At 43.4% G+C, this 72,089-nt stretch overlaps 1 long non-coding RNA gene across 1 annotated transcript; it reads left to right on the top strand.

The window, feature by feature from the left end:
- Positions 1-40,652: 40,652 nt before the first annotated feature.
- On the top strand, positions 40,653-55,904 carry LOC142488757 (uncharacterized). Its single transcript, XR_012799638.1, has 3 exons — positions 40,653-40,721; positions 48,458-48,609; positions 54,432-55,904. It is a non-coding gene; the product is annotated as an uncharacterized LOC142488757 (long non-coding RNA).
- Positions 55,905-72,089: the final 16,185 nt, after the last annotated feature.

The following is a 72,089-nucleotide window of genomic DNA, read 5'->3' as shown; positions in this document are numbered from 1 at the left end:
GAAATGTAAGCGGGGAAAAAACATTTCTTTTTGCAGGTGTGTTTTTACTGATATGCCTGGCTAAGAAATATTTTCACACACTGGTCTTTGTTAGTTTTCAAAAAAACACTATGTGAACGCATTCACAGTCTAGGGATGTTTTTCACAAACGAGATAAAAGAAGGAGAAATGTTTCTCCCACAGTCCCATATCACGAACCACAACTGTTAACCCAATTAGACAACCAAATCCAATTGGCGTTTGAAATAAGGAGTCAAAGTAGTTACTTTTGTTGACCTTGACAAGGAAAAACAGGAGTTTGTTAGCCATTCAGCACATTCATTTTGATGAGCAAATAACACAGACCTGCACACAGCTTTTGTGCTACTCAGACATGGCTGATGAATTCGTTAACAATATTAATCCCCTTTTAGGGTATAAGTACATGATCTGTGAAGCCATCTTGAACAGTCGCGGACAGAAAGCAAGCACACGCCAAATCGATGATTTCATTCGAGCAAAATATCCTTATTACCAAGACCGTAAGCATGCACGGAATTTTAATTCCTCAATAAGATTCACTTTATCAAGTAATGACTTTTTTGAACGTGACCAGGATAAGCTACAACACACCTATGGTTTCTGGAAGATTGCCCCGGAAAAACAATTTATCCTGAAAGACGGCACTTATATTGTCGTGAAAGGCATATTTATTCCTAATGGCAATAGCAATGTATCCGCTACTACTGATCCGTTTGAATCGATACGTGCTGCAATATCTGCAGCCTCCATTCCTGAAACCCACATTGTACAAGAACAAAAGTACTACTGCACCGACACACTTTATTCGAGCAAATACCCGGTATGTACCTGGCAGATACCTGGAATGCGCCACTCCTCACCTCTGACAAGCCCCGTTGCATTTGCCTTCCCAGCCTGGGTTCATGCCTGGCTGATGGGCGGCTGATCTGTTAAATGATAATGATTAGGATTTAATAGGCTGCAATGCTTCGCGTGTCTACCAGATGGCATAAATTCATGAATTGTAATGCAGTATATATATATATACTGTGCATTATTGAAGCCAGCGGGAATAAAATGCTTCAATCCCTGCTTGGAAAATACCTCAATGCACTCGGGCAGAAAACAGTCACAAACCTCAATACACCCGGGTATACCCGAATTCGTGGGACTAGCCAAGCTCGAATAAAGTGTGTCGCCAGTGTATGATTATGTACCAAGCCTTTCAGCTGAAAATGCATTGGAATGGGAACCGGAAGAAATGAACCTACCTCCCGACCAATTATTTGAAGAAAGCAGTGGCGATTCCTATGAGCGCATCCTGGAGGAGATATGTGCCATACTGGATTCAGCGGTTGGGTTAAGCGTGGATGAAAATGCCTTGCATTTCTGGAGCGACCAGTTGCAGCCAGGCGAAGAGTTAATTCTAGAAGAATGGTAAATATAACAATCGTTATGCGTTGACTCTGCGTTTAAATTTTTTTTTTTTTTGTAACCACCATTTTCACTTTCAATGCGTGGATACAGCGTAACATTGCAGACTGCATAACATGTAGCGATCACAAACAAATTGTTTCCTAATACAATATAGTAGGACCTGAAAGAGTAGTACACATTGCTGACGGAATAAATATACGTACTTTCCTATCCCTTTAAACATATTAGCAACATTTTACCATTACTCTAACACATACCTGTTTTGTTATCATGCAACATCTACAACATTGAAAACCGGGTCCACCACGTATGACGTGGGACCCTTGTCATGGGCCAAGGCGTCCTTAAAAAGGATTAGTGATGTAAGTCCCGCCCCCAAGCGACGTGCGCGCCTCAAAGCCTATTGGCTGTCATGTTTTGTTATAGTAACGGTAACTGCAGTGTGTGATGCGTGCGGCTCAGTGTTTGTAGGCGTACCCTGGGCGTTAGCCGAATGTTAATTGAGTGGGAGGAGTGTTAGCGTGCGTTTCACGCTGGCTTAACATGACGTCACACGTATTGCATTTGCGCATTGTGTTATCGGCCGTGCTTTCTGTTCAAACACGTCTGTTTAAAAAGAATACAGATGTACTCGTTTAGAACGAATGTAGTTTCGTCTTCATTGTATTTGAAATAAAGATGTTATGTTTACTGGTATTTTCAACATGTATTGAACGCACAACGTACGCTTTGTTTTGCGCATGCGCTAACAGTTAGTGGAGCCAAGCGTGAAGTGCGTGCGCACACAAAGATGTGCGCGCACATCTTTCAGTATACAGGCAACGTTCACTTCTTATACATAGTTATGCCTGCTACAAATTTAAAGAAACATTACATACTGATGAACAGTTTTACTTCTAACATATAAGTGACTGACGTGTGTATCTACACAATCATATAGAGCTGCGTAACGCGTTGTCACGGATGCATATCTAGTAAGGTGCCATCTTTGACCATCATGTGTTTGCTGTATTTCAGAGATGTCGGGGAAGATACAATCGGATCAATGTATGATTTCAGAAGAGTCTACCTTTATATGAGATGATTGTGAGGAGGAGCCACCGACTACTATACTACATATGGAACTAATTTTATATTGCTTGCAGCGCTTATTAACAAACAATTAAAAATGTGATACCCTTATGCCTATATTGCATAAGCACTTAATTAACATAATGATATTGCAAAAGAGTGCCTCATGAATTTTTATTGAGTGTTCTTTAATGACTACTAACATTTTATGACATGGTGTGTTTTATATATAACAACCATTCCCACTCTGCTAACACATTTGTGTATTATAATATGTAATGGAACGTATGACTGTCGAAACTATGTAACAATAATAATAATAATATGAGCATGTTCATGTATAGGGCTGCTAGTTGTACGCAGCGATTTACAGACACATGTTTCAGCCTGAGGTCCCTGGCCCGTGGAACGTACAAATGTTTTTTTGCCGCATGAGGCACAGGGAGATAAAGTGACTTGGCCAAGGTCACAAGGAGCCCACACCGGGAATTGAACCAGACTCCCCTGCTTCAAACTATCAGTGCCAGTGTGTGTCTTTACTCACTGAGCCACTCCTTCTCCCAATGTAAAGGACACTTACAACCAAGTAGCCATTTATTTTTAAAATCTCTTGTTACATGGGTATGTAGATAAAATGGTTTGGGACTGTAGCAAATAATGTTACTGGCCAGATGTTATGGTCCCCTCCAATGCATGATGTTCTGAATATGACATCACCATCATGTTATGAAGTACGTTTCTGTGTATATTTCATTAACCTAACTAACTATAGTTTACTGTGTTTATTAATCGTTTAGAAATACATAGTATAGTCAATATGATGATATAAGCTACCATAATAAAGCTGGTGTTATCATTTGTCGGTGTTATACATGGATCCTACACCAATTGATAGAGACACAAACAGTTGTCTTAAAAAGTGTGTCTATGCTAGTGATGAATGTGCTCCCGTAAGTAAACAAATAAGTACAGTTATCCCCTTTTCTCCAACCACCTCTACATTACATTAATGGAAATTATAAGGAAACATACATAAAATGTGATGAAATGTGAGTAATCATTTTGTAATACAATGCACATGAAAGCTCAAGAGTAGCTAAATGCATATACATGATACAGAAAGTACATATATGTAACATTTGTGTTTAAACCAATATGTTGGGTTTTTAGTTCCAATAATTATAGGAAGATTGAGGTAGCCACATCTTATGAGAGATGTCAGCAAATATACATACCATGATCAGTCATACTGGAGATATACCTATAATGCAAAGGAACAATATATAAATTGCAAACATTGACATGCCATCTTCAGTACCGTAAACAACACAGCAAAGTGTGTATTTGGTGTTAAATGTACAACACCATGTATATTTCATGACATTCAAAATGTAAATCAGCCTGGTGTACACATCATCTGGATGTACATGTTACACTGCACCAATAACATTGTATGTAAGCATACTAGAAGCATGAATGATTATGGGCATAATATGTGTTTTGTCTTAGCATAAGGAATAACACAATGCTAAAATATTATTGCTTTGTTACCCAAGTTGTATTCACATACACACAACTAAAGTACAATTGAAGAGGGATTATATAACCTGTGCAACAATAACATACCGGTGCCACATCCCTTTGTGCACACAGCAGAGAAAAGAAAGGTGTGCAACCCATATTCATCTGTGTCCTAACAGAAGGTTATATAAAGAAACATTATTGTTAATATAACATAATTAAACTATAAAAGTAGTACTAGGAACATATGAGTTTGTACTTACAAGAAAAAAATGAATTGATGAGATTCTGTCGTGTCTGGCCACCACTGGCTGTTTGTTCATTTTCAGCAGCTACATGGGTGGGATGCTCGTCTACCAAAGCCTCAGCTAGGTCTGACTGTACATTGTGCCTGAGTGCAACATTGTGCAAAATGCAACAGGCAAGGATAATATCAGACACTTTTTGAGGCTTGTATAGAAGAGCCCCACCAGTTCTGTCCAGACACCTAAACCTGGTCTTGAGTAGGCCAAATGTCCTCTCTATAACAGATCTTGTAGATATATGGGCTGCATTGTACCTGTCCTCTGCTTCAGTTTGAGGGTTTAGCACCGGAGTCAAGAGCCACGGCCTAATTCCGTATCCTGAGTCACCTATAATGAATGGAGCACACATAAGCTGACATTAGTGATCAAATTGTACAATGCCAACATTCCTAAATCAACATGTGTTTTGTGTTAGAACATGTAAATATGTACTCACCCAGCAGCCAACCAGGTTCAAAATGTCCCTCTTCGAACGCATGGAAGACTGAAGAGTTCCTCAGGATAGAGGAATCGTGACTGGAACCAGGGAACTTGGGTACCACATGCATTATCCTCATCGTGGCATCACATACCACCTGTACATTGAGTGAATGGTAGTGCTTCCGATTGCGGTACACATGCTCACTCTGACTAGGTGCAATCAAAGCAACATGTGTGCAATCGATTGCACCCAGCACAGATGGTATCCCTGCTATATTATAAAAGCCAGTCCTGACTTCCAGCCACTCTGTTGCCTCTGTAGGAAAATGAATATAATTCCTAGCGCGTCTATTGAGTGCATAGAGAAACTGGGTCAAGGCCCGCGAGAATGTAGATTGCGAGACCCCGCCCACTATGCCCACAGTTGTCTGGTATGACGCGGAAGCAAGATAATGTAATGAGCACAGCATTTTAACAAGCCCAGGGACTGCACGACCTCTGGCTGTGAAAAAATCTAAATCTCCCCTTATCTCCTGATAAAGAGCTAAGATTGCTGCTGAACTCAAACGATAGCGACTTACAATCTCCTCCTCACTCATCCCATCTAACAGGGTTCTCTCCCTGTACAGACGCGGACGAGGCACAAGTTGTCTCCTCTGTCTTCTCCTCTGATCTCCTGTCCCTCTACCTGTCCCTCGGCCTGTCCCTCTCCCTGTCCCTGTCGTATCCGCGTCACTGTCACTGTCCCTCGGTGTGTCCCTACCTTGCCCTATATCATTCTCTTGATCAGCAAGCATGTCATAGAAAAGAATGTTCCTGCGTCTCCTAAACATTCGCAACATTTTGAAATGAGTAGCTGTGAATGAGCAGGTAATGTGCGTCCTTTAAATAGGTATGTGATGATGTCAGGTGACATAGTAAAATGCAAGGTGTTACATTAACATAATAAAGTACTTCTGTGGCAAGCTGTGTGCACTTGTTGTTCTAAGTATTTGTTGTGTGTATTCTGCAGGGAATGATGATATTTGGCAATGATGTGACGTGAAGCTTTGTACAAAGATTGCTTGCAAATAAATAGTTGCATGTGCAATGCATGTAACACTTGTGAACGCAAGAGTCAGTCATGTAATGAGACAAAAAGGCTGAGATTGACGTGGGAAAAGTTTTGTGTAACATGTGTAATTATCCATGTTATTGTGACATGTTGGCAACAATGAATAGTCGTGTGCATATGCATGCATTTGTGTAAGGAGGATAGTTGGTATAGAATGAGTTTACAAGGTGTCCCAATGATGAATTACTGTACATGTGTGTATAAGTTAGGTTGAAGTGCTTGTAATGCAACGGTTACAATGTAAACATGCAATGTGATTGAGCGTCCAATAAGTGACGTCATGAAAATAGGGAGGACCCAAAAGTATATGTAAACATGAGAAGACAGATGTACATGAACGTTTAAAGATGCGTGTCACATTACAAGCATTGTGTAATGTAAAGGAAGATGAATATACTGTGTATGTGTGACATGTGTGACATGTGTGACATCATGTAAATAATTGTCGCTGAGTTGAGTAAAATGTGTGATATGATGTGAGGTTCTCCTTTAAGAGTGTAGTATAGTATTTTCCCTTGCCACATCATCACATGATGAGTAATGTGACCCGCAAATGCTGAAAACATGTAAAAGTCGAATGTTATGCAAATAAGACACATCAGCTGTGACACAATGCAGGGAATGCCCCCACACTGTAATGCAAATCCCCCTTGTATTGTGAGCAATGAAACGTAAACAGTACTATACTGTTATACGTCCCCGCTCCATTGACTTCCATTGATGTACAGAAGATGTTTTTTTTCTAAGTGCCGTTCCGGCAGCCTTAGCGATCGTTCTCCCGTCCAAACTGCCAACTTTAGTTGGCGGGAGAAATCGGCCATAACATCTCAATTTCGTAGTGCCGATCAGCCCCGATAAGCTGTTTTTTTTTGTTGAATCCAGCCGATTTAAAAAAGTGGCGATCAGTGTCGAAAACAGGCTTATCGGCAGGCGACTGGCCATAACCAAATTATCGGCTCCGAAACCTGGCGATATGAAGCACTTATCGGCGCTTACTGAATCTCAAACCCAATTTTGGCTATAACATGGCCATATTTCCCTTATCAACGCTTACTGCATGAGGCCCACTGTCTTTTGCAAAGCTCCTTTGATAAGGCTCTTTAAAGTCCATATTCTATTGTGCTGTGGGCTTAATTTGCAGGAATAAAACACACAGTTTAAAAATCAGAGATGGTTGAAAAAAATTGAGGTTAAAACAGACACCTTATTGCAGGGGTGGCCAACTCCAGTAGTCAAAGTTCACCAACAGTTTAGATTTTAAGGATATCCCTGCTTCAGCACAAGTGGCTTAATTAGTGGCTCGGTCAGAATGACTGAGTCACTGATTGAGCCAACCTGTGCTGAAGCAGGGATATCCCTAATAACTCACCTGTTGGTGGCCCTTGAAGACTGAAGTTGGCCACCCCTGCCCTATTGTACATGTAGCCAGGTCACCCTTTGCCCCCTGCGACCTCCGTCGGAGCCTCCATGGCCAGGACCGATGGCGGGTACTGCCGGAGGCCAGCGGCAGACCCGACGGCCATTCCGGAGGGTGGGGGCCGAGGAGGGAGCGCACCGGAGTGCAGGAGATCTCCGGCGGCTCTTGCGCAGGGCGCCGCCATGTCGCGCCGGTTCACACATGCGCATTAAGCCCCCGGCGGCCAGACAGAGTCGCGCATGTGCAGAAGTAGCTAGGAAGCCCAGATGGCCCTTAGAACGTCGCGCGAGTGTAGGGACAGCCAGGGAGAGGTTGCGGCCGCCATTGAGGATGCGCGCAGGCGCAGGGAGGGCGCACACGCGGCCCCAATGTAAGTGCAGCCTCCACGGGACTACAACTCCCATGAGGCTTAGGGACAAGCACACCAGGTGTATCAGTGTGGCCAATGAGGGCCAAGGATCTCTAGGAGAAGCAAAGGATACATTTCGCGGGCTTGCAGCTACGTGGGCAGTCAGAGTCAGGAGCAGCCCAGGGAAAGAGGTAGGGTGTAGGAGTCAGGGACTCCCTGCACTAGGCCAGCGGCCCTAAGGTCCAAGTTAGCCCTGATTCTCCACTAGGTTAATGAGTGTTGCCAGGGACAGTCTCAGGTTAGGGACCCCTGTCACTTACTGTAGTTAGAGTTGGGGAATAGAAATGGACCAGTGGGCTGAGTGTTAGTCTGCAGAGCGTTGCTGCAGGAAGTAGGGGAGGTAAGCGACGTGAGACAACTGGGGGGGGTTCATAGCGGTAACCAATCCGGGGAGCCATAGCCCAGGTCCGTGTTGTGCGTAGTATGAGGCAATTGGGAGGTTCATAGCGGTAACCAATCCGGGGAGCCATGGCCCAGGGCCCATGTTACGAGTAGGGTGGGTGCAGGGACCTACCTGCATAGGATAGGCACCCCCGCAGGCCCTAGGAGTTTTCCTTAAGCCACCTAAGGATGCTGTGCTATAGGGACGGCCTATAGTACAGTGTGTGTCATGTTGTTATAGTGTTAGTGTTAGGTAGGGACTCAGCGGACGCTGCGGTTCCAGGGAAGGAGTTCGGGCTCAAGTCGGGGCCACAGAGAATATCTTCAGGTTGGGATCAGACGGAATCATCACGCGTCTGACCCTTTGTGAAGTTGTTGCTGATCCGAGCACCGGAGTGCTCGGCAGGTACTATACAGTCATAAGTGCACCATAGTGTAATTGTGACTGCGAAGTCACCCATTGCTTTTCTCTGCAAGAGTGCGGGACATTGGGTGGGACTCTATGGACACTGGGTGGGATCACCTGGTGTTGGGAAAGCGTCCTGCGCGACGCAGTGGTAAGTGTCTCCTCTAGAGAGGGACACCGGTTATGTTGGTATTGTCATGATATGTGTTAACTTATGTTCCTAAATAAATAGTATTAGTTATTATACCTCACCGTGTATGTGATTATTGTGATTGTCCTGCGAGGAACCACTCCCCCTCTAGTGGGAGCCATCACAGGTGGAGGCGCTGCACCGATGTAAGTGAGTACCCCTAGTATAATTGCCCCAGGTTCCCCGTGGCGGAAGCTCAGCCCTCCTGTGAGCCAACAGGTAACGCACCACACACCTATGGTAACATCGTATGTTTCTCCACACCCACAGTATAATCTGCGATTGGGGGGGGGGAAACCCGTTACATACAGTTTGGTGAAGAAATCTTTACAAAATAAAAAGAAACCTGCAGAGGCCCCTGCACTGTAATCAGTTGAAATGAGAACCTCCTTGATGCACAACATATACACACTTCAACAAATATGGCAACATTAACATCTTTCTAAAAAAAAACTACATGTCTAAATATGTTGGCAGATGGATTCATAACATTCCATTTCCATTCAACCCTAAAACCATATAAGATTACTGGGTATTGATTTTAGTGGCCAGGTGAAGATAAGCCTTTGAGGCCTCATTACTGCCAGCACCCCACTTTCTCACCACTTTTTTAACACCTCTTAAATGTTGGAGAGGTCTGAAATCATTGCTCTACACTTAATGGGTTAATCATGTTTGCTTTATATATGAAAGACTCTCTAATCTGAAGCAAACTGAGGAATTTATATGCTAAACCTAAAGTCAGTGCCCCTTTCATTCTTAAAACCAGCACCTTGCTGGAAGTGTTGAATTTTTCTCCTTATAGACTAAAGAAATAATGTCCAGGTTAATTGACAAAAGGTAGTTCAACCTGTCCTCCAGATTTAAAGCTATGTGAGCATCTCAACTCTTACAGTAACTGCATATGCAACTGGATGCTGTGCGGGATACAAACTGGGTTACTCATTTCTATCATATTAAGAACATGGAAATATCTGTGGAATATGGCCTGGAAAGTACCAGATTCCATGTATGGTGGTATATCGTAAGTATAAACATGAATGCCCCAATGGCCACTGAAATATTATTGGTGCTTGTCATGATAATCTAAAACCCTATGTAATCCTTAATGTCTATGTGTAAGGGTGACATAAGAAATATTCACTTTAATTTCACTAGGGATTTAACTTCACTGTTCACTGCTCCCAGTGAACAAGAAAACAAAGGAGGACGGGCTTATGCTTATTTAGAGAAGTCTACTGCAGCTTCTTCCTGGCCCTTCTTCCTGAAGGGCCAACTCATCTGGCCGGAAAGGGATTATAACAATTTTTAGCACCTTCTGTATAGTATGTGTATAGCCATGGCTGGTACAGACTATATTTTCTGCCTCCTGACATATAAGTCCTAGAAGCTACAGGCAGCGTCAGGCTATCCTGTGGGTTTACCTCCCCTCATGCTGACTCTCTGAGTGACAAGGGTGGTGCTGAAACTATGTCTTTGTGTACAGCCTATCATGGTGCAGACCTTGTGCCCTCCCCCTCTGTGCCTTAGAGAGGAAGTGTTTCAAATAATATTCATTCCAACTCTCCCCCTCATGGGGTAAAGGAGTGGAGCTCTGAGTCTCTCCCGGCTAGGAGAGAGACAGGCCTTCAGACCCTCTTGGAGTTGATTGCCTCCCCAAGATCTGAATAGAGCACAAGGCCTCAAGACTGCTAGAAAGCCGGTACCATTCAGAGGTCTGGGACCCACCCTAAAAGATGATGCATGCGCTGTAATATCAACTGCAGTGGCTCAATAAAGAATCCTTGTTATATATGTAGCCCCTCTTTCCCCCCCTCTGTACTAGGGTCTGGCTACGTGTATGTATGTGGTGCATACCTGCTGGCAACAGGAGGGCCTGAGACTCCCGTGATGGTATGGGGATGACAGGACCAGGTTACTGGGGTGAGTGCCTCTGTTTCATTTAATGGTGCAACGCCTCCATCTCTGGTAAGCCCCAGGAATGTAGGGTGGAATCCTTCCAGAGAGTCCCCAGTCAGGGACGAGAGATTCCAGTCTCACACAGTCTTTACTTAAAAGTAGCAGCAGCTCTTTATTCCGTGCAGCACAGCAGAATAGCAGCAGGGATAACAGCAGGTACAGCTTGTCTCTCTCCTACAAACTGTTCTCCTCCAGGATTGTCTCTTTTCCCTGCCTCCACCCCAAGCCAAGGGCACTCAGGGTGGGGCTAGCTCTTCCCTCACCCCATACTCAGGATGAGAGGAATTGGTCCACCTATAGCTCACTATAGTTCTAGCAGCTCTAATCAGGGCCTGCCAGTTCTCCTCCTCCAGCTGTGCACTTCATGCACTTCTCACTCTCACACTCTAACACTAACTGGCCTGTCACTGACAGGAACTGACACACTAAATAGAGACAGCCCTGCCCTTCATGACATCAGCAGATACCGCACCTGTGTCCATGCCTTCCACACAGGGTCAGGTGACCTACCTCCACCACTCAGGGCAGCGCTTGAGGTGGGGGAAACCCATGACAACTCCTGGCAGCCTGCCCTTACCAGGGCTTATACCAGGAGGAGGAAAGACATATAGCCCCATTTCTTACCAGGGCTACATATACTCCTGTCAAGTAACAGTCTATTGGGTAGGGGTATGCGAGAAGTCTGTCATGGGTTGGGACTGTCTCCAGGAACCCTGGAGCCTGCTCTGACTGGAGGCGCTGACACCACGAGAAAAGCACCACCAAAAGCCTGTCCTGTTTCCCCTTACCATCGCGGAAGCTCATCTCTCCTGGACCCTCACAGGTAACACGCACCAGTACACCTGTAGCAATAGCAAGATCTCCCAGAGGGGGGAAGCAGCGCTACATGTGCATAAAAGATCTGCAAAACAACATTATCTCACAAGGATAACATTCTCTACCAATGAAAATATAATAATTAAAATACAACCAATGACATGTAACAGTGCAGAACTGACACAAATTGTATCTGCTTGGTTTCTCATTCACTCGGTCAACGACATCTGCACTTTAAATGGAATCAATTGTCAGTGCAACAACAAAACAAATACCAACCTAAACTGGTAAACCTAAACCTAAACTAAGACTAAACTGAAACAAAAATAATATTTACAAATCTCCATGTTTTGTATACTGTATCTACCATACCAAACTGAAATGTCACCATGCAAGTCATAACATATGCAATATAACATGGACATATAGGGCCTCATGCACTAAGCGCCGAAAAAATCTCTTCGGCAAGTGTTGCCGATAGGCATGATTTTGGCGATTTGCCCTCGCAGTATTCAGTAAGGGCCGAATCCATGCCGATCCCTGCCGAATCTCTGTGAAAGCAAAACGCCGATGAGCCGGTGATAAAAAATTCTGGCTCCCGATAACCTGCCGATAGGCCGTTTCTGCCGATATGTGTTTGCAGCAGAGAGGACCCGCCGCTCTCTCTGCGCAAACATCGGCAAAATAAAAACATTTCAAAACAACTTTTACTGATAGTGTACATGTGCAGGGGGTCTCCTGAGCTGAACCGCATCGGTTTCCGGGGACCCCCTGCTTCCCGAGATACAGGCCTCTTTATGAGGTGCCGGTATCCCTCTGCATTTAAATGTCCCGATCACGTGACCGCGGAATGTAAACAAAGCAGAGGGATACCGGCACCCCATAAAGGGGCCTGTATCTCGGGGAGCAGGGGGTCCCCGGACCTAAAACCAAAGCGGTTCAGCTCCGGAGAACCTCTGCACATCTACACTATGAGTAAAACACATATATCAATAAACAATCATTCCTTACCTTTGCGACTATGTGCTATGGTAACGAAGCAGCATGAATGTATTTTTAATAATAGTGTACTGTGAGCAGGGGGTCCCCTGAGCTGAACCGCATTGCTTTGTGGACCAGGGACCCCCTGCTTCCTGAGTTACAGGCTCCGGTATGTGTCATCGGGTGGCAGTGTCACCGCCATCTTTATAGCACCCCATTCGTGCCGTGCCCGCTATAAATATGGCGGCGACACTGTAACCGATGCCCCAAACCGGGGCCTGTAACTCAGGAAGCAGGGGTCTCTGAGCCACAAATCAATGCGGTTCAGCTCAGGAGCCCCCCTGCTTCCGCACAATATTATTAAAATACATAAATGCTGCTTCATTACCATAGCGGATATCCATGAGGCCTAACCACCCTCACCCGCTACCCACAAGGGAGACATACCCACATACCCTTGGGGTCAATACACCTTCCCCTTGAATGTATAGGCCAGGTTTATTTTTTTTACATTCAGGTTTGGTTCCTTGGTTCTGCGTGAGACCTCTGGAGACCACCTGCGGTCTCCTCGGGTATCTCACGGGTATCAGGCTGGTGGTTCCACAGGTGACACCTGCGGGGATGAAGCGGTGGTCCCACATCTGTGGGGGCACCGCATACTCGTAGTCTGCGGGGATGAACCAGTGGTCCCACATCCGTGGGGGCACCGCGGACCCGTAGTGAGCACTCGTGAGTTCCCCAGACCCCCGTGAGAACCACCCGAGGCCCCGCAGACACCTGTGGGTCTGACCCGGGGCTCCCAGACATCCGCGGGCCTACCGTGAGGACCCAATTGTGGCCCACGGTGACCCAAGGAGACCACCTGGGGCCCATGGCGCTTGGCGGGACCCACCAACAGGCCTCCAGAACCTGTGTGAAACAAGTTGCTGGTACCCTATAGGTCTGTCAGGTGCCCCGCCAGCCTGCCGTGGACTCGCGTGGGACTGGGGTATGAACCCTGTATGTAAAAGAATAAATCATGTATTTATGGGGGGGCACAGGGAGTGGGTAATGTATTGAATAAATAGAATGATGCTTATTGTGGGGCAGTGTATTGTTTTTATTGTTGGTACTGGGGGTGGGGGGAGGGGGTATTGGCCCCAAGGGTATGTGGGTAGGCCTCCCTTGTGGGTAGTGGGTGAGGGTGGTTAGGCCTCATGGGGTGGGGGGTTAGTGTGGGAGGGTATGTAGGCCTCCCGAATGGTGGGTGAGGGTGGGTTAACCCCTTAATGACTATAGCGGTTCATAACCACTATGGTGATTAAGGGGTTAGGGGACATTACATTGGATGTTTTCATTCTTGTGTCTGTTTTGCAGCAGCGGAGGGGGCATGGCCAGGATGAAGATGAGGATGGCCTTCATCGTGGCAGCCGGACATGGGTGAGTGCTACATGTATTTAATGTATTGATTGGTGTTTATGTATTTAAAATGGGCACATTCACTATTATCCATTTGTGGATAATAGTAATTGTGCCCATTACTATACTGTATGTGTTAGAGGGGGGGGGTTATTTATTTATAAGTATGTATGTGTTTTGAAATTAATTTGGGGGGGGCACATAATTGGTACTGCAGGCCTGGGGGTAACACCCGAGGGCCTCCGCCGGCCTATAGTATCATTGATGTGCATATATGTGTATGTTAGGGGGGTATAGGGGTTGTTGGGGTAATATATATATATATATATATATATATATATATATATATATATATATATATATATATATATAATATATTATTTATTTATTTATATTTATTTATTTATTTAGATATATTTATTTCTTTTTTTAGTGTGGGGTCTGTTGTGTGTGATTTTTTTTTATTGTGGGTAGCGGGTGTGTGTGAAGGGGGTATTAGCCCCAACAGTGGTTGCTTAGGGCTTGCGGGTGGGTAGCGGGAGGCCTTAACCCCTTCATGACCGTAGCGGTATTAACTGCTACGGTCGTGAAGGGGTTAAGGGCACCCGCAATCCCCCCGCAAGCCCATAACAAACAACAAGGGCCAAATACCCCCTTCACCCACCCCCGCTACCCACAATAAAGCTGGCTTGGTGGGTTAACCCCTTCATTGACTTAGCGGTTAGCCGCTAAGGTAATGAAGTGGGCTTTACATGCATTTTTCCTGCCTCGGATGCATGCCGGGGGGCTCCGGTGCTGGTATCAGCTCCGGAGCCCCCCGGCATCAGTCACAGACAGGAAAAAGGCTTGATTTTTTCTAAGTGTCGCCCTTGCCGATGCTTCTCCCCACCGTCCCGCCAGCTTTGAGGTGGCGGGATGATTTGCCGAAAAAATGGCTTTTCGGGACTGCCGATCAGCTCCAATAAGCACCGAAAACAGGATCGGGGCTACTAGAATACAGGCGATTTAAAAAAGTGCCGAAAGGTGCCGAAAAGTGGCTTATCGCCAGCCGGCTGCCGATAATTTTTTTATCGGGGACAAAAAATGCCGATTTGGCCAAATTATCGGCGTTTACTGAATACCAAAGGCATTTTTTGGCGATAAAAAACTTTTCGGCGCTTTGTGCATAGAGCCCATAGTATGCCTCACTGTCCCACCACCTATCTCAGTTGCCTTGTCTTTGTAATATATTTTGTGGCTTATTTTAATTTCCCAAAACTAGAAATCAATATGGCGATAATATTTATTTTTGTACAGGTAATTTATATATTATCAATTACCTGTACAAAAATAAATTCACATATATATATATATATATATATATATATATATATATATATATATATATATTTATATATATATATATATTTATATATATAATCTGTATACACACACACAATATACACATTGTGTGTGCGTGAGTGTGCGTGTGCTACAAGACAGCCCTTTGTACAAAAGCTTTAAATCAGCCAACTTAACGGTATATTTCACAGGAAGGAAAACAGAAGCTGTGAGCCATAGATCAAATTGAAATAAAAGTGTGAAATATGCAAAGAAAAACACAACTCTGAAGTGCTTGCTCTATAAAGCTCTCTTCTATCCAAGCTCCTTATATTTGATTTTCCATTGAGCAATTTTTAAGTTGTATATTTTTCACCCTGTAATTGCACTTTTTTGCACAGATGATTTGTGTATCTAATGGTCAATATGGCTACTTGTAATGTATGTGATGATGTTTCTGGGTTTCCAGTTCCAAGTGCTGAGGCTGCCAACATGTTAAACAAACTGCAAACACCATTTCCAAATGATCATCTGTGATAGCGAGATTCCTGAAAAGGAATGTATCATTTTCAGCTGTTTTCTTCTCAGGTTGAGTGATGTCAGCGCTGGGTTTTACAGTAAAGGAGTTGGGACCACCAACCCATTTCATATATTCAGGAGTCAGTGCACAGTCAAGCAGCAAATGACCCGAGGAGCGCGAGGGAAACGTTCCAAGAGAGTGTGAGAGAGACTCAGGAAGAAAAGGGGAGAGAAGTCCAACCGCCTATGGGAAGCAGAAAGAACAGGGAGAGATACATATATCTCAATAACAAATTAAAAGAAACCAATGGAGAAGTTAGATATAGAAGGGAGAATTATATAAATGATGTTGCTGACATCTGTGACACAAGTTGTCTTTTAGCTGATTTCTTTGTTTTCCTGGGCTGATAGCATAAATCCCAGGATTGATATTTGCTATTAGTCATAATGGTGGGAGAAACTAGAAATGGATGGGTCATTACAGGGAACGTGATTAACTTGTAATTAAACAGCCAGGCACACTGTGCTATAATTATTACCAGATCGTGTAAATCAGCAATGCTGGCATGATGGTAGTCTGAAAATCCTATGATAATCAGTTCAATCAGCAATGGAAGTTAAAACAATGGGGCACCTAGGATGCCAGGGACAGGCTCAGCTAGTCTGGATTTTGCTGCTCTCATTCTCTACACAGCAAAAATTGGACAAAATCCAAACTTCAGTGCATCAAATGAAAACTGCATGTGAGAATATCAATCCATTAGGGTAGTGTAGTGTGATTGTGATACTGTATATAATACATGATATGGCTTCCATCAGTCAGGTAAGGGTAGCAATCATGATGAATGAGTCAATTTCTTGAGTAACTTGATAGAAGTGTAATAAAGCACATGAAACCATACACTGCTGGGAGTAGATGTTGGGGGTATGGAGATGGGGAGGCACCCCTCGATCCTATGGCCTCTCTCTGTTATGTGATGCTTCCTCCCCTGTATAAATCTTGTACTAGCTCCCAGATCGGTAAAGCAATGCAAAAGTCACTGCTGTAGGAAGTCTGTGTGCTCCTGACAGATGAAATAGCACCAGAGAACAAAAAAAGAATGGCATTGCACTGCATGAAAATATCCCAGGCTGGACTGCAAAAAGTAACTAATTTATTGGCACATACAAAACAGTAGCATGGATGGAAACAAAGCGCCTTCCTAGGCGAGAAACGCGTTAGAGTGCTTCCAGCCTTGCTACTTTTTTGTTTGTGCCAATAAAGTGCTTTTTAGTTACTTTTTGCAGTCCAGGCTGGGATATTTTCGTGCAGTGCACCGCCATTCGTTTTTTGTTCTCATTCTCTATACGACTTTGTACAATCTATCTATCGTGATGAAAAAAACTTATAAACTCTTCTTTACAACGTTGCTTCAGTTCATTGAGGTTTGTGGGCATTTGTTTATGCACAGCTCTCTTAAGGTCCCGCCACAGCATTTCAATCGGGTTGAGGTCTGGACTTTGACTGGGCCATTGCAAAACCTTGATTCTTTTCTTTTTCAGCTATTCTGTTGTGGATTTGCTGGTGTGCTTGGGATCATTGTCCTGTTGCATGACCCAATTTCGGCCAAGCTTTAGCTGTCGGACAGATGGCCTCACATTTGACTCTAGAATACTTTGGTATACAGAGGAGTTCATTGTCGACTCAATGACTGCAAGGTTCCCAGGTCCTGTGGCTGCAAAACAAGCCCAAATCCTCACCCCTCCACCACCGTGCTTGACAGTTGGTATGAAGTGGCTGTGCTAATATGCTGTGTTTGGTTTTCACGAAACGTGACGCTGTGCACCAAACATCTCCACTTTGGTCTCGTCTGTCCAAAGGACATTGTTCCAGAAGTCTTGTGGTTTGTTCAGATGCAACTTTGCAAACTTAAGCCGTGCTGCCGTGTTCTTTTTAGAGAGAAGAGACTTTCTCCTGGCAACCCTTCCAAACAAACCATACTCGTTCAGTTTTTTTCTAATTGTACTGTCATGAACTTTAACATTTAACATGCTAACTGAGGCCTGTAGAGTCTGAGATGTAATTCTTGGGTTTTTTGCAATTTCTCTGAGCATTGCACGGTCTGACCTTGGGGTGAATTTTCTGGGACGTCCACTCCTGGGAAGATTGGCAACTGTCTTGAATGTTTTCCACTTTTGAATAATCTTTCTCACTATAGAATGATGGACTTTAAATTGTTTGGAAATGGCCTTAAAACCCTTCCCAGATTGATGGGCAGCAACAATTGCTTCTCTAAGATCATTGCTGATGTCTTTCCTCCTTGGCATTGTGTTAACACACACCTGAATGCTCCAGACCAGCAAACTGCTAAAACTTCGGCTTTTATAGAGGTGGTCACAATTGCTGATGATCAATTAATCAAGGGCATTTGATTAGCAGCACCTGTCTGCTACTTAGCATCTTAGTTCCTATGAAAGCAGTAAGGGTGTACTTAGTTGCTGTCCTCAGTCTCCCCTCTTTTCACGGCCCATGCAGCTCTCCCTGCAGTTCCCAATCTCCCGTGATCAGCGGGGCAATATCCACATGAAAGTTAAACCAAAAAAAGGGGCGCATGAGAGATAAAACACAGATAAAATTGGGCAAGTAAACACAATTTATATGTACACTAAAACCATGTACATCACACTTAAATTAAGAACGGATTACATAATCCTAAAGCTGCGGCCCCGCTAGCGCTGAGCGCGCTGGCGCTCAAAGCTTGCGTGGCGGGTGTCCTGTGTCTGCTCGCGCGCAGGGGGAGGGGGTGGCGGCATTGCCGAATATTGAGCGAGCGGGTAAGTATAATTCTTTTACTTAAGCGCATCGCGTGTGCCCGCGCAAACGCGGGCGCGCATCGCGTGAGCGGGGACTTGCAAGCCTCGCCAAGCACCGCCCGCTCAGTGCGCTCAGCGCTAGCGGGGCTGCAGCCTAAAAGCACACAACACTAAAGAGGACCAGCCTCAAAGGGGGGACACTCGTAACAAGTCCCAGTTGGTAGAAAAAGGAGTAGCGGCTTACGTGATAGAAAAATCAGCCAAAAACAATTCTCCTAAGTAATGTCCTCGTGAGTGTATGTGTGCGCAGCTTCCGAGGTCCGTCGTCACGAATCCTTCGTCGCTGCCTGTGACCTCACCACGACGCGTTTCGTGTTAGATGACACTTCTTCAGGGTGTTTTGAAATATGGACTATGTTAGTAGATGCTTTACATCAAGTTATTTAATCTCTTGACCTAAACCTTATTATACATTTCCTCCCCCTTTCTTCATGACTTAAACGGACATACAGACATAGAGACCTACAGTACTTGCATGTTTTTAACCGCTGTTGGTTTTATGAGATCAGGGATAAAATTACTCTCTCCCTGTGACCTATTAATACCACAGCTTTTTATAAGCTGTTAGTCTTTATATAGACATTTTATTGACATCAAATTGATAGTAAATTGCATTTTTTTTGTTATTTGTATATTGTTATGTGTGTTGTATTTGTATCTTAGTGAATACTGTCAGTGTTTTACGTTTTTAACTAGCATGTATTTAACACAAGCATCAAACACTGATTGGACAGCTATTAGCGAAGTGCAATCCCTATTGGCTGAGGGAATACTCAGCCTGGCTATTTAACTGGTGCCATGCAACTGACCAACCCCCTGAAGAAGTGTCACCTGACACGAAACGCGTTGCGGTGAGGTCACCGGCAGCGACTAAGGTGTGCTGCAGGCTTATAACGCTTTGGCCAAAGGGGCGAGTGGGCGAGGGGCGAGTGTATTTTACACGCTGGTGAGGTGTTTCGGCGGGGTGCTTTGGCGGGGTCCTGCGGTGGCGTGGTTCAGCGTCTACCGACATTTTCCTCCATCAACTACCTACATTCTGCTCTGCATTGAAAATGATGCCGTGTTGCCATGCCAATAGCACGCTACAGGATGCTACGTGACGTCACGGAGATGAGGAGGCAGCCTCGGAGCAGATGCAGCACTGCAGCTGAGGGCATGGGGGCACCCAGTCACCCATTCAGTCAGTCACCCACCCACCCAGTCAGTCAGTAACCCACCCACCCAGTCACCCACCCAGTCAGGCACCCACACAGTCAGTCACACATCCAGCCAATCACCCAGTCAGTCCATCACCCACCCAGTCAGTCACCCACCCACCCAGTCAGTCCGTCAGTCACCCACCCAGTCAGTCACCCACCCAGTCAGTCACCCACCCAGTAAGTCACCCACCCAGTCAGTCCCACATCCAGTGAGTCACCCACCCAGTCAGTCACCCACCCACCCAGTCAGTCAGATACCCACCCTCCAAGTCAGTCAGTCACCCAGTCAGTCACCCACCCAGTTAGTCACCCAGTAAGTCAGTCACCCACCCAGTCAGTCACCCACCCAGTCAGTCACACATCTAGACAGTCACCCACCCAGTCAGTCACAAACCCACCCAGTGACCCACCCAGTCAGTCACCCACACACACTGTCCCGCACTCACGCACACTGTGCCACACTCAAGGATATTCACTCACATTCACACAGAGACTCACAAACAAACACCAGGAATTCACAGTTAGTATAAATATAGAAGTGCAAATAGTTAAAACAAGGGTGTGCGCACGTGCATTCTAAGTGAAACTTCGTTGCGAAATTGTGTTTTTGAATTTTAATTAAAAACAGCACCAGCACCATCACAAAACAGTGACAAAGGACAAAGAAGTTTCACTTAAAATGCATGTGCATTAAAGATTGTAGGATGCAATATTTACTTCAAAGCTACAAACGAAAGTGCACTGAATATTCTATGTCACACAGAATATGAACTTGTAGGTACACTTCAAACTTGTAGATTATTTTGACCGGTATACTCAAAAATGAAAAACATTTAACGTTTATTTGCAAAGTTAATTAGTAAAAGTATGAATTGCATTCAAATAAGAAGGAATGGCCAGCTTTAGAAACACCAGGTTGTGTATCACACCAGGCACAGCATCGGCCGCAAATCTCTCTGAATTTATTTTATTCTATTCTATTTTATTCTATTTTTTTTTTAAAGTGGAGGCGGGGCTAGGTGGCGAGTAGCTTTATGGCTAATTTGTCAAGCCCTGCTCATGAGAATACTAAAATTGAAGTATTTAACTATGTATTTTGTCACATTGGATGGAGCATTAGGTATTTTTGTATTTTATTGTATACATTTGGCCACGTTCAGTAGCACTCCTTTTGATATATATATATATATATATATATATATATATATATATATATATATATATATATATATATATATTTATATACATATATATATATGTGTGTGTGCGTGTGTGTGTTATTGTGTCCTGCGCATTCCCAATACAACTTGTTTTGCATTTCTACTTACTGTGTGCTGCCTCTCTGTCATCAGATGGTAACTATACTTTTATTTCATTTTCTACGTGACAAGCATCAGGATTATCTGGAGACTGTGTGTGCAACATTGCTACATCATTGACTATATATAGTATATAGTATATACATATATATATATATATATATATATACAGTGTTCGACAAATCACCCAAAAATCTACTCGCCCAACCAAAAAATCTACTCGCCACCTAGTCCCACCCCCAACCCCGCCCCCAGTACCGCCCCAAACCCCACCCCCAGTCCCACCCCCAACCCTGCCCCAGTCCCGCCCCCAACCCTGCTTTAAAATAAAATATATAAATAAAATACATTTAATAAATTCCTAGTCAGAACATTCGTTTTGTATTTATTGTATTACATTATACTACAATTAGTCCTTGTTACGTGTGTGTGTGTGTGTGTGTGTGTGTGTGTGCGTGCGTGCGTGCGAGCGTGCGTGCGTGCGTGCGTGCGTGTGTGTGTGTGTGTATTTATGCAAAAAGTGGCACAGGTTCCATTCATTTTTGCATAAATAAATAACAAAACAATATTTTAGTAGTAATGACATAAAATCATATCATTGCTATTCTGCTATAACACTGTTTTTCTGTATGATACTTTTTGGAGTTATTGCTATTACCAAATTTGCACCAGACTCTGATAAACTGTTGGAAGCCCTTCATGATTTACAACTTATGTGACAGTTGCCACTAATTAGAATTTTAGTTGTCCCAAGTCATATTAACTATCATGATTAAATTCAAAAATTATTGATTTGTAAATTAAATGTTAAAAGTGTATGTATACAATGGAATAATACAGTTGATTTTTCCTCACCCTTGGAGATATTGAAAAGAAGACATAACATAAAAGGTCTTTATGATTGTACATTTTGTTTTTAATAATTTTTCGTACGTATATTTGAATAGAAATGTGCATAATGCATAATGCATAATGTTGATGTGGTTTTGTATATTTTGTCTATGTGTTTCACATTGTATGTCTTTTCACATGTGGGATCTGCAGCGAGAAGGTACACCATTCACAATAAGAGCATTTAAGAATTTGCCTTTTTAACAGTTTGCTCTTGTTGTGTGTTTCAATCAGATCATGGTCTTTGTTTTTGTCAATTTTAGTTCCCTGTATGCTATTCTGGCCCTTGGTGTAAGCCTACAGGACTCTGTGTGATTGGGGCTACATCGTCTGCTCAGCATATTCATTGGTGGTGCAGCGATGTGCATCGACCTATCAGACACCCGCGGTGACGTCACTATGGGCAGGAGTAGAGGCAGAGACTAGATGAGTAATGTTTTTCCTCATGCCTCAGTCTGGGCATGCGCGGACGGCAGCAAGGGGCGGTTCATACCCACAATCCACAGGGTTGGTGGAGCGGCGACCCGGGTGACGTCACGCGCATGCGCACTAGGCCTGCGGTGTAATTTTTCACAGATTTTTTCAATTTGCCTATTATGAACTAGGTATTTAAGGTGCCTTACTCCAGCATATCCCATACTCCTTGATAAAGGACCAGTGGGTCCGAAACGCGTAGGAGGTTCCTGTCTTTGTCCCCCAAGGGGGTGAACTTGTCTCTCACCATGCACCAATAAAGGAAAGCTTTTTACTCCACACCTGGCTCCCTGGCTGTGCGCCATTCGTTTTTTTCTTCTGCCTTGGACTTCTGCGCTGAAGCGTTGGTTTCCCCGACGCTGTCCTGCGGTGTACTTTGGCCAGGCTGCTGTCTCCCCCTGCTGAGACCGGCGTCATGGGCCGAGGCCGCTCCTCGCGCAGAGGCCACTCCCGCGCTCACGCTCCTAAACTGAAGCGGGGAACTCCTGTCTGCCTGTTGCCGATTCCTTGCTATGACTACGACCACCCAGATGTCTTCTATCCAGACCCTGCTTCGGCCATCGATTGTCCTGTCTTCTCCTACCCCGACTTTGGCTTCAATAACGACGATGCTGCCTTCTCCAATCCTGACACTGCGATGTACGACTACGAACTGCGCACTCCGGATCAGTCTGCGTGGACTAAGGTCGGTGATTATATAACCCCACCTCAGCCCCGCGGTCCAGTCCCGGTTTGTGATGAGCATCGTCGTAACAAGAAGGTAGTGCTCATGCCTTGTGTCAGTCAAGGGCACAGGGGTGGGACTACTGGATCTGTACAAAAGGGATTACCCCTTCCTGTTTGAGTTGTTCCTCTCTAGCTTTGAGAGAGGTGGTTCCTCTACAGGTCAGAAAGAGGATGGTGGGTTCTAATTAAGCTGCCAGGGCTCTGGTAAGCTGAAGGCTCTCCCTTAGGGGAGAGGGGAGATATGTCCTCTTGCTCCACAAAGGAGTAAGGGAAGGAAAAGGGACAGCTCTTATATTGGACAAGGAGTGTGTCTAGAAATCATCCTGGTGGTTAACACGCTTTTGAGGAGTGCTGTGTGCTGTGCATATACTGCTATTGATCTGGACAATAAAGAACCCCTTTTGTTTTACCTCCTGCCTGTGAGTGGAGTATATTGGGAGGAGATTTGAGAAAACTCTTTTGCAGATACTCCACCCCACACAACTGGGGACTGCACAAGATGGAGGCACTGCACCATTAAGAAGAATTCGGGCTCAGCCCCAGAGAAGCCTGTCCTGTTATCCCCCATGGCATCGCGAGAGACCCAGGTCCTCCTGTTACCAGAAGGTATGCACCACCAAAATCCCTGTAACCAGAGTGAGAGTTCCCTGAGGAGGCCCAAAGTGAGACTGGGTGGGGGAGGACCCGTTACACAAGATTTCCAAACCCCCTATGTTTGCTTTATCTGCAGTATTGCACCATGTATATTCTTTTTATTTTTTCACATAGCCATTGTTTCTGTGCTCCCCATTGCTGAGAAGACATACTTTACAAGGACCAGGAGGACATCCTTTTGGGGATTTCTGAGTAACGTATTATGGTTTTCATACACCTGTATCCACTCTCTATGCGCCTGTCACTGCTATTTCACTTTATCACTGTGCATTTTTGTTATTTTTCAAGAGCGCCCGGTTTGTTCACGTTTTAACCAAAGGTAGCCCACTCCAGTCCTCCAGAACTACTAACAGGTCAGGTTTTCGGGAAATCCCTGCTTCAGCACGGGTGCCTTAATCAGCGGCTCAGTCTCTGAGCCACTGATTGAGGCACCCGTGCTGAAGCAGGGATATCCTGAAAACCTGACCTGTTGGTGGACCTTGAGGACCGGAGTTGGCTACCCCTGATCTAACCTTTACTGGACCAGAAGGGCCGCTCGGTGCAGGGCAATGCAGTATCCTCAACACTGTTAAGGAGAAAAATAACAACCTTAGAATCTATTGAAACGTACGACTGTACATGATTTATGCCATCTGTCAATTTCACATTAGGCCATATCAAGCGTTGGATTCTTGTTTGCTGTTTCAGACGAATATCCCTTCACCACGTTGCACATTTTATTACTAAGGTTTTCTACGCTAGCCACAAACGGTACAGTGTCTCACATGCAAATGAGGAGCTGTCTGTGGGGTGTTCTGCATTAAATCACTCTCTGCTTGCTCATTTGTTTCTGCAACCGTTTCCAAAATCGTTGCATGGCTTATTTCTTCCCCTTGACAGTTTCAAATAAATAATCTTAGCAAAGTTGCTTGTTTAGTGTGACACCTAAATGAAACAATTTACACTTGGACAGAAATTGCATTTCTTCGTTATTAAATGAATCATATCTGCATTTTGTGTCAATTTTATCTGCGAGAATGTCTTAGAGAATATGTAAACCAGCACGGAAAGATCGCCTTAAAATCCACGTGCATCCAAAATATGCAGATTTGTCATCCTAAATAATCCAACAGAATACATGTCATTTTATTTAAACACTACGGGGTTATACACTAAGCACCAGTGCAGAGTATTGCCCCCCCCTCCCCCCCCTCGTTTCAATCCAATGGTAGTTGATGCCGGATCAGGGTGCGATATCCCCCAAATCCCAGCGTCAATATTTAGTAAATTTGAATTTTGTTAACCCCATCAGTGCTGGAGGGGCCAACAAGTCTGCCCTGCAAAGTTATAGTACCTGCAATCGCTTTCCTAGAATATAGGCTACAACTGGCAGCCGTTCCCCTTAAAGGAAGGGAATAGGAGCGACAGGGAAATGTCCCGACTGGGGCTTTTCTTCAGATGTAGCGCGGCTCTTAGGTAGTTGTGTGCGGCTCTAGGTAGTTGTGTGCGGCTCTTAGGTAGTTGTGTGCGGCTCTAGGTAGTTGTGTGCGGCTCTAGGTAGTTGTGTGCGGCTCTAGGTAGTTGTGTGCGGCTCTAGGTAGTTGTGTGCGGCTCTAGGTAGTTGTGTGCGGCTCTTAGGTAGTTGTGTGCGGCTCTAGGTAGTTGTGTGCGGCTCTTAGGTAGTTGTGTGCGGCTCTAGGTAGTTGTGTGCGGCTCTTAGGTAGTTGTGTGCGGCTCTAGGTAGTTGTGGTTTGGGGTTTTTTGTTTATATAGAATCACTAAAGGCTGTTAAGTCATTGATAATGTTATTTTTTTAGGGACACAAAAGCGCAAAATTGCCTGCATTAACACCAATTATATCCCACACACATAGTTTATGGGCTCCTATGGCAAACAAATATAACATTAGAATAATTGCACAAATTAAGAATAAAAGAACATGCAGTATTTGGTTTTCCTTTACCATAACCCCTTCAGAACCAGCAATTATTTAGCTAGTAAACAAAAACTAGTATAAAAACTGCAAAGAAATCTCAAGAGACAAACATTACAGCAGCTTGTCTATGTCTATGGTACTGTTGAAAAATTGTAATACCAAAAATATGATATACAGCAGCTGTGAACCAATTCAAGTATAAAGAAAATGTTGTTCAAAGTCAATTTATCCCATTCTTTCTTATGAGGCATAAAACTATATCCAGCAGACATCTACTGTGTTTAAAATTGCTTTGTAGGGTTTCTTGGCAATTGTGCTCAATAATGTCTTGGCTGTTTCAAGTGCAGATGCTGGTGGGTTTTTGTGTAAAATATTATTTAACAAAATGAGAACACAGCCGCTTGAAAGTAAGATATCTTTCCATCTAATATTTTCAGCCCTTCCATCAGCCTTCTCAGGACCCAGGAAAAAAGCCTACACCTTGGGCCCCATGGGGTTGCCCAGCGGTTGTGCGTCAGTACAATTCTGGAAGTTCCATCTGACTTCAGGCGAGCCTGATGTTCAGGTTCAGCAGGGTAGGCCCCTCTTCACCGTCGGGCCTGGTACAGTTGGCACAGCGCTCACCCCTCGATTAATTTTTCCTATAGACCAATATCTTTAACCAAATTACTCTGTCCGGTTTCAACTATCTTTCTAAGACACTCTGGAAAACAAACTAATGTCCTATTAACAAAAAGAACATTGGGCTAGATTCAAAAAAGGTGAAATGGGATCCTGGCAATAATTTGTAGAAGTACCACCCTATTCTCTAAGAACGATTTATTTATAGGTCCTGATATACTAAACTCTGTGAAGCTATTTAGCGTAATGCTAACCTAAATTAACATTAGGTTAATAGTATCACCTATCCATTAACCCAGTTTTACTCCTTCATTAGCATATACAGGCAGTCCTCGATTATCCAACGGAATCCGTTCTGGAAGTAGCATTGGATAGTGAAACTGTTGTAAAGTGAGTCCCATGTTAATCAGAGGCAGTGAACGTTGGATAACGCATTCAGGTGTCGGATACCGCATTCCGGCGTCGAAAAACGGCCCATAGGGTTGCATTGTAAAGCGTTGGATATGCCATTTGTTGTAAAGTGAAACGTTGGATAGCGAGCACTACCTGTAGTTAGGTTTGTCTGGCTGTTAATGCTATGTTACTAGCGTACCAAGTAAAGCTAAACTTTCCCAAACACTCCTTTATACATGGAGAGAAACCAGGGCACAAAACACACCTGAGATAGTTTGGAAATATGAAAATTCAGATATGCATAGCATATGGTTTATGTAGCCCTGTTTCCTAGTAAATACAGAACGCTACCAATGCTGTGTAACCTGTTGGCTCGCAGGGCCTGAGCCTCCGCCACGGAGAGCCTGGGGCACCCGTAGGAATATTGATAACCTCTTACTTGGTGCAGCGCCTCCACCTGCGATGGCTCCCACCAGAGGGGGAGTGGTTCCTCGCAGGACAAATATATATCACTCCACACACACAACATGTAAAATAACCAATGACTTTACTAATGCGACCAAAAGTATGCATATAATCAACAGGTGTCCCTCCCTAAAGGAGACACTAAACTAATGCGTCTCGCAGGATGCTACCCCCTTCACTGGATGCTCCCACCCCGTGTCCAGTACCCACATTCAATGTTCCCCCACCCTCAAGTGAGATATGTGTGTGTGACTGCGCAGCCACTATGTCCTGATATAGATATATGGTATAGTTGGTACACTTGATGACGTTACCTGCCAAGCGCTCCAGCGCCCGGGCCTGCCAAAGAACTTCACAAAGGGTCAGACGATGGATGCTCTCCAGGACTACCTTCCGGGGCGATCCCAACCGGTCGGCTGCTGCTGCAGCTGTTGAGGTCTTAGCCCAGACCTCTGGCTTGATAATGCACTGTCTCTGTAGTTACAGTTTTCCAGTGGGCACTAAAGGGAACTGTAACCTAACTGAGGGCCGGTCCCTACTTCCGCTCCACTATACGAGGACTCAGGGCCTAACTGGGCCGGGGTATATGGCCTAGGTAGGGGCAGTTGGCCTCCCTACACATAGAGCTCCTTCTCCTTCCTCCTCCCGCTCGGCTCTGCCGGCATGCTCCCCTGCGCAACCTTCTAACCCCCCACCTCCCGATATCCTGGCTGCCCTATAGGCTCCCTGTCGTCACCTGGTCTCGCTATGCCTGTTGGGACTCGTAGTCCCGTGCGCTCCACCCTATAGGAGCCGCTCCTCTTTCGCGGGCTTTGCAACCTCTGCCCGCGCATGCGTGACCTCTGCTCCATCGCCACCTCCACGGCCCTCCGCGCTTGCGCGAGCATCCAACATGGCAGCGCCCTGATCACTCGGATCACTGCGGAGCCTCCGGTATGCCGGAGCGCTCCCTGCACCCGCTGCAACCTTCCCTACTTTCCCCGCATACAGCGATAGTGGTGAGTCTGGGGAGCCTGGCTACATCTACATTAACTTATTTCCCTGGTATTGGGCCGCCAACAGACTTTGTTGGGCCCAGGACATATTTGAAGAGCGGGACCCCCATTCTTTGCTCGCCTACAGTTATGTCAGTTTATTTTTCCCATCATGTCTCTTTATTTCCCCTTCCTCATTATGCCTTTCTCTCTCATTTTTTCCCCTTAGTGTCTCTCCCAAACCCTTCATGTCATTCCATCTTTTCCCCACTCGTGTACTTACATTATCTTCTTTCCACCTCATGTCCTTCACTCTTTTCCTCCCCAATGTAGTTTTCTTCTTTGCTTCTCCAGTGTTTCTCAATTTCTTACCCCCCCTTATCTATCTCTTTCCTCCAATGTCTCCCCCCCCTCCTATGAATATTATTTTCCTCTTCATGTGTCGCTTTTTAGCCTAGTTAATCTTTCTCCCCCCTCTTCTCCAAATCTTTCTCTTTCCTCTCCCACCTCTCTCTCCCACAGCCTGTCTTTCTCCCCTTTCTTCCCCCTAATATATTTCTTTCCTCTCCCTGCCCCAGCATGTCTCTCTGTCCCTTATTCCCCCTTATATAGTTCTCCCTCCTTCCTCCAGGTATTTATCTACCCTCTTCCCCTATCATGTCTTCCTCTTCTCTCCACCACAGCGTGTCTTTCCCTCTTTTCCCCCCAGCATGTCTTTCTCTCTCCTCCACCCCTCCAACATATTTTTCTCTCCTCTCCCTACAGCATGTCTTTATTTTATTATAACATGTATATCACTATTTCTATCTGAACTACCCTCGTGTATTTATCTTATTCATTTCACCTCATGTCTATTTTTTTCCCTCCAAAAGCTTCTCTTTCTTTCCCCATCTCTCTTTTCTATTTTCTCGGTTCCTGCTTTCTTTCTATTCTTTAACACCCCCTCATACTTTTCTCTCTCCCAGAGTTATTGAAAATATTAGATAAACTTGGTGCAATTTCAGGATTTCAAATAAATGAGTTCAAATCATTATAACTGAACATCAAGCTCACTGTGGGGCTGGTAAAACTCTTCAAGGAGAACTTCAATTTCTCCTGGCAAACAAACTTCCTTCCCTATTTCAGGATTAATCTCCCAAACTCATTTGACTCCCTCTTAAAATGTAATAACTCCAAAACTATTTTGGACTGTTGCAGGACGGCCTATAGGCAAGGTCAGACAATAGTCCACATGTGCAGTTTCAGGGTAAACCAAATGTTGAGTGGTTTTATTTCTCCACAACACAAATAAACATTTGGCACACTTTCCCTATGAGGCAAAACAAAATTCATAAAAAGAATGCCTACTCCCCTTAGGGAGATCTTGCTAAACATTCCAGGCCACATCTATCGGGCTGGCTGGCTTTGTCCAGTTCCTGGCCCCTAAGCATATACCACAATAGTTATAGAACAATATAAATAGCCTTACTGTATCTTTGTTTGGAAATCTCTGTCCCTAGAGACAGTTTAGGAAATCCTTCTGGATAGGAGCTTGCACATGACAGCTCTGTAGTCTGAGTCAGCCCCCTACTACAAGCAGTAGCCTCCTTATCAAGCTGTTGTCAGCTGTCTCAGCTTACATCCTAATTGCCCAAGTATTCTTACTGGGTTAACCTTCTGAGTGCTGGATGAAGGACTCAGATGTATGTTTCCCAGGCATAATTATCAGTACCTGACTTCACCCTGTCACATGGATCTTAAGAAATAATTTTAGAATCCTGGAATAAATACTGCATATCCTGGGTCAGAAGAACCATCTCCGTTAAGATTAACCTCCTGCCAAGACTACAGTATTTGTTCCGAGCCCTCCCAATCCCCATCAAGGTTGGGGATATTCAGGAACCACAATCCTACATCTCCCACTTTGTATGGGGTGGTAAACACCTGAAGATTAAGATTGTACTACTCCGGAGGTCCTCCAGGATAGGGGTCTGGCCATCCCTAACCTTCTCAAGTATTTCCAGGTGGTGAGGTTGGGGTAGCTGTAGAACTCACTTTTACAGTAAATGTACACATAAGTTGAAATGGGAGGAGGAACTGGGTGACACTCTTGATATAGAGGAATGGGAAAATATATGGGAGGCTGTGGCAACAAGTTCTATTTACACAACCTTGAAGGAAAGCTACTACAAACTGCTGTTCTGGTGGTACCTGACCCCGGTCCAGTTACACGCAATTAACCCCTCTGTATCCCCTCAATGCTTTTGGGCCTGCGGCAAAAATGGCTCCCTCTCAGACACGTGGTTGTCCTGCGCACTGATCATGCTAGTTTGGAGACAAATATTCACTCTAATCAATTCACTGCTAGATGAACACAGTGCTCCTGACCCGTGGTTTGTCCTGCTGTGAATACCCCTACATAACCTGTCTCAAATGTCCATTAACTGGCAAACCAGATCCTTCTGGCAATGAAGTGTGCGATAGTGGCCCTCTGAAGACAACAAGCAGTGCCTCACATTAATGTTATCAAGCACAAGGTGTGGTATGTGCTATCTAGGGAACATACAGAACACCTACAAGCTCATATTGAACCCCCAAAATAACCACAACATATATATAAGCATACAAGTTTCACAGAGGAGTGCTACTGAGCATGGCAATAAATATATTTAAAACCAGAGACATAACATAAAACACAGACAAAGTTCAGTGCACATCCAGTAAAACTTATACACTGTACAGTGCCTAAATATACATGTATAGATAACTAATAAATAAAATGGTCTTTTAGTTTAACATTTTGGCCAAATTGTTGTAAGCCCCTGAGCCAACTGCACGGCAGACCACGTTTCAAGGGTCCCTAACACTGATATAGCTTCAATCAGACTTAGAACTTTGCAACTAATTTTGACAGATTTATTATAAATCATTCTTCCTGGCAATGCACAGGTTATTAAGTTCTGTATGTTTTATCATTCTTGTTCAGCTAGTCTTAGCTGATTGGAGGGTGGCAACCTCCTACCTAATTGAAGCTCACTCCCTCCCACACTTAAATGGTTAAAAGCTCACTCCATGGCATCTCCCACTCTCAGGGGAACTTGCTTGCTTACAGTGTGATTGTGACAACTCTATTACAGGGTGCTTTTCCTGGTAATGTACAGGTTAATAAAAGCTTCAATCAGACTTAGAACTTTGCAACTAATTTTGACAGATTTTCTATAAATCATTCTTCCTAGCAATGCACAGGTTATTAAGAATCTATATTAGTGTTAGGGACCCTTGAAACGTGGTCTGCCGTGCAGTTGGCTCAGGGGCTTACAACAATTTGGCCAAAATGTTAAACTAAAAGACCATTTTATTTATTAGTTATCTATACATGTATATTTAGGCACTGTACCATGTATAAGTTTTACTTGATGTGCACTGAGCTTTGTCTGTGTTTTATGTTATGTCTCTGGTTTTAAATCTATCTAGGGAACGAATCACAGCCTTCGTAAAGGGCAATACCCACACATTTTCAGTAATACTGGGACCATTGCTGAAGGGGGGACTGTACCAGGCAGCGGTGCGACCCTGACGCTGTTCTGATTAGCAACAGTGGGTCCAAGTCGACGTGTGCCTTGGGTTCAGTGAGATCGGTGATGGGTTGTTCCTGGTGGAATCGCAGTTGGGAAGACTAGCCACCCCTCTAACGCCACACTATGTTAATAACGCTAAGGTAATTAAGGGGTTAACCCCTCCCACTGCCCACCCGAGAGGCCTAACCACCCGCCCTGGGGCAATTACACCCTTCACTCACCCCCTCTGCCCCCAATAAACCTGGTAGTCTGCCTTAACCCCTTCATTGCCTTCGTGGTAGGCCGCTAAGGTAATGAAGCTGCTATTATTTTATTTTAATATTACAGTATTGTAACGGGGGGTATCCGGAGCGGAATCGCATTGATTTCAGGTCCAGGGACCCCCTGGTTCCCTAGTTACACACCCCATTATGGGTTCCGGTATCTTTCTGTTTAGTTTAAATCCCCTGATCACATTGGCCGTGACGCGGGTGAATTTACACATGGTCGCCGGGATATCGGCACCCCATTATGGGGCCTGTAACTAAAGAAACAGGGGGTCCCCAGACCTGAAATAAATGCGGTTCAGCTCCGGAGACCCCCTGCTACAATACTGTAATATTAAAATAAAATAAACCTCCCGCGATTGCCTGTTAGAGGCGCGCAGGTGAGTGACTGATTCAGTCTATCTCTGACTGCATGTCTCTTACAGACAGCTGGAACCCGGTAGGATTCACACAGCACGAGTCCCATTCAAACGCAGGGACATCCACTGTTTTAATCCGATGGGACATTACAGCTGCTGCGGCCCACCTCGCAAGGGTTTTGATCGAAATCTCAAAGTTTTTCCAGAGATGTGGTTGAATACCAGTGGCTGCATCGGTAGTCCAATATCTTCTACAAGTTTATTCATAACAACAATCAGTTTGTAGACGCGACAGAGGGGTCTGTCTAGTAATGCAATTTTGGAGCAGAACTGGGGCATTTTGATTCTGTACCTACTGTATGTATTAAATTACTTGCTCCAATTTTACCCCATCTGCCCAGCTTGGGGGATGTCAGTAAGAGGAGCTGAGGACATAGGGAGAAGTTACACAATGCACAGATCAATAAGATGTATTATAGTCTGCATTTCCATGCGTCATGTTTTATGCCCTTTTATTTGTGCCACAAAGTTCAACAGATCTGAAGCGGCATTAGTCTAACATTCTGCACTAGAAATCGTTCTTACATACTGCATGATACAACAGAAGCAGTGCGCCAAAACACACTTTTCTCTGTGTTGATACATAGACCCCAGGCTGTTTATAGAAAATATTTTGTTTAGCAATAGAATTCCAACTAGCTATAGCATAGTAAGTGCATAGTTCACAAACTTTTTCTTGATACTTATTTGATATTCTATACATTTAGGATTTAAAAGTTCAATTAAAAAACTGTGTATTTTACTTTTTAGAAATGTGATTATTGAACATTATTATGCCATCATGCAAACAATATCTAGCCTATCATAGGTAATAATATATTATCAGGACATCAGTTGTATAGTTCCTGGAAGCAGATTTTCGTCGTCGTCGTTGTCGTCGTCGTCGTCGCAATAGCCCAGGTCTTTTAACACATTTATATTTAAGGGATCAGTCACAAGGCAAAACAAGGCAATGAAATAAAATGAGGTTTATCTGGATGACATCGGAAACACAGAAATACAAAAAATAGAGAATATACACATTTACTGGGGTCTTGGGGTCGAGATCTAGTCCTTTCCTAGTTGCAGGACACCTGCTTCAGCAAAAGCGTTACCCTGCCCATTCCGGTTGGTTCCAGCCTGCTTGCTGGGCCCCTCCATGCTTCCCTGGGGGTGTGTAGCTCTTTCAAACAGAAGCACCTTTGAGAAGCCCACCAGCAGCTGCTTGTCTCTTCAAATCTCCAACAAAAAAAAAGAGAGAGATAGCTGCTACACTGCTCTTACTTATATAGGGCTTCATGCCTATCTAATACATTGGGGGGACTGGCAGCCAATTAGAGCATGGATTGTGGTTGTGCATTCAATGATAGGAGGGGAAAATTCAAAACTTGCCAATGGAAATCGTGCCTATGAGTTTGACATCCAGCAACCATTTTCCTGGCTAACCCCATACCCCCTGTGTTCCTGGCTCCCCTGTGTCTAGGTGAAACAAAGATTTTTTATTCCAGATATCCTGTTCACAGCTCTTCCCCTCACCATGTGCCACACACCTGCATGTCTTTTGCTATGCTAATCTACCCCTGGCTGCCTTTTGTCCTGTATGCAGTCCAACTCCCAGCACAAAAACAAAATGCATCATAGTTTTAAAACACAGCAAAACTAAATTTTGATCCCTAGAGCTTGCACTCTACAATTACGACCTAAAGTGTGGTGTTTGTGAACTGGGCTCTAAAACCTGTTCTAGGACACCAGCCCCTACACCAAATACAGTAGCAGTAACATTTGATCCCTAGATCTGACAATCTCAAACTGGGATCTGGAGTGGGGGGTTCTAAAACCTGAGTTAGCATACAAGCCATCAATACCCAGCTCTAATACCTTGCTGGCAGGCAATACAGGTTAATCCTGTTTTCCCCCAAATATCCCCCTTTTTCCTCATGTTCCAGAAGTCTCTGCCCTGCAACTATTTATCATAAGGGGACACCCATACAAGGCAACCCACCTATAAGCTTGCACAGTCAGCTACGGGACTATGAGTCAAAGGAAATACAACATAGAATGCATTAACTGGCCCACTGGGCTTACATAGTTAAGCCCACACACATGGTTCCTAGCTTATAACCCTATGGGGGACAGTATAAGGGGAACAGAATTACAGGGCAACACAGTAAGGTACAATGTTAGACCCAAGAGCTGACACTCAGCCCTTGCCATACAGTTTCATGAGCAGCCAGCCGGGCTCCATCTTTATTAATGAAGACTGGCTACCCCCTACCGTCACAATAAGTATGTGTTGGAATCCAGTCTGATTACTTGAAGAAACAGGTAGAAATAAGTAAGTGTGAATTGATATGTAACTTGTATCCATTGTATAACCCTCCTTATCTGACTCTTAAGGAGGTCACATCAGTTCTACTATATACAGTACATAGGCAGTGCTAAGTCTCTCAGGCCTTTGCAGGGTGCTGGGCAAGTGCAGACTGGGCGTTGAATCTTGAATATAACAAGGATGAGCGCCAGAAACTTTTATAAATAAAAGATGCTTTATTGGACATCCGTCGATAATACTTCACAGACATTGACATACTGGTTACTAGACAGAAACTCATGACAAACAATATGATTTGTGACCATCCCATGGTAGCTCTCACTCCTATGCTGGGGAGATACTTAGACTTGTTACCCATAGTAAGGGATAGAGAGGCAGTCTCTTGCATAGAGTAAGTAATGCCCCATATCGAATGGGCCTCAGGAATAAACTCTGGGCTCCTGGATTAGTAACCCACCACGATGTACTGCATACTTCTTCCATACTTATTTCATTAAGATTGTACTAGAAACCTTCCGGTTGGGTTGGTCCAAACATACTCCAGAATTACTATGTCGAGAACTCCTATCAAGAACATGCTTCCTGCTTTTCAATAGTGAGAACAATCTTGGACCCTTACTACTGGTGATTACTTAATGGGCACGTTTCTAACTAAAAACAGCCAACAGTGACAGGACACATCTTAAACACTTTTTACACATAAATGTATTATTATTTTATTATTTAAAAATTAATTAATTTTTTTGTTGGTTAGTGCTTATATTTATTAAATTGATTAGTTGGCTTGTGCTTTTATTTATTTAATTGCTTGGCTAGTGCTTTTATGTATTTAATTGGCTGGCTAGTGCTTTTATTTATTTAATTTGTGTGATTAGGTGCTTGTGTATATCTTTTATTATTGTGTATTTTTGGCCTTCATGCTTTTTTAAATGGATGACCATTGACTGCTATAGTGGCTTATCATGCCCATATTATATGGTATGATGTACCACTATGCCAATCAATGGGTTGAGGGTGGGTATAGTGGTCCCGGGGTGGGTGGTTAGGGCTCCCGGGTGAGTAGCAGGGGACGGGTGTAACCCCTTAATTACTATAGCGGTTATTAACCGCTAAGGTGATTAAGGGGTTAGGGGCTATTAGATTGTATTTTTCTTGTATTCTTTCTGGCAATGGAAGACATGGACCTGGAAAATGCTGATGAGGATGCCCTTCATGATGGCAGGGGTAAGTAGAAAAGTTTATTTATTTTATTTATGCTGGCTGGCAAATGTTTTATTTTATAATGGACAAATGAGCTATTATCCATATCTGGAAAATAGTTATTTTGCCCATTACTGTGCTGCATGTGTTGGGGGTGGGAGGGCAGGGTATTGGTACCACAGGCCAGAGGGGAGCCACAGGGACCACCCGAGGGCCCACAGATACTTGCGGGGACCACCTGATGACCCCCATAAACCCGCAGGTACCACTTGAGGACCCATGGATACCCATGAGGACCACCCGAGGGCCCACATACACCCATAGGGACCACCTGAGGAACCCCGGAAACCTGTGTGGATCACCCGAGGACAAACAGACCCCAACAGGGACAATCGGAGGACCCCCAGACACCACCTGAGGGCCCACAGACACCATGAGGACCACTCAAGGGCCCATAGACACCTGTGGGGACCACCTGAGGGCCCTCGGACACCAATGGGGACTACCCAAGGGCCCACAGAAACCCACGGGGCCCACATGAGAACCCGCGGGGACCACACGAGGCCACACAGACACCTGAGGCCCCACAGACACCCACGGGGACCACCTGAGGGCCCTTGAACACCCATTGGGACCATCCAAGGTCCCACAGACACCCATGGGGACCACCTGAGGGCTCCGGGACACCCGCAGCCTCTGGTATCAATCATGTGGGGGAGAGGAGGTGGGTATTAGAGTTGTTGTGTTTTAAATGTTTATTGTGGGTAGCAGCTGTTTTAATATAAATGTTAATACTAGTGTATGAGCAAGGGGTATCCAGAGCAGAATCGCATTGATTTGAGGTCCGGTGACCCCCTGCTTCCCGAGATACAGGCCCCTTTGTGGGATGCCCGTATGTCCTATACATTTAAATGTCCCACGTCACGTGACCGTGGGAATACGTATTAAAATTTATGTAAAAAAAAAAAACATTCGTTTGGGGTGAGATTTGCACAACGAGACGTGGCTCTCTCTGAGCAGCTCTCTCTGCATCTGAAAGAAATCACCAGGTGAGGCCTTTTCAGATAGGCGATCTTCACGTCACCGGCTACTCCCCCGTTTTGGGAATTTTGCTATCAAAGGTAATCGAGGCTTTCTGAATACCGTGATAGCAACGCTTAAAAAACGGTGATTTAAATGGCACCGGCGATTTTTTTTATGAACACTTATAGCATAGATCCCTTAATGTTTAATTGATACAGATTCAAACAGAAGACAACTAAAATGACCGAATAAATAATGAGTATACTGCAATTTATATCCGTTCATGTGCACAGTCATATTGACATTTGGCTAGTTGAAATCTCAAGTGTCAGGTATTATATGATGATATTTTTTTTTTAATACATAATGGCCGACGTCTAGCTTTGTGCTGCAGTCTGTGAAATGCTGCAGTTGATATCTAACATCATATTACGAAGTGTAACACATTATTATTATTACAGCTTCCAGAGTAATAAACAGTCTGCTGTTTGGAACACAGCAACTGATCTGTTTGTGATACTTTATTGCCAAAGAGCAACTAGTTCAAAAGAGGAAGTGAATGACTTTCTAAATAGTTGCTCTATCAACCAATGAATATACTTTACGGAAATATAGTTCTCTTTCGTGTCAGATCCTTAGTGAAGGAAACGTCAGAATATAGGGCCTCGTGCAGTAAGCGCCGACAAGGCTTTTATCGTAATTTTCCCGCCAAAATTGGATTTGAGATTCAGTAAGCGCCGATGAGTGGTCAAAATCGGCATTTTTTCTTCCCGATAAAAATTTATCGGCATGCGGCTGCCGATAACCCACTTATCGGCACTTTTCGGCACTTTTTGAAATCGGCTGTATTCTAGTAGCCCCGATCAGCTTATCAGTGCTGATCGGCACTCAAAAATTGAGATTTATTCGGCAATTTGTCCCGCCAACTAAAGTTGGCAAGTTGGAGGGGAGAAGGATCGGCAAGGTTGCCGGGACGGCACTTAGAAAAAAACCTAATCTCTACATCAATGGAGTCAATGGAGCGGGGACTTATAACTTTATAGGAGTGTTTACGTTCTATTGCTCATAATACAAATTTGCTTGGCATTACAGTGTCATGTCATTCACTTCATCGTGTCAGCGCTTACGTTTATTATTGGCAGAACATTGTACTTTCAATGTTATGATGATTTGCGTGTCACATTAGTCTTAATGTTATGATGTGTCAAGGGAAACTCCAATAGTAAACTCTTAAAGGAACAGGTCATATAATATGAAACATGTTACTTAAGTGTGCATCAATTTATTATATGATGTAACAGATTTCACACATCTAACAGATCCAGCGTATAGTAATGTTGGTATACATTAGAGAATGCTTTGAATGGGTAAAGCATGATCAAATGTAAATGTAGCTGTTTGTTTTCATGTACTTTGTGACCTCCCTCTTTTGATGACGTCCGCAATTGGACACTCAATAAAATTGCATGTTTACATTGTACACGATGCATTAGAATCACTTCATGCTAACTTATACACACATCTATAATAGTTACTCATTTTTACACGATTGAAACATAATCAATAGCAAGTATCCTGATGGCATTAAATTATGCATATGCACATTACAATTAGTTTATGTGAACATGTGACAATAACATGCCAAATTAGACATGTGGCAATGTACTTTTTCAACGTCAATGTCATGGTTGTATCCTAATGAGATGACTGAGTGTTGCGTTCAGAAGTGGTACATGCATTACACATTCCATAAATACTTGCGAATAAATTCTTGTACAAAGCTTAACGTGACATCATTGTCAAATAGCATGATTGCCTGGTGAACACACATAAATAATCCTTTTAATTCGTACTGGATACCCGTTTGGAGTTAACTACTTGGATATGTTAATGTAACACCTTGCACTTCAGCAAGTCACCTGACATCATCACATAGGTATTTAAAGGAGGGCAATTACCTGCGCATTCATAGCTACAGACCTGAAAATGATGCGAATATTTATAAGATGGAGGAAAATGCTTGCTTATGGAGAGAATGTCACAGGCCAAGGAAGGGACAGAGACAGGGACAGAGACAGGGACAGGGACAGGGACGCGGAGAGGAGAGGGAGAGGGAGAGGGCAAGGAGATGAGAGGAGAAGAGAGAGGAGAGAAGTTGTGCCTCATCCTCGTTTGTACAGGGAGAGAACCATGTTAGATGGGATGAGTGAGGAGGAGATTATAAATCACTATCGTTTGAGTTCAGCAGCAATCTTAGCTCTTTATGAAGAGCTGTGGGGAGATTTAGATTTTGTGACAGCCAGAGGTCGTGCAGTCCCTGGGCTTGTTAAATTGCTGTGCTCATTACATTATCTTGCTTCCGCGTCATTCCAGACAACTGTGGGCATAGTGGGCGGGGTCTCGCAATCTACATTCTCGCGGGACTTTACCCAGTTTCTATGTGCACTGAATAGACGCGCTAGGAATTATATTCATTTTCCTACAGAGCACACAGAGTGGCTGGAAGTGAGGAATGGCTTTTATACCATAGCCGGGATACCATGTGTGATGGGTGCAATAGATTGCACCCATGTTGCTTTGATCCCGCCTAGTCAGAGTGAGCATGCTTACCGCAACCGTAAGCGCTACCATTCCCTGAATGTACAGGTGGTATGCGATGCCACGATGAAGATTATGCATGTGGTAGCCAAATTTTCCTATTTTGGACCTGGTTGGCTGGTGGGTGAGTACATATTATGATGTGTTAACAAACAACTCTAGTTTTTCTATGAACTGTTGAATGTAATAATGTTAACACAAATTGTATCATATTTGTGCACGATGGATTATAGGTGACTCAGGATACGGAATTAGGCCGTGGCTGTTGACCCTGGTGGCAAACCCTCAATGTGAAGCAGAGGAGAGGTATAACGCGGCACATATATCTACACGATCCGTCATAGAGAGAACATTTGGGCTTCTGAAGACACGATTTACTGTAGGTGTCTAGATAGAACTGGTGGGGTACTTCAATATAAGCCTGCTAAAGTGTCAGATATTATAATTGCATGTTGCATTTTGCACAATCTGGCACTCCGAAATAATTTAGAAACCGACATACGTCAGGGCTTGGAGGAGGAGCATCCCGTACATTTACCAGCTGACACTGAGCAAACAGCCAGTGGTGTGGAGACACGTCGGAATGTCATAAACACATATTTTTCATGTAAGCAAATACATATATGTTCATAGTACTACATAGATGTATTCATTCATTGTAATGATAAATACATGTGTCCAAATACCATTCACTTAGGAAACAGATGAATATGGTTCTCACACCTTTCTCTTCTCTGCTGTGTGGACAATTGCATGTGGCACCGGTATGTCATTCATCAACAGGTTGTATTATACTTCTTACCACTAAAAGGTGTTGTGTGTACGTGAGGAAATAATGTGTAGTAAATCTATTTTTTCTGTACATGCTCTTTTTGGTTATGCATAAACAATAAAACTACTATGTCGGTAGCCAATAGCTAGTGCAGTATGGTTACATACAATTTTTCTTTTGGAGTGTGACATGTGTGTCACAATGATGTGTAGACTATTGTGTATTTAAGATCATATTTGACGTATTCTAGATTTTGTTTCATATCACATACAAAATTGTCACTTCTGTGTGTTGCTTAACTTAATGAACATGTCCTGACAATGATTTATATTCATTCATGTTTTCTTTTTCAAGGTATATCACTCCAAGGACTGCTCATAGTATGTATTTGAATTCACATCTGTCATAAGATGTGCAAACCTCGATACAGGTATAGTTACACGATGTATAAAGAGAACGTAATGAAAAAGTTGTGACAATTGAAACGTGTCGTTTCTGTATTGTGTCCGTGCGTTTTTCTACACATGGTGGTTATTGTGCAGTGTGTTTTCAAATCCTTACTGTCACGGGAGACTCCTGTGGCGGGTAGGATCTCGGTGGCCGGAACAGCAGGAGCGTAGTAGGGGTCACAAGCAGAGATCAGAGGCAGGCGGCAGATAGTGCAGTCAGGTAACAAGCAGGGGTTCGAGGCAGGCGGCAGGTAGCAAAGTCAGGTAACAAGCAGAGGTCGGCAACGTGGAGACTGGAACAGGACAGGCGAGCAGGGACAGGTCTGGGAGCAGGGACTGAGAACGGGAACAAACAGGGACAAGCCAGATAACCAGCTAGGGCCTTACTGTGAACAGACTCAAATACAGGTACAGGAACAGATCAGGATCAGAGGCATGTGCATAGGAGTCTGACTTGAAACAGAGGCAAGGGAGGAACAGGAATAGGAGGTTTATATAGGCAGGCTGGGAGGTGGAGCACAGGTGCAGAGGTGTCAGGTATCATAGTCTGGAATGTTCCTTAGTTTAGCAGCAGCAATCCCGGTGGACAAGTATAGGTACTGCAGGCTAGAACAAGACATTGAGACTGGCAGCAGTCCCGGTGGCCAAGCATGGGTACAGCAGGCTAGAGAATATGACATTACTCCCCCCTCCCAAGAGCGTTCTCCGGACGATCCTCCAGGCTCTTCCCGGAGGCCTTGATGAAAAGTGGACTCAAGGTGACCCACCTCTGGTGGTTTGTCACCGGGCAGAGTGTACTCCACAGGTATATTGGGTGCTGCAGGGAACCTCCGAATGGGTGCGCTCAACCCAAAAGCAGGGGCAGAGACATCAGGAACGTGGGCATCAAGGACGGGTGCAGCCTTTCCACATGAGTCAGTGGGGATACAGAGTTCGCTCTCCATGGCCTCCTCTTGCGACTGCCGTTTCGTGGCATCACCGAATGAAAGACCAGCTATTTGAGTTTTCTTGAAGCTGTCCTTCTGTACTTCTTTTCCCACTCAAAGCAATTGTCAGTTCAGCTTCTTTGGAGTTGAGTCGTGACTCCATATCTCCCAGCTGACTTAGAACAAGGCTTAAATGTATTTCGTTTTCTTTATTTCTGACCTGTAGCTGCCGGTACTCATCCCAGACCTTGTCCAGCTCCAGCTGCAGCCGGGCCTTCTCATGGGCTGTCTTATTCAACACTTTGCAGGCCTCAGCCATCTTGACCTGATAGCGCAGTGTCAGGCCAACCAGTTGACGGACGGACACCTCCTCCCTCTCTTTTTTGGCAAGCTGTGTCTTGAGCTCAGCGATCAGCAGCGCTGTGAGATGCTGTGATGTGTGTTCAGCTGTCAGCTTTAGTTCTTCCTTTTTTAGGTATTGTTGCAATTTCCACTCCTCAGTGAGAGATCCCTGGTTAAGTGCATACTGCAATTCTCTTCTCAGGACTTTCATCTCTTCACTGAGATCATTTTGAACTAGTTTCCATGCATCCCTCATCACGTCTTGGAGCTCTGCAAATTCCTTTGCTATGATCTCAGCAGCTTGTCTTTTCCAGGTCTCTTTCTCTTGGGTGTACTGGCTGTTAGGGATGGAGCAGTGTCTCTGCTCCTCTAAGTCTTGCTTCAGTTTCTGGACCGCCTTGTGCTCCCTCTCAAACAGGGTTACCTGGGCTCTAAGCTCCTCCTCCAGAGAGGCTCTGGTTATGCTCAGTGTGGCCTTCAGCTCCTCATGCTGCTCTTTGGGGACACACTGGGTACTCAGATACTCTTGCAGCATTTTTACCTTGTAGGCAGTCTGGAAACTTTCTTCCTGCAGAACTCGCTGCTTTCCCTCAGCATTCACCCATTTCTCTTTCGTGTCCTGCAGATGTGTATGCAGTTCTTGCAGCTGACTCTGTAGCATATTTTCTGCTTGTGTGCGCTGCTCCAGGGAGACACGTTCTTCTTGCAGCACTCTCTCTGCATCCTGCAGTGCTGTCTGCACGTCTATTTTTTCCCGGGCCAACTGTTTCTTCTCCTCTCCTAATTCATGGAGTTTCTTATCTCCTTCACTGACTTGGACATAGAGATTCTTGCACTCTTGGGTTACAGTTTCAAAACTGATATTTAACCCTTCGAATATTTCTCTCAATGAACATAGTTCTGTATTGAAATGGCAACTCTTCTCCTTAGAGGCTTCCAGCTCTGTAGTAAGCCTGTGAACCCATTTCTGAGATGCTTCCAGTGCTGCATCAACTTGAGCCATGAAAGTCTGGTACTGGGCAGAATCAGCGTAGGCCTTCTCCAGCTTACTTGACAAGATCACCCTGTCATTCTCCAACTGATATTTTTCTTTTTCCCAGTCACCCTCTGCTTTTTCCAGTGCTAATTGCATCCTTGACTTTTCTTCAATCAATAGTCTCTTCTCCTCTTCTGATTCATGGAGTCTTTTATCTCCTTCACTGGCTTGGACAGAGAACGTAGCTCTGTTTTCAAGTAGCATCTCTCCTCCCGAACGACTTCCATCTCTTTTTTGAAGTAGCAAATCTCCTCCTGGGAGACTTTAAGCTCTGTATTAAGCCTGTCAATTTCCTTCATAGAGATTTCCAGGAATTCGTTACTTTTAGAAACGAGGCGCTGATCCTCAGCAGCATCAGCATATGACCTCTCCAGCTCACCTGACATGACATCCAGGTCACTCTCCAACTGGTGCTTTTCTTTTTCCTGGAGAACACACTTAGCAATTGCTGAGGATAGACAGCTCTGTAGTGCAGCCTTGGCTTCTTGCGCTTTATCTAAACGTCCATGAAGACAATCAATCTCTTTTCGTGCAGATTGAAGTGTCTGAGTTAGGGCATCTTTTCCTGGATTAAATACATCGTTCTTTTCTTCCACTATTCTTGGGATAAGTCTGTGAGTTGCCTTAAACTGCAGCATATCCCTTTCATCAAATGCAGACTCTGGGGTTAAAGGTTCATCCTTAATTTCAACTTCTACATTAATACATCCCTTCTTTTTCCTCTTCTTCCTTGCTTTGAGAAGTTCTGAAGAATCAGTGGTACTGTGTTCACATTTACTGCTCAAGACTGTTTTTTGAGTGGGAGCCATAATTTCAGACATGGGGAAACCACACTTCCCAAGAAACCAGTAAAGAGGAAATGTGTCTTAAATAGAAATGTGAGTCTGAAAATCTGCAGTGGCCCACCCACAATGCAGAGACAATTCTTGTCCAGGTAATGAAAGTCTGAAAAATGGCAAAAACAGGTACAGTACTGCAGGGAGGGTTTTTTTTTTTTTTTTTTTTTTTTAGTAAAAGGGAATTCTTCTCAGGGAGAAAGTGGCACAAAAAACCCTGCAGAAACCTTTGCAGCAACAAAATCTTCAGGATCCCAACTGGGATTTAAAAAAAAATAAAAAAAGTACTTATCTTCCTCCAAGCGGATGGGGTCTGCTGAAGCAGGAAGGCAGAGAATCTGTTCCAGCGAGATCCAGAAGTGGCCTCTGTTTTCTGTCATGGGAGACTCCTGTGGCGGGTAGGATCTCGGTGGCCGGAACAGCAGGAGCGTAGTAGGGGTCACAAGCAGAGATCAGAGGCAGGCGGCAGATAGCACAGTCAGGTAACAAGCAGGGGTCTGAGGCAGGCGGCAGGTAGCGAAGTCAGGTAACAAGCAGAGGTCGGCAACGAGGAGACTGGAACAGGACAGGCGAGCAGGGACAGGTCTGGGAGCAGGGACTGAGAACGGGAACAAACAGGGACAAGCCAGATAACCAGCAAGGGCCTTACTGTGAACAGACTCAAATACAGGTACAGGAACAGATCAGGATCAGAGGCATGTGCATAGGAGTCTGACTTGAAACAGAGGCAAGGGAGAAACAGGAATGGGAGGTTTATATACTGCACCGACACACTTTATTCGAGCAAATACCCAGTATGTACCTGGCAGATACCTGGAATGCGCCGCTCCTCACCTCTGACAAGCCCTGTTGCGTTTGCCTTCCCAGCCTGGGTTCATGCCTGGCTGACGGGCGGCTGATCTGTTAAATGATAATGATTAGGATTTAATAGGCTGCAATGCTTCGCGTGTCTACCAGATGGCATAAATTCATGAATTGTAATGCAGTATATATATATATATATACTGTGCAGTATTGCAGCCAGCGGGAATAAAATGCTTCAATCCCTGCCTGGAAAATACCTCAATGCACTCGGGCAGAAAACAGTCACAAACCTCAATATACCCGGGTATACCCGAATTCGTGGGACTAGCCGAGCTCGAATAAAGTGTGTCACCAGTGTAGGCAGGCTGGGAGGTGGAGCACAGGTGCAGAGGTGTCAGGTATCATAGTCTGGAATGTTCCTTAGTTTAGCAGCAGCAATCCCGGTGGACAAGTATAGGTACTGCAGGCTAGAACAAGACATTGAGAGTGGCAGCAGTCCCGGTGGCCAAGCATGGGTACAGCAGGCTAGAGAATATGACACTTACGTACATGACATAACATGTAATTTTGGCAACGTAATAACATTCATTCATGCACATGAGCGATGTTAACACTCAATGCATGTTTGTATGAAAAGACCCAAATGTGTTAAACATCATTAACATTGCAATGTATGTGATTAGTTCTTGTCTCACTTCATCTTCATGTTGATTACTACATTGTCACATGTGTATGTATAAGTGAAAGATGTGTGTTGATTTGACGTTCATCTAACATTTGTCAAAATGTTAACACCATTCCAAAGTATAGTTCTTTGGATTCTCAACTTTTCCTAAATCATTCAACACAATGACAATGTAGTTAATAAAAATTTTATTTCATTCACGTTAGTTCTTCATAATGATCATGATCATTTATAACTACTGTCAACATATGAACATAAATGAAGTGGACATTTGCATACGCACACATTTCAGCAACATAGTGTGTGTGTGTGTGTTGTAGTTTTTGTGTGATGCATGTATTTCGACCAGAAATAATATAAAACAACATAATAATGTTGCTTTTATCATCTGCCTCACTTAGCTATGTATGTGTTGAACGTTTACTAATAACACTAAACTATAGTTACTCGTGTGAATTAAATGTACACACAAATGTTCATGGTTTAATGATCTGTACCTAACATTCATTAGCTCAGGCATGTCAGGTTACCACTACAACTTAGGTGATAATATAACATTCACACGACTAAACAGTTTCTAGCACCTGCCTATTGTTATTGTGTACGTTCAGATACAATGTGTACGAATTGGTATGTAGGGAAAAGTTCAGTCCGCGCTCTGGCTCTTTAAACTTGGAGTGTTGGTCCCTCTCAGTTCTCTTGCTGCTTCTGTGTTTATGAGGTGTCTCCCCCACCTCCAAATGTGGTCTCCACCGGAACCCCGATGGTGATACCAATATCAGCAAAACAAGAAAAAACACAAAAGCGCACCAAGATGAGAGATAGATATTGTATTAGCAACAAATAATAAAATTAGTAACTTACATATAAAATTTCTTTAATAATCCCCGATTCTGGTGTCTATCACAGGAGTAGGGCATCACATAGGAAGTATGAAGGGTAATCTCAGTTCTGAGAGATCAGACCCGCGCGCTGGGGCTGTCTCTGTTCACTCTCCTGTCCTCCACGTGTGGTAGCGTGGTGCGGAGTGTAGCGCGCATGTGCAGGAACCGGGGCCTTCAATAGGTGTCCTTAGGATGCCTGTCCGTTTTTGATAGCATAGAAACGATCGGAAATAAGCAGGAACGGTACACTTGAGTGTGTACTGGTGGTGGGTAGTAAAACCGCCAGCCACAACAGTCGCAACGCGTTTCGTTTAACAAAGTAAACTTCTTCAGGCCTGAAGAAGTTTACTTTGTTAAACGAAACGCGTTGCGACTGTTGTGGCTGGCGGTTTTACTACCCACCACCAGTACACACTCAAGTGTACCGTTCCTGCTTATTTCCGATCGTTTCTATGCTATCAAAAACGGACAGGCATCCTAAGGACACCTATTGAAGGCCCCGGTTCCTGCACATGCGCGCTACACTCCGCACCACGCTACCACACGTGGAGGACAGGAGAGTGAACAGAGACAGCCCCAGCGCGCGGGTCTGATCTCTCAGAACTGAGATTACCCTTCATACTTCCTATGTGATGCCCTACTCCTGTGATAGACACCAGAATCGGGGATTATTAAAGAAATTTTATATGTAAGTTACTAATTTTATTATTTGTTGCTAATACAATATCTATCTCTCATCTTGGTGCGCTTTTGTGTTTTTTCTTGTTTTTCTGGAATTGGTATGTAGCATTTACATTATTTGACAAGTCACACGTGAGATTATAATATATAGTAGATTAATGTGTTTGCTGAGTGATAATGTTGGTTGCATATATCACATGGCAATACATATAATGTTAGTAGAAAAGAAAAAAATATCAATATAAGTTCTAATTACAGTGCTTAGCAACATCATTATGATAATTAAGTGTATAGTAAATATTTGCACAATAGGATAACATTATGTAGTGATTGTTAATCTGCGCACCAATCATTGAAAGCATTGTTACATATTTATTATAATAGTTGTTCGCTAGTCGTCACAATCATCTAATATAACGATTGGCCCATCTGAAATCATACATTGGTCCCATGTATTCATCCTCGACATCTGTGAAATACAGCAAACACATGATGTTCAAAGATTGCTCATTTATCTATGTCTCAGCATGACAACGCTTAACACATCTCTATACTGTATGATTGTGGATATTCACGCATAAGTTACGTATATGTTTAAACTGCAAGGATAAAACTACAGATAGTGAACTGTCTCATTTTTCTAATGGCGTTGCTGGCAATACTACTGATATGTTTGTTCCGGTGCCTGTATACATAATAATGTGCGCGCACAACGTCTGTTGCGCGCGCACGTCACGAATGTGTGGACTAAGTCTTAGCGCATGCGCAAAACGATGTTTACGCTGTGCGTTCAATACATGTCCCTCCATGGTGCTGCTAGCATTATGCATATCATGGCAGAAAGTTATGATATGGAAGCGAAACAAATTCACTTCTACACACGTACATATCTAAACTTTGTAAACGGACGTGTGCCCACGGCAAAACCGGACGATCAGCCAATGAGAGAACAAAATACGTGTGACGTCATGTTAAGGCACCGTGAAATGCATGCAAAAACCCCTCCCACTGAATGAACATTGGCCTCCAGCGCTGTGCACGTATCGCCCCACCGACGCGCGCGCATGACACACTGCACTGACTGTAACAATAAGCTACGGGCACAGCCAATACTGTTTCACGCGCGCACGTCGGTTGGGGGTGGGGCTTGCATCGGTAACCTTTTTAAGGACGCCTTGGGACATGACCACGTTCCCACGTCATATGTGGGCGACACTTTGTTTTTATATGTTGAATGCTAAACAATGAGGTGTGTGTGTGTTGCAGTTAGTGTAACATGTTGAAATGATACTTTAAAAGCGATAATAATCTATGATTTAAAACTCCATCACCAATGTGTACTAATGGTTCTTCATGTAGTATATTGTTATAAGAAATAAAGTCTTTGTGCACGCTACATGTAAGGCTGTCTGCAATGTTAAGCTATATCCACTCATTTGGCTAACAAATGGTGTATATTATTAATGTACACATATATAATTTGAGTAAAGGCATAACGAAATTTGTATTTACCATTCTTGTAGAAGTCAAAACTGATTTGGCTGCAACTGCTCGCTCCAGGAAGGCACAACAGTATCATCCATGGTTGAGGCAACCGTTGAATCCTGAATCACACACATCTACATGAGGGCGTCATATGGATCAGCAGTGGCTTCTTCAAACAAGACGTCCAGAGGTATGCACAGTTGTTGGTTGTTTTCACATCCACATTGGTATTGCCCATATAAGTTTTGACACATATCATAGTAGTTATGTCCATCTTGCATCTGGTCTTGATGAATGGAGGGTGCAGGTATATCAGCAGACGCGACAGTCGGTGCGGCTTCAGTGTAACTGGTATTAGGCAAAAATATGCTATTGAACAGAAGATATGTTCCATGTTCCATGGTAAGTTTAAATGATGGCGCAACATGCCAGCATCCATATCGTTGATCTAGCCGATCATGGACACGCTCAAAACATTCATTTGCGGGTAAAGTGAATCGTACAGAAGTTTTAAAATTTCGTTGTTTGTCAGGTTCTTGGTAGTATGGATATTTCTTTTGTATCAAGTCATAGATTTGACCCACGGTTGCCCTTTCCTCTGACGTTGATTCGATTGCTTCATAAATCATAAATTTGACACCTCTAGCCATAAAACACATCCACATCGGGGGAAGGACCAGCACCGATAACATTCCAAGAGACACTGTTTTTAAGTAATCCTTGCTTCATTCATTGTAACATCGCCGGAAGAAGAGATCAGTGTATCTCGAAAGCTCGCACAAATAAAAGCATTTCGTTAGCCACAGAACGGTATCATCTATTTATTTTTTGATTATTGAAGCTCGGCTAACACGGTACTGATACCTCTACATGTATATATATATATATATATATATATATATATATATATATATATATATATATATATATATATATATACAGTGGTTGACAAATCACCAAAAAATCTACTCGCCACACAAAAAAATCTACTCGCCACCTAGTACCAAACCTGTGCTGCTTGGGCCAATATTTACTCGCCCGGGGGTTAAATCCACCCGCCCGGGGCGAGCAAATGTATAGGTTTTTCGAACACTGTATATATATATATATATATATATATATATATATATATATATATATACAATTAGATAAATATATATGTTGATATATTTATATAGATCTATATATAATTAACTATATATTGTGTGTGTGTATATATATATATATATATATATATATATATATATATATATATATATATATAGCTACATTGAAGGCCTTGTGTGCAAACAGGCCTTGTTGTAATTATCTTAACAGTTCATTACAGTATATAACATTAATGGGTGAGTATGTTTGAGGGCCTAATTGAGTAATCTGTGTAGAAGTTGTCTTTAACAGCAAACAAGGCCTCTTTGCAGGCATGAAGGCCTGTACTGTTCAATCTGATTATATATATATATATGATATATAGAGTGCTAAACTAAAGGCATTGATGTGTGTAAGTAGGCCTTGTTTTAATCATATTCAAAGTTAAATACAGCTGAGTGAATTAGGGGCTCAATCATACTGATACCATGATTTTAGCAAGTGTCCTAACATTTATATCTCATTAACACAAGGCCTGTTTGCTGACAACAGTGGCAGATATATATATATATATATTCAAATAACGGGGGGAAAAGCAGGGGGGAGGAATAGGGAAAGAAAACCTCGCATCTACTTATACAGTATTTGTGCCACCATGGGCCAAAGTAATGTCCTGTTCGATTTACATAAGTAAGGTATGGCGGTGCTCACGGGTTGTGAATAATATAAAAGAAAAGAGAAAAAAGTAACCCGTATAGGAGCACTCAGGTATGCAAAAGATTAATATATTTATTTATTTGACACAATGCAAAAAGAATTGAATAAACAGTACATGATTAAAAACACTTAAAAAAGAGGCATGGACCCCTGTCACGATTGCTACCCTAAAACACTAATAAGCAACACTAGGGAATGACATGCATTGTCAACCCTATACGTAGATAGGATAGTGACTCAAACAACACTAGGGTTAGTCAAAATAGATCACAATAGGTTATTGGGTTCAAAAGGCACCTATACAAAGCTAATGATGATTCACACTACACACCAAAAGGTGGACTGTTCAAAATATATATAACAGTCACCAGGCATCACACATCTGCATGACCATACAATGATTTGACCAATACCTTCAACATAAATCCTATGTAGGAAAGGTAGTGAGATTGAATAAAGTCCCTAGGTGTGTAGAGTAGTAGAATGGGTGAAATAGCATATATAGGAAAATGCCTAATGGACGCCTATAACATAACCTTGTGTTAATAGTCAGTGCCCCTAATGCAAGAAATAAAGGTCACAGTCCAGAAAAATAGAGTGCATGAGTGCTGGGTAGCATAGTTACGTGAGCCAATGGGTCAGGGGTCCTGCCTAGCACCCCCACTCCGATATATTAATCTTTTGCATACCTGAGTGCTCCTATACGGGTTACTTTTTTCTCTTTTCTTTTATATTATTCACAACCCGTGAGCACCGCCATACCTTACTTATGTAAATCGAACAGGACATTACTTTGGCCCATGGTGGCACAAATACTGTATAAGTAGATGCGAGGTTTTCTTTCCCTATTCCTCCCCCCTGCTTTTTCCCCCGTTATTTGAATATATTCTTTATATCCGCTTTGTTGGATTTCAATTAACCTTGGCTCACTTATATTTATTTGACACACTGTTTTCATGGATTTTTTCGCAAATGAGGTGAACAGGAAAGCTACTGCAGATGCAGCTTTCAATATAGATCCATCAGCCAATACGCAGCCACAAACAGCACAGAGCAATGGAAGCACAGACAAATTGAGAGATTTAAAACATTTATCACAGAGGAGGTTGCGGGTTTGGTGGACGAAGACAGCACTTGAAAAGTATACAGAATACAAATTTATTCCTAGGGGTCTTCGTCTCCAAACCTTCCCCTCCTTTGATTTTACAGACACCACATATAAACAAAGATGGGAGGAAGCACTGTCAACATGCTCATTTCAACTAATACAAATCTTGATTGAGCATGATAAAGCAGTAGTGGTGGAGGTATCCGATCAAATAGAGTCAATTAAATCGGGACTCACAGAAACGGAAAGGCAATCCTTTGCAAAAATAGAATTAGATCTTGAAAAATTTGAGAAAGACTTAATAGAATTTAAAAAGAAAAAATTTGAAAGAGATCAAGACGATTATAAGAACAACAAAGTATACAAGTGGCAAAAAGGGAAAAGATTTAACAAAAAACACAAAAACCAACAGAGAGCCACTGCGGCATCCACTTCCTCTGAAATAACAGCTTCAGATATAGAGTCGTCCGACCTAGAGGGGGGTCCTAACACTAGCACATACAGGGAAAAGGCTTTTTTAGACAAAGGGGCAAGGAGTACATTACAAAAAGGAGGACAAGAAGAGGGAAAAAGGCAACAAAGAAAAAGAAACTAACTGGACTGCCTGATCCCTTGCCCAAGTCCTCAGAGCCTACTGAAACCCTTACAGTAATAAACCTGTCAGACATTGTTTTAAGTGCAGACCAACTCAGTGTTTTGCAGAAGGGCCTCTCTTTCAGCCCCACCATGTCAATGGATCTCTTTGAATGGTCAAAAGACCTGCAGCTATTTTGTAGAAAATTGCTTCTATATAAGTACTTCAACAAACCACATGACCCAGATCAAGATATGCCTTTATTTATGGAATGGAACGAACAGGAAACATTGGCGATAGGAGACCTTGACACACTACATTCTGAACAGGGTGTTGTTCAAGTAGACCAGAACATGTTACTATCCAAACTTAAACCCAAATCCAGCTTTTGCCCACCATGGCAAGTGTGCCCACAGGTAGAAATCTATGCAAAATTAGTTACGGAGGATTTCAATAAAATCAACATCAAGAAAGGTGAACAGAATTTATCCAAAGCGGAAAGACGAGCAATTGCAGAGCTACGCGACCTTAAAGAGGTGGAGATCAAACCAAGCGATAAAGGGGGAAATGTGATCATATGGCCGAAGGTGATGTATGAGCGAGAAGTTTTTAAACAACTTAGAGACACCCGGTGCTATGTTGAGCTGAGTAGGGACCCCACTATTCAGTTTAAGGAGGAGCTTGAGAGTTTACTCCGAGCTGCCGTCTTAGATGGGATAATCACTCAGCACAACATGGATGCTCTGGTGACAAAATGTCCAGTTGTACCCACCTTCTATATATTACCAAAAATACACAAGAACCTCTCCCACCCCCCGGGTAGACCTATAGTATCAGGCATAGGGGGTTTGAGTGAGCCCATATGTAGATTTATTGACCTCTTTCTGCAACTGTCTGTTGAAACTTTACCATCTTTTTTAAGGGACACCATGGATGTATTGTCTAAATTGGAGAACATCACGGTCGATGAAGGCGTTCTCCTCGCGACCTGTGATGTAGAATCTCTCTACACATGCATCCATCATAAAGACGGTTTAAAAGCAGCCAAGTTTTACCTATCAATGCAAAATCTTACAGGTGACTTGATTGAGCTGATTATTAACTTACTTTACTTTATATTGTCCCACAACTACTTCATCTTTAAACACAGATACTATTTGCAGAAAAGAGGCACTGCTATGGGCGCGACCTGTGCACCCTCCTATGCCAACCTCTTCCTGGGCTGGTGGGAGAGAGAGGTGGTTTTTACTGATGAGAACCAAGTGCATACACAGCACGTTTTGCTGTGGTTGAGGTACATCGATGACGTGCTTGTCCTCTGGCGAGGTAATGCTGGTGGATTTAGTGCGTTTATCGGTGCCCTCAACCACAACGATCTAAACATTAGACTGACATTTCAGTCGAGTCCAACGAAAATTGAGTTTCTGGACTTGACAATCAGCATTGGTGAGGGTGGAGTGTTATGTACTGACATTTTTAGGAAACATACCGCCACAAATTCGATCTTGCATGCCAAAAGCTTCCATCCCCACCACCAAGTGAAAGGTATCCCCACAAGCGAATTTCTGAGACTGAAGAGAAATGTCTCTTCAAGTCATGACTTTGACTTAAGATCAAGGGAAATGAAATCAAGATTTTTACAAAGAGGCTATAGCAAGACTATGGTAGAGAGAGGGTACCGTAACAGCCTGAGCAAAACCCGCACTTCCCTTTTACGACCCAAGTTAAAGACAAGAGATAAAAAAGCGATCCGCTTTGTGGGGTCTTACAATCAGCAATGGCCATTACTACGCGGGGCGTTACAGCGACATTGGGGGGTGTTGATGACAGATCCTGACCTGGTACAAGCCCTGGGCAAACAAGTCACTATGACAAGCCGCAGGGCACCTAATTTTAAAGATACCTTGGTCAATAGTCATTACATCCCTCATGTCGACAAAACATTTTTGTCCGTTACCCCACGCATAGGATTTACCAAATGCTCCAAATGCTCAGCCTGCAAACACATGGAAAACAGACTAACATTCACAAATAGTCAAAAGACTCATGTCTACACAATTCATTCCACACTAAATTGTAAATCTACAGGGGTTATCCACTGTATACTTTGCCCCTGTGATTTACCATATGTAGGTATGACTACACGAGAACTCAGATTTCGGGTCTTGGAACATGTCAGGAACATCAAAAATGCGCAAAGGGACCTTGATGGCTTCAAAAAAATCACAAGTGTCGCCAGGCATTTTATGAACAAACATGCGGCGGACACCACGTTACTTAGGGCCTTTGCGCTTGACAAAGTCTCCCTTGGCATACGTGGAGGCGACCTGGAAAAAGCTCTCCTAAAAAAAGAGACCAGGTGGATTACACAAATCAACTCAATGATTCCGAAAGGTCTGAATGACTATATTGGCTATGCCATGTTCCTGTAATATATAACTGCCCTAACTTTGTCTGTTTACAGCTAAATAATCTATAACTACTCTGATGAGTGCACTTATTGCATGTATTTTGTCTAATCTTTTAGATACTGCATGCACGTGCAAGGCTCAAGCTGGAGACTTTCCTGACCAGGGGCCAGATCGGCCATGATATTTGGAGTGCATCGTCCTGATTCCCATTGCTTGTGCAGGAGGGTCTCTGTATGGTCCGTGCACCACGGAACGGTGGACCGCATCCGCAGAACGGTGCATCATGGAGATGGCGTAACCGCAGATGCCATAAAACTTCGACTATGGATATACCTGGATCAAACATAAACAGGCACACTTCTGGACTTATGGGACTAATAATTTGGACATTATGGATTCATTAACTATACTTTGGACATTTATATATGTTGCAAATGTTTTTCAATCCCTCTTTGTATTGCACAATTTTGGATGTGTTATACTAATTGATACAAATTTTGAAGATACATAGCTCATTGTGCTTTAAAAACATGCACTCAATATACCTCCGCTCCATTAGGGTGCGCTGTTGCAGCTCCTATACACATGCCTCTCTCTGTGGTACTACTTAGATTTGTTTTAAATTATATCTGTTGCTCTTCTAAACATTAGTGGACATTAGTCACATCAATCCCCTTTATAGTATGTGATAAGTGACTTTGGACAATCATCACTACTCTCCCTGCTATTCTTGAGACTGCCAGTACATGGACCAATAGACACACAGCGCGCATGCGCGGTGTGCGGTCCAAGCTGACACGCACTAAAAGGCACATGCGCAGTGGACATATATATAGAAATCAATATCTACAAGCTGCGCATGCGCACACTACTCGCGTGCCAGTCTGACACGCAGATACGGAACACAGCAGTAATCTATTTTAAGCACCTGCAGCTGCTGCCGCCCTCATCCGTTTTTGGCGCGAAAAATACCCCTACATAAACAGCATTCAGCTTTAGTTCCCTCACCACTCCTAGTCAAAGTCTCTGGACGAAACGCGTCGGAGTGGGGGTGCTAGGCAGGACCCCTGACCCATTGGCTCACGTAACTATGCTACCCAGCACTCATGCACTCTATTTTTCTGGACTGTGACCTTTATTTCTTGCATTAGGGGCACTGACTATTAACACAAGGTTATGTTATAGGCGTCCATTAGGCATTTTCCTATATATGCTATTTCACCCATTCTACTACTCTACACACCTAGGGACTTTATTCAATCTCACTACCTTTCCTACATAGGATTTATGTTGAAGGTATTGGTCAAATCATTGTATGGTAATGCAGATGTGTGATGCCTGGTGACTGTTATATATATTTTGAACAGTCCACCTTTTGGTGTGTAGTGTGAATCATCATTAGCTTTGTATAGGTGCCTTTTGAACCCAATAACCTATTGTGATCTATTTTGACTAACCCTAGTGTTGTTTGAGTCACTATCCTATCTACGTATAGGGTTGACAATGCATGTCATTCCCTAGTGTTGCTTATTAGTGTTTTAGGGTAGCAATCGTGACAGGGGTCCATGCCTCTTTTTTAAGTGTTTTTAATCATGTACTGTTTATTCAATTCTTTTTGCATTGTGTCAAATAAATAAATATATTAATCTTTTGCATACCTGAGTGCTCCTATACGGGTTACTTTTTTCTCTTTTCTTTTATATATATATATATCTCTATTTATCAGTTAATATATATATACACACACACACACACAGTGTGTGTGTGTGTGTGTGTGTGTGTGTGTGTGTGTGTGTGTGTGTGTGTGTGTGTGTGTGTGTGTGTGTGTGTGTGTGTGTGTGTGTGTGTGTGTGTGTGTGTGTGTGTGTGTGTGTGTGTGTGTGTGTGTGTGCTGTGACAGAAACCAGGGGATGGTAATAAATTCCATATATAGGGCTCCCAGGATACTGAACAGTTTCTATCCTGTTTGGCCTGGGAGTGCAGCCTTATAATACATGCACTCCATCCCACAGCTTGGCAAGCGCTGGAACTGAGGGATGAGAGATCCAGACCAGAGTTTGTCTGCTGCCTGATTTCTGTCACCTGTCATGCTAATTAGAAATCAGGTATGTAAGACTGATTTCCTGTTTGCTCTGCCCCTCTCCCCAAGAGCCTGGAGGCTGGAAGGTTGCTGAACTACAGTGGGGAGAAGCCTCTTCCCCAAACAGGTTCAATCATTCTGTTCATTTGTCTAAGACTACAAAAGTACCTTGTTTTGTTGTTGGAAGTGGAAAAGCCACTTCCACCCTGAGTTAGGGAAATCTAAGTTAAGTTATCGCTCAGGTGAGCAGCTTTTCTTTTGATGTGTTTCTGTTGTATGCACTGTGGCAGTCTCAGTGCCTTGGACTGAATAAACCAGGCATAGCCTGTTTAAAGGAACAGTACGTGACGCCTCATCATTTAACCTACCCTAAAATACCGTGTTCTAACAGTCCCGGACAAACGGCGGAGCCCCGGAGTAAGCTGTTTGTCACAATACATATATAGATAGAGATACAGAGAGACTATAGATATATTCATACACACTTACAGATCTGTTATTGTAACCAAAAATCATACGATCACATGCCAACATTATGAACTATGAAAGAAGATTAAGGTAAGTAATGTCTTACAGAGTTAAGACACCAGAAAACATAACATAAAAATGTATGCTGTTATATGGGTACTTACTTAAAGTTGTATGTCATTAATATTAGCATGAAATGACTATCTACATTACCAAAATAACCCACATACATCTCATCTTGAACAAGAGCTAAGTGAATGTCATCTTCCATTAACATGCCAAGTGTGTAATAATTTTGTACCATTAATCAACTGATGATTATTACATATTCATATGTTATCAAATATGCCTTCATTCAGTCAGTGCGCATTTCTAAACACTCATGTGTACAAGGACATACTTGAATGTTATCAAGCATCTGTACATGATCATACATACACTGTGCATGAAATAGTCTGCAGTAAACAACACCAGGACAGCAACAAATTTAGTGAATGTGATTATTTATTTTTGTTTATTCTTTTGAGAGCAGTCACAGGCCTGCTTGTTGGCTGTTGTGTTTGCCTTTTCCCTCTGCCAATTACTCTGGCCTTAACTGTACAACTTGTACTGGCCTGTGGCAGTTCTGTGGCACTGGGTGTGGGCTGTGGCACTTCAGTGGCACTGGGTGTGGGCAGTGGCAGTTCAGTGGCACTGGGTGTGGGCTGTGGCACTTCAGTGGCACTGGGTGTGGGCAGTGGCAGTTCAGTGGCACTGGGTGAGGGCTGTTGCACTTCAGGGGTACTGGGTGAGGGATGTTGCACTTCAGGGGCACTGTGAAACAGTTGATAAACTGTGGCAGTTGTGAAACAGTTGATAAACATTGCAAGACTGATGGTGGAGCACTTTCTTGTTTTGGTGTTTAAATCTTTTTCCAAAAGCTGGTTATTAGTAATTGTTGCCCTAACTTTCTTTTGCGTGTCTCATTTGTAGGTGTCGGTTCCATATTGTGAAAAGATGTAAGCGGTTGGATGTTGACAGGGACCTGCACAGAACTTGCACCTACTGTACCGGTATCATCCAGAACTGGGGAATGAAGAACTGATGACTCAGGAGAAAAAGTAGCAGCATGTAACGATCCATCCTCTGATGGGATAAAGTGGAATTGTTGTTCTCTTGCTGTACTGCGAAACTGATTTGCTTGGCTTACATTCAGAACTAGTGCTTGTAATCTCCTGTTTACATTTTGGATTTCTTTAGGAACTTGGATGATGACTTTTTGAATTTGTGACATTTCTGATATTGACCTTTCATGCATCCTTTCATGCAGTGACAGCATCCTTTCAAGCACTGACATCATTTCTGAATGGCGACGATTTTCTTCACCCAAGATTCGTTCTTCAGAAGCTGCAATAGCTGAGTAGGTGTCACGAGCAGGAGGACTTGAATGCTGGGTTAATCCAGGAGTGTCAACATCTTCATGGTCACTTGAGTGAATTTGTCCTTCAGCGGCAACATCTGGTTCTACAAATAAAGAAAGACATTATGAACTGCCATGGAACTTTCACATTGTTGTCACTATAATGATAGTTGTTCTCATAGTGTAACACATAACATGTTTCCATAATTTTTAATTTGTGTCCAATTAAAAGATGATGCTTGAAGTAACAATGATGTTTCGACTCAGTGTGAAAGAAGAATGAATTAAAGGTTGTTGTAACCTCACAACTCCTAGCTGATAGTTTAAAACACACACAAGACATGTTGTCAGGAAACACTACATCTTTTGTGACAATAACTGATGTGAAGTTCATTACATGTGAAAGGCATTTATTTTGCATGGCAAATGAAATTCTTCAAATGTACACATTATATGTGCTGCACCTCATACACTCACCTTCCATTCTTGATGATGACCTTGATGAGACAGGTGATGAGACATGTTCAGTGTCAGGTGACCCAGGAGCTGCAGGAGCAACTATATAGAAGAATAACATCAGAATTTAATTGTCATGTGTACATAATTAACATGAAGTTTCTGTAGTGGGAGTAGTTATGGCTAAATATCAGCATCACATAACGAAATAACAATGATATGGTTTGGCCAATCTGTATATTATCTATCTTAACATAAATGTACATGTGAACCTAATCGGCACATTTATTTTAAACACCATACAACATACAATGTTCATGCATGAATGCGTTGTAAAATTAAGTGTTCTGTTGTACATACAGTACACTGCATATGTTGTGTAGTAATCTAACAATAATAATGTACATCACTACCATGACAGCAAAGTTGACTCTGCTTATAATTCAGTACCTAATTGTGGAAATGTGAATGAATGTTTTTAGTGATCTGTCTGAACATTTAAGAGAAGCAGGTGTAGCGCTCAATGTGGCAGACACTCAGCAACACATGCAGTGATATGCATGCTCACAGATGGTACTGGTGTGATAAGGTGGCGTATCTATAAGGTAAAAAGAAGATATGACTGAATGAATGACTAACGTACGTTTTCATATATAGTGGCCTGGTGGTTGAAAGTATTCAGATAATTACCATTTCAAATGAATGTGATGAACTTCTGTTCACCTTGTCAGCTTGTAACAACTGTCGTCCCTCCCCCAAGACGTGACACCACCCTGACCTTTTATTTGGTTCTACCACCTGGAAGCCGTCCCACAAGACTTGACCCTACCATGACCCTGTGATCTGGCTCGGTGCCTGACCCCACCCCCTCTGTTCACCTCTATGCTGTGATTACATATGAATTGCAGCTGATTTCAAACACCGGTACATGAGCGAAATAAAAATATGAAGTGAGCTACATATGAACACAGTTAAATACCATATGGTACATGTTCCTTTTTATGCTCACATTATACTACATGAAGCGAAAAAAGAGCTTTAATCAAAAAAACGAAATGTGTTTGTGCAAATTATTTATGTTCGCCTTTGAATGCATAATATTCCATGCAAGACTTGATTAGGCAGTAATGGCCTGTTTATAGGTGTAACATAGATTATCACTAATATACAGTGGTCGACAAATCACCAAAAAATCTACTCGCCGAACAAAAAAATCTACTCGCCACCTAGTACCACACGTGTGCTGCTTGGGCCAATAGGAGCTCGCCACGATGTTAAATCCACTCGCCCAGGGCATGCAAATGTATAGGTTTGTCGAACACTGCTAATATATATATATATATATATATATATATATATATATATATATATATATATATTATATGTATATATGTATATATGTATCGACACATACATGAAAAAGTGAATTATGCATTTGTGTGCACAGACACAGTATAACGAAGTTATACATTACTGTGACAAAGAATGAGTGCGGGTGTGCTTTGTGGTTATGCATGTTAACCCATTGTTTGTACTAAGATTCACACATTCATTCAGCTTTGAACTATAGGGCAAAGATGTTGAATGCTTTGTAAGGTAGAAGGTTGCAGTGTGTGTTATTTGGAAGATCATTACACATAATCCCTTCATGCAGGTCAAGTTGTGTATGTTTACTCATAATGATGTCATCCACGATAGCTGAGCCAATACATGTTTCCAAACACACATAGATAGATAGATATATATAATTATTTTTGGTTATTGTAGGACAACTATATATATATATATATATATATATATATATATATGTATATATATATATATATATATATATATATATATATATAATACTGAGTTAAGTTATGGTGAGTAAAAAAAGTGACAAAAACCCTCCACAGGAAAGCAAATATGCAAATACAACTGTATGCTCATCTGCATGTCTTAGGCATGTCTGCAACCCCGCCTTTCCCCATTATCACCCAGCATACAGCACTTCCACTGCAGCAAGGGATTCTGGGAAATGACATGCAAATGAGCACACAGTGTCACTTTTTGCCTCAAAAACCATTTTTAACATGGTTCCCTATAGGCTTAAGCTTGCTGCATGGTCACAGCTTTGAGCACAGCCAGGGTTAAGGTGCATACCCAGAAAACCACCCACAGACAGCTGTTTCGACCTTAATGGGTCTCATCAGTGTGGGGTTGATTTTAACTGGGTATGCAAAGAGGCTATGGGATAGGCTATACCATAATACTGAGTTAAGTTATGGTGAGTAAAAAAAAGTGACAAAAACCCTCCACAGGAAAGCAAATATGCTCATCTGCATGTCTTAGGCAGGTCTGCAACCCCGCCTTTCCCCATTATCACCCAGCATACAGCACTTCCACTGCAGCAAGGGATTCTGGGATATATTTATATATATATAGATAGATAGATAGAGAGAGAGAGAGAGAGAGAGAGAGAGAGAGAGAGAGAGAGAGACATATATACAGATATATATGTAAGTATGCTTATATTGTGAAAAACTATACGTTTCTGCGGAAATATAGATAAGAACTGTAACATACGACACGCGTAATACAGTAACATTTGTCACCTGCTGGAAATTGAGCCGAATAAATTCCGATATCTCTGTCCCCTTCCAAACCCTCCACGACGACAGGAAGAAATTTTTCCCGCATCTGCTCCTCCAATGGAGTTAAGATTAGAGCTTGTGCTGGCGGCCCACCTCCAGTGGCAGAAGCATGCTTCCGTTGTGCTTGTATTTTTTTCTTTAAGTTTGCCCTGATATCATCGAATCTCTTCCAACAAACGAGCAGTTTCCTAAACTGCTACCTGTTCCAAGAGATACCAAACATGCTGGTTTAGGTTGAATATGTGTAGCACATGAGCATTTACGTGTAAACATACAAATCTAAGGAAGCTTGCATGAATATTGTATGAACTTTGGCAAACTTTTTAGACTGATTGTTATGGTCGTTATAAAGCATGAAGGAATATGTGTGTAACAATTAACTTTAATTGATAGATATTAGAGAATAATAGTTTGATATTAAGACATCTCACATGACCTAGGATAACATGTCTTTGAACAATCAATGCAAAGATAGACTTACCTAGTAAATGCCCATACAGAGAGTCATAGTGCTCCAAAATCCCTGTGACAAGAACTCTGTTTTCCTCTTCATTGAAACGAGGATTACGTGGCCGCTCCAGACGTTTCCTCCAAACACGTGCAGCCCCAGAGCTTGGCTGCTGCTGACTGGACTCTCCTTCTTCCAATGGAAGAGACTCCAAAAGCGGGCCACCACCAACCACCCCACCACCAGACACACCAGCAGCACCAGCAGAAGACACCCCACCAGCACCAGCAACAGACACCCCATCAGCACCAGCAACAGACACCACAGCAGCACCAGCAACAGAGCCACCAGCAGCACTCGCACTCACAGCAACACCACTCGCACTCGCAGCAACAGCACTCCCCTGAGTCCTACGTTCACTCAGACGTGTACTCACACCACTACCAGTACCACTCACACCAGCATCACTCTTCCCACGCCTTTCGGCCATACCTCTAGCACTCACAAAGAACAGAAAAGAAATTTAAAGACAATCGCACTGAACACTTACAAAGTGAAAACAAGACAAAGATGTAAACAAAACAACACAGGACAAACCTCTCACAATACACCACAACTGTCTCAGTCAATATGAAATATGTAAATCGGACAGCTCTGTGTGTCTCTCTCTCTCTCCCAACAACACAGAGAATGAATAAAAATACACGCTGCCTTTAAATGGTCCGCTCAATCAAAAACATGCTTGCTTCGGCAGATTCAGCAAGAAGTTTCATTGGCGAACCTAACACCACCCCGCCATGCACGCCGATACACCTGTGTGTGATCGGCAAATCATCGGCAGAGTGGGACCAAATGTTTTTGGCTTGATTCAGAAGGGATTCAGCACTTATTGCATACAGCGAGGGAAAATCGGCAGAATCATGCCGATAAGGAACACTTGGCGAGAGGACTTTTTCGGCGCTTACTGCATAGAGCCCATAGTCTTTATGTCCAATTGATCCCTGTGCCGGTTCAAATGGGCTGTAACCTAGTTCAGATGTATAAATGCTGCAACAAGATGAACAGAGAGAGAAAGGAACATAGCGCAATCTGTCTGGTCACTCACAGAATTAAGTGTCTCTTATAAGAATTTACACTTGCAATGAACCATATTGAGGTCACTTATTCAACATACACGACTTGTCCTTCAAGTAACCTCCATATGCTTACAGTGACTGTGAGGGTACGGAACTTAATTAACAAAAAGCCTCAACCCCCTGATTAAAAATGTGTGAAAGTATCCAAAATGCAGTCGCAACTTAAAAAAAAATTCCCCAAAATTTTATTTCTGGCAAAACATATTCTTAAGCTTTAAGATCACACATTTCCACCATTAATGACAGAGAGTGAGAGATAGCGAGAGAGAGCGAGAGAGAGCGAGAGAGAGCGCAAGAGAGAGATAAATCTTCACAAACACTTTCGAGAATGTACAAATGGCTTTCAAATACTGTTTCCTTCCAACACACATTGTAACCATTTTTTCTGCAATGCTAATTTGTACATGTAGGCCTTACACAGTAAAGTTATTCTGTGTAAAAAGTGGCAAAACACCCAAAGTGCAGCACTTAAATATATCTTTCCTTACGTTTCCTGTTCATAATTCAAGGTTTGAACCAGGGGGTTTCCGGAGCTGAACTGCGATAATTTTAGCTCCGTGGACCCCCGCTTCCAGAGATACTTACCTTCATAGGGATGCCAGTTTTTCTGCAGAGTTTAAAGGTCCAGGTCACACAAGCCAATAGGAAGCCATGATGGATGACATCATGACTTCCTATTGTCCAGCCCGACACGGGACATTTTATGTCGCCATTATGTTAGGCACACTGTTTCTCTAACCGCAGAGATACCGACACCCTAACAAAGGTAAGTATCTCTGAAAGCAGGGGGTCCCGGAGCTAAAATTAACACACTTCAGCTCCAGAGACCCCCTGCTTTAATCCTGTAATAAAAATAAATATATATTATTAAAAAAAAAATTAAGTTAGCCCGTATTGCTGCTTTAAGGGTTTTTCTGTTGTACTGTATTAAGCAACTAGTATTCGGAAGCCCCGATTAAGAAAATAAAATAGCAAAGCAACCTTCAGAGGCAACTGTTCTGCCCATTCAAGCCTGTAAACTTGGCCCAATTCTTTGACTTGTAATGTGAAGTTCCATAGAAACATAGAATGGGATGGCAGATAAGAACCAATTGAACCATCAACTGCAGTGTGCCCCTTTTCCTATTGGCTGTAAAACCTCCAACCCTAATTGATTCTTGGCTTTCTTTTCCATGAAGAAGTACTTCCTCACATTGTTCCTAAGTCTGACACTCCCCAGCTTCAAAGCATGACCTCTTTCTCTAGCACTTCTCTTGCTCTGAAATATGCTTCCCTCCTGTACTTTGTAGCCACCCTTCCCTTTTTTTAAAGTGTTAATATCATATACCCCCATGTCCTTCTCTCCAAGCTGTTCATACAAACGTCCTTCAGTCTTTCCTGATGTAGTCCTTTGTGCACAGTATCTAATTTATTTCTGTCCTTCCAGAGACTTTGGTTACTGCTTCTCCTAATCCCTCATATTTCTCCTGTACACCTCCTCCTGCTTATGCTATTGATCTTCCTCTGCATATGGCTCCTGCTGTAAAATCCTGTCCAATCGCTACCTCTTACAGGGGGATGGGGGGCATTTGGATTTATTCCCAGTCTTTTCGCTGCCTCACTCATCTAGTTGAAATACTTGTTAATGATGAAGCATCTGAACTGCTCACTAGGATACTTATATCCTAGTTGCTTTCCAAGATGCATGCAAGCAATCTCTCTTATATAGACCCATGACCCTGCACATGGAACAGCTATGCCCAATACATCCAAATCCCTAAATTCACACCACTTCTTCACCCATATGTAGCAGGGTACCCTCCCTTGCATCCTCCCTGGCAGTAGTCCCGTCGCTCGGGAGGGTTTGTGTTTGTTGCGTCGGCCATATTGTGGTTGGCACAGCCACATAAATATGGACTGTGTGTAAGGCAGTGGCCATCTTGAGGTTGGCACTGCAGTAAGTGGAGGTCCTGTCATTCAGAATTTCCTCCGCGAACTGGAGGCGGTGTGCTCAGTTCTGATCGCGAACTGGAGGCGGTGTGCTCAGTTCTGATGGAGCTGGCGAAGGGAGAGGTGGTGTCCGGGGAGCTAGTCAAGCCCCCTGAATTAGGCCAGACCCGTTCCCCATAGGCCCCAGCTAGTTTCCGCTACACCATAGTGGAGTACTGTAGGGCTGGCCAATAGTAAGGGATTTGCCCCCTTAGTGTGTGGAAGATCCAGCATAGCAGACGGAACTGCAGCAGAGGATTCCCCAGGCCTGGTGGAACGGCCGTGCGGTACTACCGGACGTAAGGCGAGAAGGAATTTTGTCTGAGGCCCTGCATCGTGGGATCACGGATGTGGCCTGTCTGAGCATACCCGAGTACCCAGGAAGGTACCCACGTGCACCATCACCACACGGGGAGGGTAGCGCTGTCCTCAGATATATCTTTGGGAGGGATTGTTCTGCTGGACACTGGGTTCTAGGTGCCTAGGCACCCTCAGTACTTTGGGGGGACAATTGCTATTGTAATTACCTGTGGTTACCATTATTGTATGTATATTGTGTTACCAAGCATGCTATGGGACCATAGCAAAAAGTGTTGCATATATATTGTTTGGATTGTGGTTATTTGAGTTATACCATATAGGTATACCTGATCCCGTGAGGGAATATCCCGCCAACACTGGGATCTTCATGGTTGGAGGCGCTGCACCAGCCACCCCAGGCTCCCCAAGCATGGAGGCTCAGGCCTTTTGTAAGCTTAACAGGTTAGCACCATAACACCCGTATCAGCCAAATCTCCAGAAAGAGGAGGGAAAGGGTGTTACACATACACTAAAGTCTCTGATGTGGAGTCCTGCTTTCCCCATCGCTGTATACTGGCAACACCTCTGGAAAAGCCATTGAAGATGTTATTTGCCTAAGAGTTTTCCCTAACTCTCTAAACTCCTCCTGCACTACCCTAACTTAATCCCTAGCAAGGTCATTCGTTCCTAGGTGGACAATGATATCTATCTCTCATCTTCCTGCCTTAATTCCCAGAATGCCCCTCCTCTCCCTCTATGCTCTTTCTGCTTGTCCTTTACATTCATGTGAATATGCCTGTAAGATGAACCGCCTTTAATAGGCCTGTGTTGTTTTGACATTTTTATATTTTTGTTGCCTCTAGAGTTAAGCTGCTTTTTTTTTTTTTGCACCACGTAATCTCTTGTGTTCCTTCTGTATTTTCTCCTTTCATCTTTTCTCAATGAAATTCCATAATGTTTATTTTGTCAAATCGCTTTCTTTTTTACATAACTTCTATCATATCTAAAAACTATTCCCACAGAGAATAATTCACAGGGTAGCGCCTCCGGCATAAGAAGCTCTTTGCTTCTTCCTCTCGTGCCTTGTTTGCTGGGCTTCATTTCCCCTTGCTTTGCAAATACTAGCGCCTGTATTGAGTGCACACGGTAATATGACAGCTATTCCCCAGAACAGGAGCTGAAGGCAATTATAACTGATAATGAATAAGTATTTTCTTTCTATACTTTACTATTAAAAACATTGTTAACGCCATAGCTGATGAAAGGACCAAATCACACTGCAGAGTAGTCAAAAGGAAAACTGGTTTAAACTAGCAACAGTTACCAACTTTATTTTGCTCTGTATCACCGTACTTATTCACAGTAATTGTTATTTGCATCAACAAAATGTTGCACCCCATTTATTAAGGTAAAATGTGTGTGTGTGTGTGTACACATACAGTATACACACCTGTGATGAATAGCTCCTAAAACAACATCAATTATTCCCCTTTTGAACAACACTATTAAAATAATGCCAATTTTGCTTAGAGGCCACACTAATATATAACACTAATATACACTTCCAATGCAACAATACGTGGGTAAAACATTTCATGTTAATGCTTTACCTAGGAAAAATGGTGTAGCACATAGCGACGGTTGACCTACGATATTTTCTAGTAGCTCGTGAACTGTATTGTATGTGAAGCTTGTGTTTCCTAAAGGTAAAGCTTGTGATATTAATCATTCATAGGTTTTAAATTATACCCCTAATCATTCTCCCCAGGTGAACTACGATCAACAAAGAGTAGTGGAGCTCCCCTCTGTGAGCTTCAAGGGTTAATGTCTATAAGGGCTCATCGTGAATTCAAAGTTACATATTTAATCACTCCGCTTCTGATAAGATATGTGATAAGGAGTGGGAGGAGTTATGTGCCATCTATAATAAGAAAGATTCAGTCAACTAGTGCTGGGGTTCTTCCAGGGTTCTTCCGTTATTCAGATATTAAAGTTATGTTAATATTTGTTAGTAAATTCTGCAGCAATTACAAGTTGCAGACTGACCCAGTTAGGGATTAGCTAACGAAAGAATGTATTATTGTGACAAAGACTACCCTTCCATCATGAGAAACAGCCTGATGGGGATGTGGGGACAACACGCGAATGCCATGAATGTATACAGTACCTACAGCCCAGGAACAGATCCAAGTCTACATAATTATTATCACCCATCAGGGCTCGGCTCGGGGGGGGGGGGAGAGGGAGAGCGGGCTCGGCTCGGGATGGGGGGGGAGAGCGGGCTCGGCTCGTGGGGGGGGAGAGTGGGCTCGGGGGGAGAGCGGGCTCGGCTCAGGGGGGGGAGAGCGGGCTCAGCTCGGGGGGGGAGAGCGGGCTCAGCTCGGGGGGGGGAGAGCGGGCTCGGCTCGGGGGGGGGGAGAGCGGGCTTGGCTCATGGGGGAGAGCGGGCTCGGCTCGGGGGGGGAGAGCGGGCTCAGCTCGGGGGGAGAGAGCGGGCTCGGCTCATGGGGGGGAGAGCGGGCTCGGCTGGGGGGGGGAGAGCGGGCTCTGCTCGGGGGGGGAGAGCGGGCTCGGCTCGGGGGGGGGAGAGCGGGCTCGGCTCGGGGGGGAGAGTGGGCTTGGCTCGGGGGGGAGCGGGCTCGGCTCGGGTGGGGAGAGTAGGCTCGGCTCGGGGGGGGGAGCGGGCTCGGCTCGGGGGGGGAGAGCGGGCTCGGCTCGGGGGGGGGAGAGCGGGCTCGGCTCGGGGGGGGGAGAGCGGGCTCGGCTCGGGGGGAGGGAGAGCGGGCTCAGCTCGCGGCAGGTGGTGGAGAGTGGACTCGGCGGAGGGAGAGCGGACTATGGGGAGGGAGGAGGAGGAAAGCAGCCGCCGCCGCGGGACGCACAGTGAGTGCCGGCGGGCCGCATGCGTGTTGTGCAGGCCTGCTCTATGCAGTATCATTAGAGTACACAACAGAATGGAATTTGTCTATTTCCTTTTAGCATTCATACTTGTTTACTTATATAATTAGTGCATATAGCATAATTATAGTAAATAGCATGTACACATGCCATTTAGAAATTGAGTTAGCAAACCACATTCTAATTTGCGCATACTGCACATATTATTTGTAATGAATAGAAAACAGTGAAAATAGACAGAGCAGAGGTTTGGTATTTGCTATTTATGCAGATTTGGTACCCTTTACTGAATTTGGCCCTTATTTCTGTTTCACTTACTGAGTTGTCCAAAGCTAGCTCATAAATTAATATGAATAAGGGTTTCATATACTGTAAGATGTCACACACCAGGAATGAATGGTAAATGTGTGTTTAGAAAGGTGATTTTATATTTGTTTAGTTGCGAATTTAAAAAAAAGTAGCCGTACTTCACTTGTATGATCTCTACTGTTACATAAAGTTGTTATTATCATAGAAAATAGCATTCATAAAGGGTGTGTTCACACCCTTTGCTCTGGATTTACTTAGCGCTTTGTACTGTACAGTATATCAAACAAGCTTTGTTTAATTCCATATCAAATTATGCCTTAAGCCATTACTGCTCCTCTTTATAACTTGTGCCTGTTTGTCTGTGCCCAATTGACAAAATGTCCAGTTAAGCACATGATATCAAGCACTGAGAACTCAAAGTAGCAGAAATGAGTCACAAAAAGTAATCATTCTTCTGGATGCCTTTTGAGAATGCCAAAATGATTAAGGGCTATAAAAAGGAAAATATTGCACAGGAATTAAGGACTTAAGGGGTGAAGCTATTTTCAACATGCAAATAAAAATTTTGTGATCTTGTCCTCTGATTACTCTTTTACTGATATGACATTATCTATTATTTGCAAATACAGTTGTGCCAATTTTTTGGGAAATGTCACTGCAATCTGAAGACATCATATGAAATACACACTCCGTTAACTCAGGGCTCATAATGTCATGCTATCAAAATCAGTAACAAGCGTTAGGTTCCCTGAGGTTAATGTGAATCCACAAAGCTAAATATATGCAAAAACAACAGTCATTAGTTATTTCGTTAGAATAGGATTAACAGCATGTCAAGTTTGCACTGCCTCGTGTATTGTAGTTTAACATGACTCGCATTACGCCTGTCTTACCTAAAAGTGGCATTCCCTTCCTGCAGACCCTCAAATATGAGTTTTGGGGAGAGATAAACTATTGTTACTTAAGAGTCCCAAGTGCTATATATATCCCCTCAAACACACCTTCAAGCAACACACGGAGAGACTCCTGTGCACAAAATGGACCACACATGGGAGATATGCTAAAATTAGTCATTAAAATATACTTTTATCATATATCCTAGGTATCTCAGATTAAGTAAATAACAGAGTTTTGTGTATCTGGGCCTCAGAGTACTATACAGGTGCGCCGACGAGTATTCTAAAACTTGCCTTGGAAAATCTGGAGCTATCACCAACAAGATCCAGGTACATGCTGAGTACATGCTGAGTACATGCTGCAATGCAAACATTTCAGTGACATTTCTGCAGAGACTAATGGCCCATCGGATTAACATGGCAGGGGTCTCTGGCAGTCCCATTCAGTTTGAATGGGACTGCCAGGGACCCCCGCTGTTAATCCGATGGGCCATTAGTCTGTCTGCAGAAATGTCACTGAAATGTTGCAGCATGTACCCAGCATGTACCCAGCATGTACCCAGGATGTACCTGGGTCTTGTTGGTGATTGCCCCAGATTTGTTTTAGAATACTCGTCGGCACTACAGTATGTGTTCTACATACACCATGATATTCTGAACAACTAGGACCGAGCAAAAGACTTTTATATATCATCTGTCTATCACAGCAAGACAACATTATAGATCTTACTGCTGATGCTGAACTGATGTATTCCTACACCTCTAGTCTCCTTCTGTCATTCCACCCTCATCGTGCTGCAGTTCCTATCAAACTTGATTATTGTACTTGATTATGTCCATCAATCCCTTGGCTCAAAAAAAAAAACCTCACAGGGGCTGCTGTGGTGGGCAAACATACAAACTCTCTTCCATACCTTCCTAACTCCCTTACTCTCCTTCACACCCTCACTACCAGAGAGGAGACAGATTGAAGTGGTATCCAATTCATGGTCTATGGTGCAGAGAAACACAATTAAGGGTTCCTTCTGCTTGATCTCCATCCCTGGAGATTCTACATTGAATGGACAGAACACTATTTGAGGCGCCCAGTGTGTCCTATTAGACAGCTGTTATAGCTGATCTTATTGAATCATCGGACCTAACATGTATTACAGAGACTAGGCTAGATGAAAACTCAGTCCCCATTTTACAAGCTGCTGTTCCAACAAATTATTCTGTGATTCGCTGCTCAAGACAAAAACGTAGGCGAGGAGGTGTGGCAATCTGTTTTAAAAAAACCTTGAAACTTAGGACCCTTCCAGTGGGGCTAACTCAAACATTTGAGTGTATTGCTGCCCAGGGTGCGACGGGTATGGAGTTTAGAGTCCTTCCCATCTACCACCCTCTTAGAGATGGGAAGGTATTTCTACAGGAAATTGCAGACCTCATTGCTGGACTAGTCCCAAATGGCTTATTTTAGGAGATTTCAATTATAAACTCTCTCAATTTGGTCAAGACCTCCCCCACACAATGAATGCTCTGTGCTTCACACAGCTTGTGTGTCTTGTTACCCATATAAGTGGACACACACTTGATCTTGTTTACCTGACCGGGTTATAAATCTCCGACCTAACAATAGACCCCGTTGTCTGGTCAGACCACCACTCAATTTTGTTCTCAATCACAGCACTCCCACCCCCCAAATAGGCCCTCTCCTGTGGAGGTGACCAGGTATCAGCCATTGAGGTATGTGACCCCCAGAGCCTGATGGTAAACATGGATTTCTCTGACATATTAAGTGCCTTCGTGGATCCCAGTACTCTTGTCAAATACTACAATAGAGATTTGGGGGCTGCAATTAATACTATCGCTCCTGTTTATATACGACCCCTCACCTCACACTTCCACACCTCTTGGTTTGATAGTTCTATTAGGGAATTGAAGAAGAAAGGTCGCAGGCTTGAACAAAACTGTTGGAAGTCTTGCATTGTTGAGGACAAGCTGAAACTGATTGACCACATCATGAAATACCAGTCCACAATTAATAGTAAGTCAGAGTTCTTGTCACGTGAGATCATGGCAGTGGACAATAGACCAGCTTAGCTTTTCCACACCATGGAGAGGCTCTGCAAACCAGCATGTCTGCAGTCTGGTGAAGGCTTTTTTACAGTCCCGTTGTGATGATTTTTCTCTCTTCTTCTCTGATAAAGTAGCATCCATCTGGGATGGGGTCCCGACTGTACTATGTAATAAGTGTCAGGGTTCAAGGCATGAAAATGCAGGCTCTTTTGCTTTATGAACTAGCTTTTAACATCTGGATGTAGAAGACCTTGGGCAAACAATCCAAGGGTTGCACACACTGCAGGTGATCTGGACCCAGTCCCAACATGCTTTCTCTTAGGCGGTGTTGATGCAAATCGGCCAGAATATTCCTGCTCTTTGCAGAGAAAGATCTTTCCCGAACAGCTGAAGGAATCAGTCATCAGACCTTTTCTAAAAATGCCTTCATTAGACCTGGATTGCATGGCTAATTACAGGCCTGTGTCAAACCTTCTTTTCATAGGGAAGGTTATTAAAAAAAGTGGTGGCAAGTCAACTGGAAAGCTGTCTATCAAGCCATGAAACGTATGACCTATTGCAGTCAGGATACGGAAGACGACATACACTGGCGACACACTTTATTCGAGCTCGGCTAGTCCCACGAATTCGGGTATTCCCGGGTGTTTTGAGGTTTGTGACTGTTTTCTGCCCGAGTGCATTGGGTTATTTTCCAGGCAGGGATTGAAGCATTTTATTCCCGC

Source organism: Ascaphus truei, chromosome 2 (assembly GCF_040206685.1).
Source record: "Ascaphus truei isolate aAscTru1 chromosome 2, aAscTru1.hap1, whole genome shotgun sequence".
Taxonomy (NCBI): Eukaryota; Metazoa; Chordata; class Amphibia; order Anura; family Ascaphidae; genus Ascaphus; species Ascaphus truei.
Note: the sequence above shows the minus strand (reverse complement) of the source record. Positions and strands in the feature narration are given on the sequence as shown.